Genomic DNA, 51,598 nt, shown 5'->3' with positions numbered 1-51,598 from the left:
CACTACCGCCTAACTGTGGTAGTGCTTGTTTTTAACCACAGCTGCTTTTTTTTTTTCTTTACACTACCGCCTAACCTCGGTAGTGCTAATCTTCTGGGTTTTTTTTAAACCCCACACTAATCTCCTGTTTATTTTTTTTAAGCCCCCACACTACCACCTAAGTGCGGTAGTGCTTATTTTTTTCCTCAGAACCATGGTATGTGTGTGCAGGTGTGAGACACAGTGAAAGACACAAAGTGCACGAATCTTTATTCAATTTCCACCACCAGGGAGATAGGAAAACACCTGGGTGGCCAGTGACAAACACTGCCCTTCACATCAAAGGGCAGTGCTGTGTGATCAAAACAGTGAAGGGGAGGGTAGGGACTAAATCAAAATAGAGTTGGAGGGAGAAATGATGCACTCCACTCCCTGCGGCACCCACCTCTCCACATGGTTGTTTTTATCTGTCAGCCAGTGATCCCTGATTGGACCATATTAACAGCCACAATCAGGGAACTTATATTCTATGAGGTCCACCTGGCTGACCTCATTACAATCACTACATCAGCCATTTCTTGATATCATATGGCATGAATCAATCTGGCTGATGACTGGCATCCAGAATGCTGGGTCCTCTGGAGAAGTGTTACCCATGATATTATTCTTGTGTGACAACACTTGACCTGGGAGCAGTGCAAATAGGAAAGTTTGTTGTAGCTTTACACTGAAACCTGGTGACTCCTTTCCTGGAAGCAGTACAAACAGCTAAGATCAGAAGCCACAAAGATGACGCAAATGAGAAATGGAGGCAGAAGACAAACAATACATAAATGCAGACACAAGGAAGTGCTGGATGAGAACACAGTTATCAAAGTTTATCAAGAGCAAACCAAGCTGTTCACATATAATTGTCAGTTTTCAGTTTGACACCAATAATGAAAATAGAATTCCAGAAGATCTTGGGGATGTGACGTGTCTGACTTAAAAGAGACTGAATTCTAAAAGCTGTATGAACCTCAGCATGTGAAAGGACTGAGAATTTGTATCAGAAGACCAGATTGTTAACTGGATGTTGTTTGTTTGTCAGTTGAAATGAAAGTTATACTATCAGAATTGGGATAAGCTGAGTGGTTTGTAGGCTTGTGCCTTGTTGGTGTGAACTGTATCTGGGGACCTTGGGTGAAATACCGGTGCTGTTGAATGTGACTTGAGGATTGAATCATTTGAGTGAAAAATCCTAAATAATAGATGTTGAATTGAAAAACACTGCTGGGGAATGATGCACTGGTTAAAGTGATATTTACTTTTCTTATTTGAAGTATCATTTGCCTGTTTATTTATGTTCAATTTCCATTGGATCTGAGTCAAGTTAAACTAAAAGCTACTCGATTAGAAACCCCTTGTTGACAATTTCTTTGTTTGGGTCATTCAGCAAATTTGTAGGTTGCATTTTATTATGGCCATCATGACAATGAGGAGCTCCTGGTACCTCTCTACCAGTAACAGTACAGGCAAGCGCAGACCCTCCGTGACTGTAAGTTTCTTTGGGGGTAGAATGGTTTCAGGATAATACATTTGACATGGAAGATTGAAAGGAAGTCAAACTCTGTGGTGGATACAATAATCTAATACCAGTACTAAAGATATTGGAAGTATCTTAGAATACTGTTAATAATTGGATCTCCAGGCTGGCTTCTTCATTAGATCCAGAAGAGTAAAAGTATCATTTGGTGACACAATAATTTCACTTCTCTCAAACAGTCTGCAGGATAAGGACTAATGCAGAGGGAATAGTTTTCATCTCAAACTATTATTGATTGTGTTGTACAGGTAGTTGCACAAGACGTTCAACCATTTTAGGAATTAGCTTCCATAAGTCACCTCAGAGGCTGAATGAAATGTTTACAGCCAAATAATTCAGTGAAATTTGAGGCAGCACGTAGAAGGAATAGATTAGACAAAAATTAGCTGCACTGAGGCAGCAGAAGATGCTTTGTGTTTGAAAATTGCTGCCAATGTAAAAAGCTGATGAAATTGATATCAAGAGCTTTTGACTTGTGAAGTGAACAGAATGTCATTTGATTATTGTGAATGCTGTTAAGGTGAAGTGGACTTTCTGTTCTGTGGTGTCTTCTTACTTCTAATGACTGTGACCTTGGGAATGTGATCTGCTGAATAGACATTGGGAAAGGGATTGACACAGGGTTGAATGGTAGTCATGTGGGTTAGTTCATAGGATACGCACACTCCTCTGGAAACCTCATATCTTACTCTTCCTTCCGATTCCATTCATTCTTCTAACCCCACCTGAATATTTACCATCGTTTCTATCCCTTCCGTGTTGCCTGCCACTTCAACACACCACCACATTCCCATGCCAACATTTCTGTCACAGGCGTGCTGCGGTGATCAAATGAGCCTTGGCGTAAGCATGAAGAACAGCATCTCATTTTCCACTTGGGAACACTGCAGCCTCTAAGTCTCAACATTGAGTTCAATAACTTTAGAGCCAGATTCTGTGTATCCATGTTTTTTTAACCAATTCCCCTACATCCTGGTCCTGTCATGACATCGGTTGCTTTCAGCACAATCTACCCATTCTCTCCTACTCCCAGCTCTCAATATCACTTATTCAGCTTCTCTTCTGTCCCGGTTTATTGTGAATAATTCCCTTCTCTGTCTACCCTTTCACATGTGTCTCCATCTATTTGCTCATCTCCCTGCCCACCAACTTGTCTTCAGCATAAATACCTCTTTTTCCTAGATTCTCAGTTCTGAGGAAATGTCTCGAAATATTAGCTCTGCTTTCTCCCCATGGATACTGCCAGAGTTTTGCCAACAATTGATGTTTTTGTGTCAGATTTCCAGCATCCACAGTTCCTCATTTTATTTTAGTTAAGACGATGCAATAATTCCCTGGAGAAGGACATATTCCATTTTGGTGCTGATCTCTGTGGGGAGAAAGCAGAGTTAATATTTTGAGTCTTCATCAGAATGGATAGCATCTAGTAAGTTGTAGTATTTATGTTGAAATAAGGTGGTGGAGAGGGAGGTGAGCAAATTTGTGGAGACAGGTATGAAAGGGGTAGATAGACAAGAGAAAAGCAGTATACCTTTAAGGCGGCCAAATAATTTGGCAGCATGATGTTCTGGTGCAAATGTTCTCCACCTTGCTGTCTCTGCGACCAGTTAGTCAGCCAGCAGTTAGACAAACAGACAGTTAGTCAGCCAGCAGTTAGACAAACAGACAGTTAGTCAGCCAGACAACTTGATATGCAATCAAACAGTAGTATGAGTAAGCAAGTAATCCAAATGTATAGGAAAGTTTCAGATGTCGTATTGACGTACATAGTTAGTCATTAATAAACTTCTAATTTACGTGGCTCAGTGAGAACTCAAGTCTCTGAGGTATATGTTACATGGGCTAACACATAGAAAAGCACACCACATCAAGATTCCTGGGAGTGTGACTCAATATCTCTCATGTATCCAGGAGAATGGTCTCTTCTGATTACATTTTTTGTGTTACAGAACTATAGAGCTGTTACAGAGCAAAGAAGGCCATTCTGCCAATCATCTCCTCATTGGCTCTCCAAATGTATATGACTTTTTGCCAATTTCTTGCCATTTCCCTATACCCCTACATATTTCAATTCAAATAATTACCTAAGGGCTGATTGAATGTGTCTCCATTACATTTCTAGAAAATGCATTATAGATTCAAACCACTCATTGTATAGATTTATTGAACATCACACTTGATTCTTGAATTACTTTAAATCTGCAATCTTGTTCTCAATATTTTTTCTGTGTATGAAGTTGTTGCCTATCCATACTATACGGCATCATCATATCTATTTAATATCCTCTGACAATTATAGTCCCCAAGAAGAAAACTTCTTGAACATATCTTTGTAAGTGAAGTTTATTGTCTTAGATTAGATTCCCTACAGTATGAAAACAGGCCCATTGGCCCAACAAGTCCACACCAACCCTCCAAAGAGTAACCCACCCAGACCCATTCCCCTACCCTATATTTACTTCTGACTAACGCACCTAACACCATGGGCAATTTAGCATGGCCAATTCACCAGGCCTGCACACCTTTGGACTGTGGGAGGAAATATGAGCATCCAGAGGAAACCCCGCACAGACATGGGGAGAATGTCTGTATGGAGTTTGCACAGTCACCCAAGTTGGGATTCAACCTGGGTCCCTGGCACTGTGAGGCAGCAGTGCTTACCACTGAGCCACCGTGCAACCCCAGCCCTTAGAGCCATTCGTATAAACCTTTCTTCCACCCACTCTAATGTGTTCACTTCCTTCCAAAACCATGGAGACAAACAATGGACACAACACTCCTGCTCAGGTTTTAGATTAGTTCAGCACGTACTTTATGCCTGACTGATAAAACCAAAGATACTGTTTACTTTATTAAATGCTCTTTTCACCTGTCCTGACACCTTTAATAACTTGTGCAGAGATACACCCAAGGTCCCTCTGATTCTGCAACGACTTTAAAATTATAGCTCAATTTTATGCTTTCTCTCCATATTCGTCTGACCAAGATGGAGCACCTCACGCTTCTCCACATTGAACTTCATCTGCTACCTCTCTGCCCACTCCAACAACATGTCTATGTCTATTTGAAGTTCTGCACTGTCCTCCTCACAGTTCACAATGCTTCCAAGTTTCATATCATCTGCAAACTTTGAAATTCTCCTCTGCACATTACAATCCAGGTCATTAATATGTATCAGGAAGGGCAAACCTCTCAATACTGATCCCTGAGGAACAGCCCTACAAACCTTCCCCCTCCCCCCAGGATAGATCTCTTAATGTTTCCATTATATTGGATTAGCTTTCTTTTGGTGACCACAGCAAGCCACCAAGTATTGCAGGCCTTTTTCGAAGTGTACAGTAGTATCCCTTCAGACTGATCCCGAACATTAATTCCTCAATTATGTTCTCAATCAACAACCGCTTGGATGATGCAATGAACCCTCCTTTCCCTGTCTCTTTTGCCACTTTTATGCAAATATAGCTGGTGCACTGGCTTGTGGGCTATCATTGCAACTGCTGACATACCAAATGAGAGGCATGCATTAATGTTCATTGGTTTAAGAGATCCTTTCCTGCTAAGAAAATAAAGAAGTTAATGGATGAAGCATATCTAGAAACTTAAGTTCCTTCTGTAGCCACCTACTCTCCTACCATCAGCCTCCATGGACCCACTTCTTTATCTTCCATTAGCTATCCATGTGATATAGTTGTATAGAATTATCAACATGCCAATGTGCTGCTTGCACTGAAATGAATCAACTGCTCTGTTTTTGAAAACAAGGTGTCTTTGGCCTGCTGGTAGCAGTTATAGATGTGTTAACGTTTCCAAAGTCTCAAGGTGCCAGGTTCAATTGCAACAAGTTATAATTTAACCAATGAAAGATGTCACTGAGACCTAGTCCCTGTGTCTCAGTCTGAAAGTGAGTAGGTAGTCCACACATCGCTGAAGAATCACAGCCTCTTTATTCATGGTATTCACAACAGCTTAAGAGTCAGGGGCCAAACACTTGGATAGGGAGTAAAAGCAGAAGAGTTCCTAACTAATAATTTCAGATGTACTATATCTCTTTACTGGACTCCTTTTCCATGTTAATTAATAGAATAAACAGGGAGACTGACATTGGAAAACCAGTGATAACAGCTCTGTTGTTTTGTGATTTCTGCAGGGTTATTGAACAGGGCAAGGGCATGATAGCCTGTTCTCCAAATTGGAAAAATAAAAATATTCTAGAAATGGTATTCCAACTGGATATGGAACATTTTTTAAATGTGCCCCTTTAAAGCCAACTATAGTGTTTAAATAACCTGTGTTTCTTTCTGTTAGTCTGTTTCAATTGATGCTCAGTGTTGTTGGTTAGTTGAGTTTGGGTGTGGACTCAAAGAAATATAACAAATCATAAGGAAAGCTGAAGAATGAAGTAGATATTTAAAAGCATTATGAATAAAACTTCTACACACAGAAATTAATATTATCTCTGCAAAGATCTGAGATATAAAATATGCAATGTACACTTCCACCAAAATCAATTACTTTATAGAAATGTGTATTCAGCTGAAGGCAACTGAAATGAAAACAATGACAATTTAGGAGTTTGCCATTTGTCCTTTCAGCATCCTTAAATATCTAGAAGACACCCATTACCAAAATATCTCCTTACCAATTCAGAATAGAGTGAAAAGTAAGAGATTTGAAGCCCAAACAGTTAAATACTTCTGCATATTGTTTCCTGAGGCATCATAACTTCAGAAAACCAGTAGAAGCCCCAGTCAGACATCTATCTTAGGCTATGGCCAACGTTACAGTGGTCAGGTGGGAAACCCTAGAGGAAATTCCTTGGAAGTTAAACTGAGCTCCTTCCAAAAATTCATCTTGGGAAATCCGCTTCCCAAAAACATGTATTATAAAATGTGGAGGTGTTATTAAAAAAATGTGTATATATAAAAGCTGAGTATGATTTATGTTGGTTTGAATCTCAATTAAAATCCTGCTGGGTTTTTAGAAAATACCATTTGTAAGTTTGAAGTGTGTGCAGATGTTGCTTGGCAAAGGGGAAACCTATCAGTCTTCGGCAGTAGAGTGACCTAAAAGGCATGCCCAACATTAATTAATTACCAATGTGATAGTGTAATCATGAAGAATTCCATGCAAGACTCAAATTTTTAATTTTATGAGCACATTAAGGTTTGAAAAAGAACTGTGTGGCAGTCAATTCGCAATCATTCATTTGCACTATCATCCAATGTAAACTTGACCATTATTGAACAATGGCCACAGGAAAATGATTCACTATTACCCCAACTTTTAATGAAAAATACTTCTCCAATGCAAACTAAACACACATATGTTATAGTTTTATTAATGATCACAATTTTATTCTTTGGAGTGCATATTGTAATTGAGAAATAGAGGTCAGCAGGCCCCACATCATTGCAGCTACCTTTTCATCTGCAAAACTTTGGTCAATGCTTTAATGTTAGCTCTGATTTCTCTTCACAGATGCTGCCAGATCTGCTGAGATTTTGCAGCAACTTCTATTATTGTTTTTGCTCAATGTCTGTCTCCTACATGGAGAGTGCAACTGCACACAGCATCATTCTGGATAACAGCCATCTAATTGAAGAAAGTAAAATGGGAGTGATGCTAAGCAACTTGTCTGAACAACACCTCTGCAGATAGTACAAGAATAGCTATGTATTTTGATCAAACATTTGAATTTTATGAGGACATACAGCTTCTAGGGATCACCTTTCAAGGTTGCATGGTTCTATGGTATTCATTTTAATGACTATTCCTTTCAAAGTGCACCTATCCTTCTCTATGATAATGGATACCTTCATAAGCTACAATCATCATACAAGCACAGCCAGGTTTCCTGTAGGATTACAGTCCCGGGGATGTGATGAGCTCACTGAATGATTGACAAGATTAGGAGTGCATCTTTAAAAGTGTTAAAAATACAAAGAACACAGAAAATATTTTGCCCAGCTGTTATCAAAAACTGAAAGCAAAATATAATTTGTTGGAATTTGCCTTTGTGAACCAGATTTTGCTTAAAAATACATTATCCTTAAAAGGATTTTTTTCAAAATAAAAGGATTTTCTTTTCGATTTTATTACCATTTCATATAATAATTAAATAATGGAGTCAAAAAAACCCAAAACATTCCTCATATCTTTTTGAAATAATTAGGAATTTATATTTCATCTGCAAGTATAATTGTATGTAGAAACAGAATTGAGTGCGAGAAATGTTCCAGGCCATAAGCGACTAGAATTATTGGAATCTTCACATTTTTGGACTAAATCTGAAATGAGAGAGTTCTCAGGAAAGAAAGGAAAGAATGTGTACTCGACCTTCCAGTAATCAGGCAGCTGATTGGCTGATAGCAGGTATTATTTGTCAGAATTAAGAATCCAATAGCAGCCAGGCAGTCGGAGGTTGGGAACTCCAGAACTCAACAGCGATTAGCAAAAGCTATGACTGGAGTCAGGACAACAGTCCAAGGCTGTCCTGGAAAGAGGCAAGTGTTGGGTGTGATTGCAAGGGGCTGGCTCTCAGTGGCCAAACCCTGCCCTGGGTCCAGTCTCTCACACAGATGTTAGTGCAGGTTGAGAAATGCCCACCCCAAACAAACAACCTGCTCTCAGTGTTTAAGAAGCCAGGGAGGCCAACTCTTTCTTGTCCCACTTGGAACTGAAAGAAAAGCAGTCACGCAGATGGTAAGGGATGACTATTTGATCACATAAGAGCCTCAATATGCAGGAAGGTGGAGCCAGGGTGGGAAGGTTATGGGGTCTGGTCTGCCACTATCTCACTGAATCAGTTTTACAAAATTTATTGATGACGTGTGGGTATCACTGGCTTGGCATAACACATTTCCATTTCTGACCATATGATGGAGAGAAAGTCATGACTGTAAAAAACACCTACAGTGATACTCTGGAACTGAGATGAAATGTTCAATAAACATAACATCTTACTTTGTACCAGGTATGAGTATATGACTCGTTCATGAGTCACAGAAAACTAGCACTCGGGTACAGCAGATAATAAATAAATAAAGTCCATAGACTGTTGGCTTTTATAGCTAAGGGAATAGAACATAAAATTAAGGAAGTATTGTTGCAAATATACAAGGCATTGGTGAGACCACACCTGGAGTATTGTGCACAGTTTTGGTCTCCTTATTTGAGGACAGATGTAATGGCATTAGAAGCAGTTCAGAGGAGGTTCACTAGATTGATCTCCGAGATGAGGGGTTTGTCATATGAAGAAAGATTGAACAGTTTAGGCTGATTCTCTGTGGAACTTAGAAGAATGAAAGTATCAAATTGAAGTATTCAAGATGATGAAAGGTGTGGATAAAATAGACATGGAGTAGATACTTCCTTTTTTTGGAGCATTCTTGGACAAGAGGTCATAGTCTTAGGATAAGGGGTAAGACGTTTAAAACAGAGTTGAGGAGAAGCTACTTCTCCCAAAGGGTTGTGAATCTGTGAAATTCACTACCCCAAAGTGGGGTTGAGGCTGGGACAGTGAATAAATTTAAGGAGGAGTTTGACAGATTTCTAATTGGTATTGGGATGAAGGAATATGGAGAGAAGACAGGAAAATGGGGGTGAGGAGCATATCAGCCATAATTGAATTGCACAACAGACTTGATGGGCCAAATGGCCGAATTCTGCTCCTATGTCTTCTGAACTTATGACTCTAACCAGTGAAGAAGTTTTACCCAAATGCCCAAACACTGTAGTTTTGGTCGGGCCCCTTGATGTCATGTTCAGTGAAATGTGTCCTTTATGTGCAGTGCAGTTATTCTCACCTCTCCTCTGGAGTTCAATTCTTTTTTTTTCCCATGTTTGAACCAAGGCTGTAACCAAATCAGGAGCTGAGTGGTCCTGGCAGAACCCAAAACTGAGCATCAATGAGCAGGCTGTAGTTGAGTAAGCACCATTTAAATGGTCATTATTAATTTCAAATTGTTAATTTGATGATTGGGAGTAGATTGATGTGACAGTACTTAGCCAAGTTGGATTTGCCCTGCTTAAAATAGACAGGACGTACAAGGACAATTTTCCATATCACTCATAGATGCCAGTGTTGTGATTATACTGGAACAGCCTGGCTGCAGGCATAGACAGTTCTAGAGTGCAAGTCTTTAGTAATAATACTGGAAGCTTTCAGAACCTGTAACCTTTGCAGCATCCAGTGTCTTCAACTGTCTATTGATAACACGCAGAGTGATGAATTAGCACTCGTGGTAATGTGCACCTTGGCAGGAGGCTGGATCAAGTAGTTGGCACTTCTGGATGAAGTTCCTGTTTATCTGCAGCCCTGTCATCTCCAGGCTTGGAAGATTCCATCACATATGTTCAATCATGCTGATAAATGGCTTCTCTTCTAATAATTATCTCAAGTTGAAATCTTTTTCTTAAGAAGAGCTTAATCTTTCACAGTTTCTCAACAATTTTTTTCTGTTGCGGCACCAGCACAAATAGACCTGGGAAAGTGTTTGGTTTAATCTTTGCTCTTGGAAATTGGGTTGGCTGAAATCCCCTATGAACTCCTTGACATGATACTTAAGCTGTTTGAAATGCCCTGCCTCATTTCACTGTTTCCATACTGTCTCCCACCTCAAACAAGAATGATGGCAGTAAGGCATTATATCATTGATCAAAGGGAAGAATCCACAATAACCTATACTTACTTTGCTAATATGTACCAATCTACTGCATCCTGCCAGGTTTCTTTGCTTAGTTGGTACTATGGAAAAGTTCCAGAATTGCCTAAAATAGATGTGGTAGGCAGTCTGTTACTGAATCATATTGCATTCTTATTGTCAACCATTAAAGACAGCAGTGGAAATGAGCCTTTTCTAAATTAAACAGGACACAGAACACATTAATTTCCTCAATTTGTTCTGTTTACATTACACCTGTTCCTTCCTTTCCCTGAGATCCTCAGATAACTATTTTGGGACTGCACTGCTGTTGAAATGTGTGAGAAAAATGAAACAATAAAAATAAGGAGGAAATGACTACGAGTGCATGTCATTATTATATAGTTCTATAATTATCTATCAACTTAGTAACTGCATTTAAAATAGAAATTTGAGAAGATGCAAGCATGTCATATGGTGCTGTTGCATAGTGTTTGTCCATCCAAAAAACTCAAACACAGGGGAAATGTCAATATTTTGAATACTAGCTGCCAGCAGGAAAGCTCACTCAGCAGAGATTATGGGGTATACTGCACAGTCTTTCTATCCATTACATTTAAATGATGGAAAATCGTAGATACTGAGTCAATGATTTCTCAATATATATCTCCAGTGTACAAGGCTCTGCACTGAGTCTGTGCATTTGCAAAATTAATCATTGTTTCAAGGATTACTATTATACACTTGTTTGTCAATCTGAGTGTCCAAATGTCTGATGCATTCACAAATACACAACTCCTTCTCTTATTATTTGGACATTAACTATCCTGAACAAATAGTAGTAATATTGACAGGACTTGAGAGAAGAATGGAGAAATAAATTCCTTTGTTAAAAGCCTCTTCCTTTCCTTTTCTGTTTCAGTTACCATTTCCTTTCAGTTATATGTATTTAATTTTGTTCAGCAAGTGCAATGTAAAACATTTTAGACTAACAAACATTGGGGGTTAAATTTTTGTTCTTGATTTCTTTCTTTTTTTCCTTGATTCCTTTTGCTGCAGATATTGCCAGACTTGATCAGAGTTCACAGGACTTTTGTTTGCATTTCAGATTTCCTGCTTCAACAGTATTTTACTTATATTTTAAGGCTTGAAAGTGGCTTGCTTTGCACAATATCTTATGCTACACTGCACTGAAGAGCTGTTCCAGTTCCACAACACTAAACCTTAACTTTTGAACCAAAGAACAACTTTTTATGTAATTCAATATTCCAAAAGAAACCAATTAATCATCACTGAATAGCATTGGTATAAGTTTCATGAACACTTTAACTGTCAATGAAACTCCCGTTGGACTGTCTTCTCAGTACATGTATGCACAAGTTGAACTGCAAATCTGTATTGACTGAAGGATTCATCTTAGAATGGGTACTAAACTATTGGAAACATGTGATCTGTTTAAAAAAAAGTACAACCAAGGTATTAAGTATTCCTGTGTTTTCAGCAACCACCTAGGTTGAATGAATGAGGTATCTATCTTCATTAGTAGTGCTTTTAGCTGTATGCTGTTATTTTATTAAATAACACACTACACTACACAGAAGAATTATCTTACTGTTAACACTCCAATGAAAAGTCGAACAAATTATGACTAAGGCCATTGATTATAGAATTTTTCAGGACTTTTTTTTTCTGCTATGCTATTTCATTTATAATCCATCATTTATAATAAGGCCCATCGATTTCATGGTCATGGGTGGAGTTAATTTATCTCCTTTATAATTGCATTATGAGTTCATTTTCAGCTAAAGCAACAAGTCGGTGGCCTTTGTTATGATTCATTTTAATGTGATTTTTTTTCTGTCAGTCTCAATCTTTCATCCTTTCTGAAATATTTTGGATCTGCTAAGGGTAGCTACGGTCACCTGACAGTGAGACAATAGCGCTGGTAGATGTAAATTATCCCAGGTTTCTAATTCAAAACACCAACTCAGTTTTGCTCCTCAAAGATGCTGCCTGACCAAAATTTTGGCCTGTTGTCCTAATAGTTCTTGTGTGGTTCAATGTATGGAGTTCTTTGTACACTACTCTTTATTTAAAGAAAGATGGAAATGCATTGGAGACAGTTCAAAGGTTTATTGAACTAATACCTGGAATGGGTGGGTTGTTTTATGTGGAAAGATTGTACAACTAGGTTTGTATCTGCGAGAGCTTAAAAAAGTAAGAGGTGGTGTACTGAATCATCTAAGGTCCTGTGGAGAGGATGCAAGAATCTGGAATGCAGGGTCACGATTTAAACGTAAAGTATCACCCATTTAAGACAGAGATAAGGTGAAATAATGTTCTCACAGACTGTGAGGGTCTTTGGAGTTCTCTTGCTCAATTGATGGTGGAAGCACAGTCTTTGAATGTTTTGAGGATCATTGCTGAATATGTTCTTGTTAACCAAGGGGTGAAAGGTTATCAGGGTTGGCAGGAATGTGGAATTGAGAATGCAATCATGGCAGAGGTGTCTTGAAAATGGTCTACCCCATCCCTAATTTGTATGTTCACATTGTTACAAACAGGCACCAGACACAATTTGCCTGCAGTTCCAGATGGGATATCCAAACTGTTAAACTCCCAGGTGAGGAGAGGTGAGTTGGTTCTACATCTTTATTCACCACATCACACCACCTCCACCCTCTTTCCCCCCACCCCCCACCCCCCCCCCCCCCTCCCAACCTCCAACCAACCAACCCCAGTTAGTTGCAACTAGGTTATTTTATAAAGGGTATGATCCCACGTGGATAACTTCCACTCAGACCCAAATGAAATCTTGTTTTGAAAAGAGTCAATTGAACACAACTTTCATAAATTAACAAGGAGTAGGTTTACTAATTACAAAATGCAAGAAGAATTAGTAATACAATGGACATACACTGCTTATAAATAAGAAGGGGGTTTCTTATTTATAAGAAATTGAAGTTTCTTTTAAAAAGACAGACATGTATGGATCAGTTTCTGAAGTGTTCAACAAGAGTGGAAAGGTGAACATTGTGACCATTGCACTGAAGGTTTCTGCTAGAATTAACACTGATACTTGAACAGTGTCAAAGCATAAAAATATCATGGGTGTTTGTGGTGAATTTCTTGCTTGGCAATGACAAGTTGCTAGTTACAAGGGATTGTTGCTGGTTAAATTCCTTGATGAGGGCCCAACTCACCTCATTAATATTCACTTGATTGATTTATTCCCACGTGCACCTAAGTACAGTGAAAAGCTTTGTTTGTGAGCAGTACAAGCAGATCATAGTAAGCAAGGTCATATAGAACATAGGGTGAAAAAAACTGGGACAGAGTAAGGCATACAAGTTACACTGTATAGGAAGCACATAAGACAAGAACAACATTAATAAATCAGCATTATTTGAAGTTAGCGAGTCCCTTCAGCAGTCTAATAACAGCAGGGAAGAAGCCATTCCTGAATCTGCTGGTGCATGTGTTCAAGCTTCTGTATCTTCTGGCTGATGGAAGAGGTTGTAGGAGAGCATTAGCAGGGTGCTATGAGTCTTTGATGATGTTGGCAACCTTTCCGCAGCAATGAGACGAGTAAATGGAGTCCATGGATGGGACATTGGTTTCCATGCTGGTCTGGGCTCACACCCTGGCTGAGCAGAGCCAGTGTTAGTTCTGATAGGTGTAAGCCTGACATCTATGTTTGCTAGAACATTGAAGCAACAAATACATGAATCAGATATTTGAAAACCCAACTACATTTAACATGAAATAATTTCATCACCGATTTGCCACACATGAATAGTAAAGATACTTGGGGGGAACATGGGGGAAGGGGTCGTGGTCAGATGCTGGTCATGGTGATTTGTGATTGGTGCTTGCAAATTGACCATGGCCACCCCAATGACACCGAGGATAGCAGCAATAACTGACCAATGCTCGACAGTGGAGAACTATTATTCATTCAACTTCCAAGGGATAGAGAATCCTCGACTTGTACAGCACGGAAACAGACCCCTTTGGTCCAACATGTCCAGGCCAACCAGATATCCAGATAATCTAGTTCCATTTGCCAGCATTTAGCCCTATCCCTCTAAACCCTTCCTATTCATATACGCACCCAGAGCCTTTTAAATGTTGTAATCATACCAACCTTACCTCTTCCTCTGGCAGCTTATTCCATACATGTACTGTCATCTCATGAAAATGTTGCTCTTAGGTCCCTTTTCAATCTTTCCCCTCTCACTTTAAACCTATGCCCTCTAGTTCTGAACTCCTCTACCCTGGGAAAGAGACCTTGGCTATTCACCCTATACATGCCACTCATGATTTATAAACCTCTATAAGGTCATCCCTCAGCCTTTGATGCTTCAGGGAAAATAGCCCAGCCTCTCCCTATGGCTCAAGCCCTCCAACTCCAGCAACATCATTGTAAATATTTTCTGAACCCTTTCAAATTTAACAACATCTTTCCCATAGCAGGGAGACCAGAATGGATTCCAAATGTTACCTAACCAATGTCCTGTACAGCTATAACATGACCTCCCAACTCCTATACTCAATGCTCTAACCAATAAAGGCCAGAGTACTGTAGAAGCCACACAGCATTACTGTACCTCATGGTATATCATATCAGTGTAATGATGGTCTGTGCAGAATGCAGTGAGAAGTTGAGCTTTTGATGTGGATCTGTGGTAAGAAGTGTGTTGAGGACTGTAGGTGCTTTCACCAATTTGCTGCACAGGCTGATCATGAATGTGCTGGTTGATGGAGACATGCCCCTCCTGATCAAGGTACAGAATGGCTCACTCTCTGGTGAAGTCAGCTCAGCTGGTATCTATAGCTGATACCAACGACTTTCTACAATCCAAGAACCTTTGTTGTTTCTTCTGGTTCCATTTGTGGCCATTCCCACCAGAGGTCCTGTGTTCTGCTATGGGTCATCACAGCTGCCTACCCAAGGTGGGGAAAGCAGATGCAGGAGGACTGGTGTCAAGAGCAGGTCCAGGAGCAGCAGCAAGTCCTGTGGAAAACAAGGACCTCCCAGGTCAGGGAGAGGTCAAAGCACAAGGTCCATCAGGCTGCTCAGGGTGTAAAATAGCAGGTTGGAGTTTTCTCATCCCTACTCCATTTCCTGTTGTACACATCCCAGGACACTTGATGGATGCTGGAGTGGGGCCATGCTCTTCTAGTGTGGTGAAGGTGACTGCCACTCTGAACTGCTATGCTGCCACTGAACTGTGTGCAGTCTGTCAGTCATGAAGCCACGAATGAGGAGATGAATGAGGACATTAGGAGGAGGAAGATCTATGTTTATGACAGAGCTAGCTATCTCAATGCTACATGCCAGCAAAAACCTCATTGACACTCTGGATGCAGCAGACATTTATGGATTGTAAAACAGCTTTCAGATATGATGCTGAGAATTTTTCATAATCGGTGTGAACTTCAGCTTTTATTAATTTTGTTTGCTTTCCTTCTTGCTGTCTGTAATACAAGCTCAAATTTGAAATAGTCTGATTGTTTGCCTATATGTGATATTCTCCAATTGGACAATGACAGTCTGCAGGTCTATAGTGGGGATGGGGTCATGTTGACTTAAAGACCTTTCATACAGGATGTAGCTATGTACAAGTAAAATGTGTGGTATGGTATCTAAACAGTGACACAGGTGAGAGAATTTGCATAGGAATATTAACTGTGCTGGCTACATTCTTTATATTCACTTGTCATGGACATTGTTGGCTGGACAGCATTTCTTGGCAGTAGTAAGTTGCCCTTGAGAAAGTGATGGTGAGCAGCCTTCTTAAACAGCTCCAGTCCATGTGTTTTTGGTTTACTCACAATGCCCTAATGGAGGGAATTTCAGGATTTTGACCCAATGATAGTGAGGAATGGCAATACAAGTCCACATGAATGGCTTAAACAGAAACGTGAAGGTGGTAGTATTCCAATGTATTGCTGCCCTTGTCCTTTAAGGTAGAAGTGGTTATGGGTTTGGAAAGTGCTGTCTCAGGAATTTCTGCAGTGTATCTCGTAGATCGGAAACATTGCTGCTACTGAGCTTCAGTGGTCGAGGGAGTGGATGCTTGTGGATGTGGTGCCAATTAAGCGGCTGCTTTTTCCTGAATGGAGTCAAGCTTCTTGAGTGTTGTTGGGGTCGCACCCTCCCAAACAAGTGGGGAGTATTCCATCACTCTCCTGATTTGTGCCTTGAGGATAGTAGACAGACTTTGCGGATTCAGGAGGTGAGTTACTCCCCACAATATTCTTACACATGACCTTTAGAATCATAGGGTTATATAGCACAGAAACTCATTCATGCTTACCAAGTTTCCCAAATTAAACTCGTCCCACCTGCCTGCATTTGGCCCATATCTCTCTAAATGTTTCATATCTGTATACCTATCCAAACATCTTTTAAAAGTTGTAACTGTACCTGCATCTATCATTTCCTCTGGCAGTTCATTGTACACACAAACCACCAGAAATCCTCTCAAGATGTCTTATCATGTATTGAAGTTGTGGATAGAAAAATGGACTTGCATTTGGAGAGCACCTTTCTGACCATTGAGATATCTCAACCCTCAACTCTCAATGAATGAAGCCACTTTAAAATGCAATTACTGTTATAATGACAGAACTACAGCAACAATTTCCAGACAGCAATTTCCCCAGAACAGCAAAATGATAATGATGGAATAAACTGTTCTGATAATGCTGATTCTTCTTCAAATTTTCTGGCTTAAAGCAGGTTTGACCCATAGCCCTCTGACCTCCACTGAAGCTTGGGCAAGGAGGCACCTCCTGAATTCATTCCAGCCAGAATGGGAAGGGCATTGAAATCCATTGATAGTGTCTAGAACCACAACACCTGTCCAACCAACTGAGTCAACCACCTCCTCAAGTTGGCTGGAGTGTTGCGTTAGTATATTTTCTTGTGAATATTGTAACCTGAAGCTTTTGATACTGATAGTGGAAGCTCCAATTTCTTTCTATCGCAGAGTTGTTCAGGAATCTCTCCCATCCTTACAACCTGCTGTTGGCATATGTTGGAAAGATTTAAAAGAAAATGTTTAACCTAATTGATTGACCACATTATGAAGATACTTTCTTTTGGAGTGGGACCATTCGGCACAGCCACTTTGGCGCAAGCGATTCGGCGCGGCTGGTTTGGCACAGATCCATTTCAGCACAGACCCATTTTGGCGTAGAACTGTTTTGTAGTTATTCAGTAGTAGTTATTAAACTACTATTATTAAAACTATTAAAATATATTAAAATAAACCATATTAATATACAAATTATTAAAATAAAATAAAACCTGTTAAAATGTCATCAACAATTTTGTATTTGCCTTTTTTCTTTCATTTTTATTTTCTCTTTAACATTTTTACTGAAGAGGATAAACATTATTTTTCTTTTTATTGCTTTCATTAATGCTTGTAAGTGAGCCTGAAAAGGAATAAATAAGAGCTGCGCCGAATCGCTCATGCCGTAATGGGTCCGCGCCGAAATGGGCGGCGCCAAACTGGCTGCACCGAATCGCTCGCGCTGAAGTGGCTGTGCTGAATGGTCCTACACCCACTTTCTTTGGCTTTCATGAATTTGAGCCAGCCTTGAACCCAGAGCTTCTGTCTAAGAGAGAGGAATACTACCCATTGTGCCTCCTCACCTCATTCCTGTCTTGGTTCAAACAGGGACAGAAGAGTTGAATTCCAGTGATGAGCTGAGTTATATCTGTTGATTACAAAAGAAGATAGCTGTGATTGCTGGATTCCAATTATCTCAGCCATAGGGCATCACTGCAGGAGTTCCTCAAGCCAGTGTCTTAGGGCCAACCATCTTCAGTTGATTTGTCAATAACCTTGCCTCCATCATAAAGTCAGAAACATGCATGTCCTTTGATGATTGCACAAACTTCAGTTCCACTCTCCACTTCTTAAATAATGAGGCAGTCCATGCCCAAATGTAGCAAAACCTGGATAATGTTCAGGCTTGGCCCAATAAATGGTAATTGGAAAGGAGTTGAGATTCAAAAATAAAGTCAACAATATGTTTGTTCTATGTGAAGCCTCATGAAAACTTGGGGCAAGTTAAAGCTTGAAATATATTTTCATGCCAATGAAAATGCATTAGCATTAAACTTCTTTAATTCTATCTTACTTTCAAGATAAAGTCAGCAGCACATGACAATAACGTGGTACGTGCTTCACTTTATGCTTAAAGTTGTTGTGCAAATGCTAAGGATAGCAGCATTCCCTACTGAACTCCAAGCATAAGGAAAGGGAGAAGGAGAATGACAGCTCGCATGGAATGCTCAGACTTGGCAAGGATGATGCAATGGTGCTGAAGAGATGTGTTGGAATGGTGTTAGGGGAATGGAGGAGTGACATGGGAAAGGCCTGTCTTCCTGGATGTTGTGGCAGAGCGGAGGAGTCCATCAAAGTAAGAAACTGAGGGCATAAAGGAAGTTGACAATGTAATGTCCACACACAAGTCCATTGCAAGGTGCTGGCAGGCAGCATTCTTACAGGGCTTTAAGTTACACCTAGACCTCAGTTATCCTTGTTGAGAGTGATCTCAGACAATATCCTTACAGTGCATAGATTGGACATTCATCTAAGACTGCAAGGTTAGCTGTGTCCCACAGAGTAATGAGTATAACATTAGACACATGAATTCAATAAAGAGTGAATTTAAAAAAAACACAAGGTTATGGAAGAAATAATAAAGGAAATGTCCCCAAACCCCGTCTGACTATCAATGCATACCAGCTGTGAGGAGTGGTTATATGTGTAGCTGTCTGACTGAGAGACCATTACAAATGATGATGATGCAAATATAAATAGTGAAATCAATTTAATGTGAAACATTTAAAAGTGCAATTTAATTTTGAAAACTCCCACACTACCTATGCGTTCATAAGTCTTATGTTAATGCTAATGAAGTAGTGCAGAAGAGTTTTGACCATATGGTGGAGCCTCCATGTTTGACCTCTGTTCTAGCCCACCTGTACCTGCAAAATTGTCAGCTGACAGCAGGTTCTGACAGTGAAAACATTCCCCTGCCCCATGATTGCTCATTCTTCCCGTGGAACCTCACATGTCAAATGTAAGCAGCTGAAAAATGGGAAAAGGCGAAAGGTGAGTGTTATACACATGTATTGTCAGGAATGGCAATCTTGACTATACCACCTGCATCATCTGTTCTTAAAAATAGATCCATGTAGTATTTTGCATGCAAATAAACAAATTAGGAGCAGGAATAGGCTACTTGATCGTTCAAGCCTGTTCTGTGATTCACTAAGGACGGTAAGAGGTGGTATGGTGGCTCAGTGGTTAGCACTTCTATCTCACAGCATCCGGAACCGAGGTTCAATCCCACCCTCAGGTGACTGTGTGGAGGGAGGGTTGGTGTGGACTCAATAGCCCAAATGACCTGATTCCACGCTGTAGGGATTCTCTACCTGAGAGGGCAGAGTCTTGATTCAACACCCCATTGAAAGGCAGTACTATAACATCAGTCCAGATTGCCTGAGGCTGAGAGTTTCACTTGAACCTGTAAACAGTTAACTTAGAAACAATTTTATTACAAACTGTACCATGACTGACATGGATAAATTAGAATGTAAATTTGAATTTTGGTGTTTTTTTATTGTAATGTACAAATGGTGGATATTTGTCATTCTGAAGTAAAAAATCACTTTTAATTTCTGGTAGTAATTTAAGAAAACCTGAGAAGAAATTGTATCTTCTCTTTTTAAAAATAGAAACTGTTGTTTGACAAAACATTTTCATTTTAATGATGTTCAAGTTATCATTTTTTTAAGAAACACAGTTTCATTTGTAACCAGGTAGTGCAGTCTTTGACGTTGCTCAGCCAAGTACAGCTTGCCAAAAGAAAACTCTCGGAATGTTGTTGCAGGTTTGAAATCCTGACCTGAGGAGTTGATAATTGGGCATTGGCAATAATTGCAAATTTTTATATAACAACAAGTTCTCAAGGTCGCAGCTCCTTTCCACCAAGCTTCAAAAGAGACACTCTTCATTGGCCAAATGTGTGCAATTTGTTCAACATCAATGTGTGTGTCCATTTTACCATGTTGTGTAATGAGTGAGAACAGGGTACAATGACTCACTTGATTGTTTTCTGTGCTTTTTGGTTGGAATTCTATTAGCCTATGTTCATTCTGGCAAACCCCACAGCCTTAAATAAAATTCAATGAAACAAAAAAACAGGGTAGTACTAAACTTACTCTTTGACTTCTTTATCAATGCAGGTGCAGTCTGGAGATTTAAGTATGCAAATTTAAAATGAGAGCACCCAATAATGCATCTACTGAATTGACATTGACCCAATTACATACACCTTTATTGATTACTTGGCTGGTGCCACACTGCTGGAAGAAATTTAAGCTACCTTTTCATTGTGAGCCAGTTATAAACATAGCCTAGTAACTGAGAAATTCAGACAATAAGCTCTTAGTCTTGAGAAGTAATGGTACAGCACCAACAAAAATTAAGTTAATAAGGAATGTAATTTTTAACATACAGGATACAAAGGTGCACTTAGCAGAAAACAGAGTGGATGTTTTGGGAATGATTGTTAGAGGAATGAAATAATACTGCACTGCAATGGAAGAAAGGTGGCAAAAACTCAGCAATTGAGACTCGTCAAATTCAGAGAGATATGGAACTAAGCTTTTCACATATGTGATGTAAATGTGTAAAAACTCTGTTGCAGTTTATTCAGCCGCTGTTCCTGGTAACTATTCCCCACATTCAATGGGTACATCATCCAGGCAGTTACACTGAACATTGCGATTGCCCACCAAGTGATTTCCCTGATTGAGAGTGTTGCCGCCTCAATGTCAGAAATATTAACCAACCACCCTGCCCCTGTCAAAGCTGAACAAGCTCCAATTACATTGTTTAACCATATGCCTTTGTATCATCTTTGGGAGGAAAAGCCCAAGCTCAACCTGCCTTTCCCATTGGCCCACATTCACTGTTCAGGAGGCTGGCATATCAGTCCTCATAAGACAAACCAGTAGAAGTACGCCACTCAACATATCAAATCTACTCTTCCATTCAATAAAATTAGAGCAGAGCTTATACACTTAATGGTAAGATCCTAGGGAATGTTTCTGAACAAAGAGACCTTGGAGTTCAGGTTGATAGTTCCTTGAAAGTGGAGTCGCAGGTAGATAGGATAGTGAAAAAGGCGTTTGGTATGCTTTCCTTTATTGGTCAGAGCATTGAGTGTAGGAGTTGAGAGCTCATGTTGCAGCTGTACAGGACATTGGTTAGGCCACTGTTGGAATATTGTGTGCAATTCTGGTCTCCTTCCTATTGGAAAGATGCTATGAAACTTGAAATAGTTCAGAAAAGATTTACAAGGATGTTGGCAGGGTTGGAGGATTTGAGCTACAGGGAGAGGCTGAATAGGCTGGGGTTGTTTTCCTTGGAGCGTTGGAGGTTATAAAATCATGAGGGGCATGGATAGGATAATAGACAAGGTCTTTTCCCAGGGGGAGCCTAGACCTAGAGGGCATAGGTTTAGGCTGAGAGAGGAAAGATATCAAAGGGACCTAGGGGTAACTTTTTCACACAGAGTGTGGTGCGTGTATGCAATGAGCTGCCAGAGGAAGTGGTGGAGGCTGGTACTATTACAGCATTTAAAAGGCATCTGGATGTGTATATGAATAAGAAGGGTTTAGAGGGATATGGGCCAAGTGCTGGAAAATGGGACTAGATTGGGTTGGGATATCTGGTCGGCATGGACGAGTTAGACCAAAGGGTCTGTTTCCATGCCGTACATCTCCATGACTGTATGACTCTAAGCTAATAATCCTCAAATCTATTCTCCTGCCTTTTTCCATAATCATTGATCCTCTTACTAATTATAAATCTAGCTCAGCCTTAAATATATTTAATATGATGTGAAGGTGCTGGTGTTGGACTGGGGTGGACAAAGTTAAAAATCACACAACACCAGGTTATATTCCAACAGGTGTATTTGAAAGTTTGTACTTTGTAGCCATCTGTAGTAAAGAATTCCATAAATACAACAACCACAGAGAAAAAAAATCCTCAATCTGTTTTAAATTTGCAATCCCTAATGCTGAGATTCTGCCCTCTGATTCTAGATTCTCCCACAAGATGGAACAATCTTTCCACATCTGTCCTGTCAAATCCCTGAGGATTTTTTTTCATTTCAATAAGCTTGCCTCGCATTCTTCTAAATTCTAATGACTATAAGCCCATCCTATTCAATATCTCCTCATAAATCTACCTCACTATACCTGGTATCAGGTAAGTAACCCTTCTCTAGACTACCTCCAATGCCAGTTTGTCTTTACTTAGATATGGGGCTCAAATTGTTCACTGTTTTGATCTTGAAGATGCAGGGAATTTCAAGAGACTTAAACCAAAATCATTAGAATTTGATCTTCATAATCAGATGAACCTCTAAGAGCTCATAAAATCCCAAGCAGATAAATCCTTCAAGCAAGAGATGAGGCTTGACAGGAAATAAACTTTCGCCGTTGAAATTTGCAATCCCCTGCTGGACAGTTCAATAGATTCGTGGCAATGTGCTAATGTATATATAGAGGGTTCCTTGCTTTAAAAAAAAATACATGTTGATTTTTTTTTTCCTTGCATCCATCAGGGCAATTTGCAAGAAAACAAAAATGGACAGGAAAAACGACATCTATTCTGCATGACAGAAGCGTGCTGATTAGTTGATAAGAGGGTTATGATTGACAGAGGCGTTGCCAAAGAGAATACCTTTGGTATTAATGAAAGTAACTTCTAGTATACACAAGTGTGCTGCATTGCAAGCATGACTGACAATCTGACATTGGTTGTCAGCTTAATTTTTCACACACTCAGAGTTATTATGCAAATTTCATCCAGTTGTACAATCAAATATAATGTCAGATGCTTATATGTACTGAAAGTTGGGTATATTGTACATAAAGCATGTTTGTTACAGGGAGAAATAACATGTACATACACTGTGCCGGTTTCAACTCAACAAAATAGATGACAGTCATTCTCAGATTCATTTCTCCTAGTTCCTCAGTGTCAAACTACTTCGTTTAAATTGAAACAAAGTTTGGCACCTTACTGTTAGTTATCATTCTACATGGCAACTCCTCTTCCAGATTCCACTTCCTAATCCATCAATACGCTCCTCTAATACGGCATATATCCTTTACATTCATTTCACTTGTGAATTGTCCTGACAAGTGCAAGATGAAAGGCTTTGACAAAATGTCTTTTCTCAGCAAAATGGTGTATTGAGTCAAGTGCTTTATTCAGTCCTAAGATGTTCAGTTTAGGTGGATTGGCCATGACAAATGTAGGGTTACAGGAATAGGGTAGAGATGGGTCTGGGTGATATGCTCTTTGGAAGGTTGCTATGAATTCGATGGGCCAAATAGCCTGCTTCTATACTACTAAATGACTACTTGTGAATTGTTCCTTTCTTGCTCTGCCTTTATACTGAAGTAGACCACCTGAATGGAGTTCTTTCTAAGGGGAGAAACAGATGCTTAGTAAGCAATTAATTAATTATAGTAATCTACTTATTAATACTGCATATTAGTACTCCAACCAAAAAGGTACAACTCTCATCTTCCTGGCTAGCAAACTGCACTGCTTCATCAGAGACAATCACTGTGTAGAGGTACTTGGGAGTCCTCAGGTCCTATTCACTTTCATTGTGACAGGCCACCCATGCATTTCCAACACATAGAGACATCCTATCCAACTTGAACAAGATTGCATTCAACTCTAGTAATCTGTGCTGTCACTGGGAGGTCCTTACAGCAAATTGCAGGTAAAAACAACTCACTTGTGGTGACTTGCAAAAAACACAAGTGGAAAGCACAGCCAAAGGAGAGGACTCAATTTTGACAATCTTACATTATTATCAAAGGTCAAAATTATTCCAAATCATCTGTGAGGTGAGGACACAGTTTAATGTTTTCCATCCAGCAAGTGCTTACCAACCCATTCTGAATACATCTTCGGCTGTCATTGCTGCATAAGTATTTGATTCAGAAGGAGTTAATGCTAAGGAGTGTATTAAGATCCATCCAATATGATGTTATCATAAGGACTTAGGAAGAAGAGCCCTGAATTTCAATGGAGGCAAACCTATCATTTCGGCCTTCTCCTAGCCATTGTAGTTAATTCTTATCATGTAACTTGCGCCTGATTGCTATCATGCAATAAGCTATGTTTTATTTCAGACAAGAAGCTTTTTAGGGCTCGTTGTGACACAGTGGTAGTGACTGTACCCCTGGACTGGGATGACCAGTTCAAGTCCCAGCTGTTCCAGAGGTGTGTAATAACACCTCTAACATATTTTTCTAATCAGTCTGTTCAAATAAAAATTAGCTTCTCCTCATTAGACCATTAAGTGATTTTACTTTACCACACTATAGATCCCAACCTGAAAGAAGGGTTGTGATCTAAAGGGGGACACAGATCGAGGGCAAGTGGTTAAAGACCAGAGGGGAAGTGGAGGAAAGATGCCTCGCAGAAGTGATCCAGGAAGGTGTTGCCTGAAAGGAAAGAGAAAATAGATTCAAATCAGAGCCTTCTGGGAGGAGGGGTCAGAGAAATCCTTAACATTGACAGGAAGATTGAGACGGAAGAGGGGATGAATAGGACAGATCCAGCAGAGAGCCAGCACACAGGCAATGGGCAGAATAACCTCCTAGTGCTGAAAAATGCTGAGATAAGAGACAGGGAAAGCTTTACAGCTTCCCATTGGCTCTGCCACATGATGATCTGAGAGTGGATTGGTCATCTTATTGGAGAGGCTTTGGGGAGGCCCCAGGTGTGAAGGGCTTTATGTAGGCATTCTCAGAGTGCAAGACTGAGGTCTTGGACTGCAAATTGGAGGTCCAAAAGAAAAAGGAGATAGTGGCAGCAAACCTACCTACAGGCGAAAAAGAGTTCAGCTAGCTCATACAATATGACAGGCAGCAATGTGGATCTCTCATACAACAGTCACCAGTTTTGCTTGTGACATTATCGAAACAGACACTTAGTGGATTAAAGTTTGAAATTGGTGCAATTTTCCCTGGAAGAAACAGAAGTATCACACAGTGTTCAACCTGCAGAATTACCATTATGACCATGAAGCAATTCTTCAACTGTATTGAGAGACTAATACAGAGGCTTTATGAGATTTGAATCATTAGCCATGTCTACCACTTCAGTAACTACTGCAATTTCTCCACCATCTTCTTTTACTGCTTCCATTATGGGGTGAAATTTTATCCAAGTAATTGATTGTTACCAGAGAAACCGGCAATTGTCATGTGCAATGGTATTATTTAAACTGGTACTTTACCAGCTCCTGTAGATTCTGGGCACTATATTCACTCATTCCACCAGCTTGGCTATTCCTGCTATGCTGCCAACCAGAAATTGTGCCCAGATCTCCTCTCTTTCTGATAGAGCTTCCAGAACCTTCAGGAGGAATCTCGTTTTCCTTTATAAAATCAGAATATCGCATGATAACATGGAAAAGGGAAAACGTTGGCATTGCTCCTGGACTGGTAATTCAGAGACCCAGAAAATGTCCTCAGAACCTGGGTTCAAATCCCAATACAGCAGATGGTGGAATTTGAATTCAATATTGTCTGGAATTAAAAAATTTAATGATGAGCACAAACACATCTTTGTAAATAAATCCCACCTGGTTCTCTAACATCCTTTACCTGGTCTGGCCTACATTTGATTCCAGACTGTCTACCACCTCGTTGAATCACAAATTGCCCTCTGAAAGCAAGGTACTCCATTATACAAACCCACCAGGAAGCCTCAAGAGAAAAGGAATTAAACTAGACAAAACAACCTGACATTGACCCAGGCACCACAAACGACAATGGCAAACTCAGTCCTGCTGACACTGCAATGTTCTCCTCACTAAACTTGAGAGGTGGTGAAAAAAAAACTGAGAGGTCTGTCTCACAGATTTGTGAAGCATCAGTCTGACAAAGTGATTTTGCAGACAAGAAATCTTACAATGTCTGAGACAACACCATCACCAACTTTGGATATATTCTGGCCCAGCAGAAGGATAGACCCACCAGAGATGGCAGGACAGTGGAGGGAGTTGCCCTGGAATCCTCAGCATTACCACTGTACCCCATGAAGCATCCTGGCATCACATCAAATATGGGCAAGGACACCTACTTCTGATTACTATAGATTTGAAAAGGTTCGATCAACTCAAGACTCGGCATCTTGGAATGCGGTATGCCAGCAGCAACAGCAGAATCATATTCCAGAATAATCTACAACGTCATGACCCATCATTTCCCCAACTCTATCATTGCCATGAAACCAGGGGATCAATTCTGGTTTAATTAACATTACAGGAGGGCATATCAGGAGCAGCACCAGGCACATCTAGAAATAAGTGTTAACCTGTTGAAGTTACAAAATAGGAGTTCATGTGTATCAAACAGTATAAAGAGGAAATAATAGATGGAGCTAAATGATCTCATGGTCAACAGGTAAGTTTGGCAGTACTGCTACTTCCTGTTGTGAATTTGTGGTGGACACTTAAACAACTCATTGGAAGAGAAGGCTCTACAAATACCCCATCATCAATGATGGGAGAGCTCAAGACACCAAAGCAAAACATAAAGCTGAAGTATTTGAAACCATCTTCAATCACAAGTGTTCAGGGGATGATATATCTTGACCTCCTCTTTATGCTCGAAACGTCGATTCTCCTGTTCCTTGGATGCTGCCTGACCTGCTGCGCTTTTCCAGCAACACATTTTCAGCTCCTCCAGTGGTCCCCAGCATCACAGATAGCAATCTTCAGCTAATTTGATTCACTCCAGGTGATATGAAGAAGTGGTTGGAGTCTCTGGATTCTATGAAAGCTAGTGCCCTGAGAACATTCTGGCAATGGTACTGAGAATTTTCTGTACCTCTAGCCAAGATCTTCCAGTTCAGCTACAACAATGTGGAAAAATGCACAGTTATGTCCTGTGCATAAAAAGCAGGACAAATCCAACCCAGCCACTTACTGTCCTATCAGTTTTCCTGATCATCAGTAAAGTGATGGAAGGTGTCATCAACAGTGCAATCAAGTAGCACCCACTCAGCAGTGATGCCCAGGTTGGGTTCTGCCAGGGCCACTCAGTTCCTGACTTCATTATAGCCTTGGTTCAAACATGGACAAAACAGCTGAATGCCAGAGATTATATGAGAGTGATAACCTTTGACATTGAGGCAGCATTTGACCAAGTGTGGCATCAAGGAGCTCTAGCAAAACTGGAATCAATGGGTATTGGGGGCAAACTATCTGCTGGTTGGAGTCATATCTGGCACAAAGGAAGATGGTTGTGGTTGTTGGAGCTCAGTCATCTCAGGTCCAGAGCATCTCAACACGAGTTACATAGGGTAGTGTCCTAGGCCCAACCATCCTCAGCTGCTTTATCAATCACCTTCTTCCATCGTCAGGGTCAGAAGTGGGGATGTTTGCAAATGATTGCCAATGCTCAGTGCTGTTTGTGACTCCTCAGATACTGAAGCAGTTTATGTTCAAATGCAACAAAACTTGGGACCATGTCTATGTTTGGCCAGACAAGTGGCAAACCACATAAGTGCCAGGCAGTGACCATCTCCAACAAGAAAGAATTTAACCTTTCCTCCTTGACATTCAATTGCCATCAATTAATAGTGCACTCTTAACATCTTGAGGGTTACAATTGACCAGAAACTGAATTGGACCAGTTATATAAATACTATGGCTAAAAGAGCAGGTCAGAGCATAGACATCCTTCAATGAGTGACTCACTTCATGACATGCCAAAGCCTGTCCACCATCTACATAGCTCAAGTCATTTGTTTGACACCACATCCATAAACATTCACTCCCTCCATCACCAACACTCAGTAGTGGCAGCATGTATCATCTATAAAATGTACTATAGAAATTCACCAAGGCTGCTTAGATAACATCTTAGAACCCATAGCTAATACTACTTAAAGAGCAATGGTAGAAAATACCTGGGGATATGATCACCTGCAAGTTCCCCTCCAAGTTACTCAGCATCTTGACTTGGAAATGTATGGTCATTCCAACAGTATCACTGACTCATATTCCTCGAACACGCTCTTAATGGACTACAATGGACTACATCAAATGGACTACAATGGTTACAGAAGGCAGCTTATCACCACCCTCTGAAGAAAAGCTAGGGTTGGGTGATGAATGCTGGTCCAGACAGCAATGACCCTTCCTGTAAAAGATAAAATAAGTAGTCCTATGGGTCAGTTGGTAGCCCTGATGTTTCTGAGTGATAGAGGTTCTGGGTTCAACTTCCACTCCAATGCTTCAGCAGAAAAATCCTAGCTGATACAACAGCACTGAGGTATTGCTATATTGGATGCATAACTATTGAAATCCCATCTGTCTGCTTGAGTGGGTTTCTTCATACTGCTTCAAAGAACAGGTTAGTTATACTTGGTGTCTCAGTCAATACTTATCTCAAACCAAAATATTATTTGAAAAACTGTTATTTAATCATAATCATGTCACTGTGGGATTTTGCTGCATGTGATTTGATTTATTATTGTCACATGTACCTAGGTACAGTGAAAACTTTTGTCTTGCTTGTAGTCCAGACAGATCATACCATACAAATAGAATAGAGCAAGGAATACAATGTCATGGCTGCAGAAGTGTATTTTGTATATTATGACAGTGACTATACTTCTAGAGTATCTTGATGAAGCATTTGAAAAGTGTTACATGAATATGGTTTCTTTTCTCATATTCATATAACATCTTCAATGTGATTAAATGTCACATCATCTTTCACAAGACTGAAAATCATAATTTAGTGTTAATACAAAGGAGATACTATGATAAATTGACCAAAAGCTTGCCCAGAGAGGGGTTTTTAAGTGTATCTAAGGAGGAAAGAGAGGTAGAGAGAAGGTGATATTCCTTGAGCATTAGGATTATGTAGTTTAAAGTGCAGAAGGAGATCATTCAGAGCATTGTGCTGGCTTTTTGAAAGAATGTCTGAACTCGTCCACTCACCTATCTTTTCTACATAACTTTTTACAAATATGCAGTAGCGCCTCGACTTACGAACTTAATCCGTTCCGGGACCCGGTTCGTGAACCGAAAAGTTTGTGAACTGAATCAATTTTTCCCATTGTTCGGAAAGCGTAAGAATGCTTGGACATAGCAACGAACGCTGTTCACAGCGCACGCGCCAAAGACAAACTGAATGAGATCATGCGGGGCCCGCGCCAAAGACAAACTGAATGAGATCATGCGGGGCCCGAGGGTTTTTGCATTCAACAAGAGCATAGCAAAGCAGAACAATGAACCCACGTGGTCACACACGGGCTTTTTGTGTTCGTACCTTCGTTCGTACCTTGAATTTCGTATGTACGTTGATGCAAAATTTTACGTACAATCGTGTTCATAAACCGATTTGTTCGTGAACGGGGTCATTTGTGTGTCGAGGCGCTACTGTATATTGAATTCCCAATGAAAAAATACTTCCATTGCCATTCCACACGGCAAGTTATTTTGCACAGCGTAGTTCACTGTATGAAACAAAAAGAAATCTACTCATTTCCCCTTTGTTTATCTTTCCCTAATGAGTTTAAATTTATATTATCTGATTGCCAGCCATCTTATCAGTGGAAAGAGATGTTACTTGTTCTATTAAAGCCTTTATTTTTGAACATCTCAATTAAATCTTTGCCTAACCTTCTCCCTTGTTTGCAACAACATTCAACTGTTTATCTATGTTGTTGAATAAACAGTTGCCTTCCCCAATGACTTGCAATACCAATGTATGTCTACTTGATTGGAATATTAATTCTGCTGCTTTATCCAATAGGTGTAAATCTATCCTACTGCAATTTCAGCAAATGAAAAATTGAGAAAAATGCTTCTCAAATAAACAAATTTAAAACTAGTTTAAACAAAATTTGGTAGCTCAATGGCTCATAATTATTTCTAGGTAATGAAAACTAAGAGCAAGGATACTCAATGTTCATGTGTGTGCAGCCTGGCAACCCTCAGGAGCCAGCTTCAGCATAAACATCCTGCTGTCTAGTCATCTGAACCAAAGCTCCTGGAGAACCAAATGAATTTGCCAGCTTTCAAGCAGATTAAACAAATGCCTTATTCAATGCAACGGCCCTCTAATACCAGCAACATTATGTAACAATGGCAGGATATAAACTGTTACACTAAGTTTCACAGGCAGAGGCAAAAAAAAGCATCATGAAGAATGCATCCAATCAAGCGTTTTTAACTGGAACAGATCATTCACTTTTCCTTTCCTCTGTCTCTCCATGTCTCTTCCCCTATCTTTCTCATGCACCGTTTCCTTGCTTTTCCTGGAATACTTGTCTGTTTTCTCTTCCCTCCTTCCCTATCATCACCACTGGTTCTTGTGCTTGACCCTTGATCTGCACTGGGTTCTGTAGTTTCACCGGTGCTGCAGTCAGTTCCTGGCACCCAGCACAGAGTGATCATTCTTTGGACAAGTTGCCAACGTTGCAAGTATATGCCCACCTGGCATAAAACTTTGGAAACAAAGAGCTGCCTTTGTAAAAGCATCATGACAATTGACTTGAAATGTTAACGCTGTTTCTCTCTACAGATGCTGCCAGACCTGCTGTGTTTCTCCAATATTTTCTGTCTTTGTTACGATCCTCTCCCTTGCAAAGAAGACAGATTGTACTCTCTTACCTCTTATATTTTCAAATCTTTCCCATTTGCAAGGTCGCAAAGATAGAGTATGTCTGGTCTGCAAGCATTTCATTTTGAGTTAGTTTAACAAAGAAAAGCAAAGAGCTTGCCTGAATTTAAATTAAAATGGTATGAGAATCTTTCCTACAGAGTTTCAATTCATATCTAAACCAAAAGCCCTGACCCTGGAATTACATTGCAGCTTTAGTGACAAGTGTAAACTTGCAGTGCAGCTGTATGCACAGAAAATCACAGAAGTGGATTTGTTGAGGGAATCGCATGATTAGACCGTAATAATCCCTGAAGAGAGTCGGTTCTGAGGTACGGCAATCTTAATATTGCAGGTGGAAGTTACACCGGCATATAGGACATGGAGAGTTAGATTTTTCTTTTTTCAATCATACACTATTTACTTTCAACTGAATACTATTTAAAATTTAGACCTTACAGTCTTAATTTTAACTTGAATCAAAGTGTGGTCAAACCAATCCAACAGATGTCCCCAGAACATGAGATACAGGTTGTTTGAACTCCCAAGGTTCATTGTTTGTACTGCAATACTAGATCCCCCCAAAGCTGGTGTGAATGGTGTTAAAACCATTGAGATGGGGCAGAACTTGACTATGAGACAAAGCACGGATGAAGGCCTGTACATCGAGTCACAAGGCAAATAAAATAAACAAGAAAGTGGAGTAGCGAGAAAGATTGTCAAAGCTTGTGAATGTGAGAAGGGGTCGTTGAGTGCAGTAATGATAAATTGCTAACATAGGAGAAGCACAAAGTTTGTCATTATATAACCTTGAAGCCTGAGCCGGTCGCAAGGCCTAATGGATACGCATTTGACTTCAGTGTTAGAAAATTGCAGGTTTGAATCCTAGGGCAGTTTGTGGTGTCTTGTGTTGCAGTGGTAGCGTCCTTACCTCTGAGACAGAAGATCTATGTTCAAGTCCTCTTCCTGTCCAGGTGGTGATTCATAATACGTCTGAACATGTTGATTAAAAATAATTATAAATGTAAGGGTAACCATAAACAGATGGAGACTAATCATTATTTGAACCTGTACAAATATATATACAATTGACACTAGGGAGTTGAGGAGGGTTAGCAGCTACATTATTGTAATTTTGCACTTGGGGAATAAATCTAAACAAATAAAGAGCGAGTGTGGTCTTTTCATTCAGCAAATGGCTGCTCAAAGCTTAATAAAAAGGTGTTCTTATCGCCAAGAGGAAGCCATCTTATTACTTATTCGTCATAAATGAAGTGACTTCTATTCATCCTTAAATTAAAATGACTGCATTTTCCACAGACATTGTCAAAAGGCATCAGTTAATTTGCAGCAACCTTTCTTTACCTGGTTTCAAATAAAGCGAGAAAAAGGAGGGGGTTCTGGAAATGTGTCATGTATGCTCTACAAACCATTCAGCATGTCTAACAACCCCACACCACAACTTATGTGCAGGCATTCAAATAACTTCAAATGTGCAAGTTTGAGGTATAAATCAGGCCATTTTTACAAAAAAAAACAGTCTCTAAATTCATCAAAATAGAAATTGCAATGCTTTTAAAACTAGATGGCAAAAAGAAGTGTCTTAATGTTATCAGTGATGGATTAAGCATTATGTACACAATTATCCTTTACAGCTACAGTGCTCAGCTGACAAACCTTCTATTTTACACTTAGTTAATAGGTGTAAGACTAGGTCATCTATGGAGTCTTTTGTTCGTGGTTTGAGAAACAGCCAAAGTCATGTGCTTCTTGTCATTGAGCTTTAAATCCCCAAGGTACACAAAGGCTGGATGTGCATAAGTTCAGCCAGAGCTCAAAGCAGAAGTCAGCTCACAGACTGAATTTCAGCCAGAACTCCCGTATGAGAAAATACAAATTAAACACAAGAATGATTCTTCAACGAAATGCGATAATGTACCTGTGTACAGGTCCTGGCATGTGTACTCCCCCAATCACTTTAAGATGTTGAGATTTTACCTGTCAGCAATATAAAGCACTGGCTCCATGGTGCTTGCAACCTTGCCTCCTGGGGCCTGTGAGAAGGATGATGTCATTCTTGTGACAGTCAGTCTTTAATTGCTGCAGTGAAAAGGCTTGTTATATTTCTCCAAGCTCAGCAGCTGTGAAGACAGCACAATAGACCTTCACAGAGGAATTCCCTTACACGAAACCTAATAATTCCTATTTTGTAGCTCTTAAGTAAAAGTTCTCTCAGTGCAATGTGAACTGAATCGTAAATCAGATACAAACATTGAATCATCTTATTTCATGAAACAGCACTTCAGCTACAATACCTCTGTATAGCCATTGATTATTTTGCTGCTTTTTCTGCACTTCCATTGTAAGAGGTTCTGTTTAGATTTTTGCAGCCTAAACATTAGCCTGAATCCCACAACAGGCATTGGTTTACTGATGGTACTTAATTTCATTTCTACTGTTCATTGAACAACTTGTGCTGCTAATTTCCCAAGCAACCTCATTGAACTTCTATGCCCATTTCCATCAACTTTGTTCAGAAATGAAAGCCAGATCTGCCAAAATAATAAAAATACCTTCAGTCCTTCCTTTGGTAGTAAGCCCTTATCCCTATTGAATGATTTAAGTAACACCTAAATATATTTTTTAGCTTTATTACTGTATTCACTTTGGTTACTGTGAAAATGCATGCACTGCAGATTGATTTGGAAATGACCACTCAACCTTACATGTTGTTATTTCACATTTGCTAGCTCAGAGAGGCAGAAATTTTCATAGACACAATGTCCCACAAGGATAAACTATGCTCATTAACTATAGAAGTGAACTGGATTTGGAATTGCATGCATAGTTTTCTGTTAAGCAAATACCATTACATTTAAGGGAGCAATTTTTAAATGTCTCCATAAAGCTAATATTTGGAAAACGAATGATATATGAAGAAGGAACTCATTGCTTGTAATATAGTAGTTGGATTGATAGTTTGAAAAATCTGGATTTAATTTCCATTTCTTAAAATTTAATTGCAGTTACTAAAAGATGTTATAATAAAGCAGGATTTTAATACCACTTCGAAATAAAGTAACAAAATATCATTGAGATGCATTGTTTTCCAGTCCAGCCTTACAATAAAAGAATATTATACCAGATTATCTAATAATGTGTGCATCAGTTAGGCTGCAGATATCATTATGTTTACTTTTAGCTTCTTTCCAAGGTGGGCTTCCTATCCCAGCTGGAATAACAAATTCATGGCAGTACCATCCATTGGATGACTGATGAAGAAGAGCAAGCCACAGGAAACATCTCTTTAAAGATCTCAAGTCTTCCAGGGTGGCTAGTGATTGGATTGGTGGTTGAGTGAGTGCTGGGTTAAGTATGGATACTCGGGTTGGAATGTCAGGTCAATGGCATATGGTCAGACTGTTGAGGCCAATGGATGTTTGAACTTACAAGAAAATTACATTGCCTGTGCCCACACAGGATTCTCCAGGTCCTCACGTACATGAGCAGTTTACATTCAGTGTTCTGCCACTTCCGATACTTGAGAATCTGGGTCAGATTTTTTTTCTTGTAATGATATGATTGATGAACAGAAAGAATGGTGAAATAATCACATACCAGACCATATGAAAGAGGAACAGGAGTAGGCTGCTTAGCCCTCAAGCCACTCTGCTGTTCAATCAGATCATGGCTGATCCAACATTCCTCAATCCACTTTCCTGTCCTTTACTGATAACCCTTGATTCCCCTACCATTCAAGAATCTATCTGTCTCAGCATTGAATATGTATTAGTTCTCTGCCCCCATCGCTGTCTTTGTAAGGAGCTGAAAAGACTCTCAACCCTCCAAAAGAAGAAATTCTGCAGATTTTAACTTGGTGCCCCTTTATTCTCAGGTAAAAACAAGGACTGCAGATGCTGGAAACCTCTATTCTTGATGAAGGGCTTTTGCTCGAAATGTCGATTTTCCTGCTCCTTGGGTGCTGCCTAACCTGCTGTGCTTTTCCAGCACCACTCTAATCATGCCCCTTTATTCTCAGACCATGCCTTCTAGTCCTATACTGTTCCATGAGGGGAAACATCCTCTCAGCAGTTTGCCTTCCAAGCCCCTTAAGAATCCTACATGTTTCATTGAGATCACCTTTCATTTTTTAAAACTCCAGTGAGTAGAGTCCGAACCTGTTTAGCCTTTGCTTATCAGGCAATCCCTCCATACCTATATCACCCTAGTGAAACTTCTCTAAATTGTCTCCATTGAAAGATATCTTTCCTTAAATAAGAAGTCCAAAACTGCTCACTGTACTCCAGAGTTGGTCTCACCAGCACTTTGTACAGTTGCAGTAAGACTTCCCTGTTCTTATGTTCCACCACTTTTGAAATAAGGGCTAAAATTCTGATTACCTGCTGTACCTGTGTGCTAACTTCCTGTGTTTGGAGCACAAGTGCCCCCAGGTCCCTTTGTGTTGCTGCTTTCTGCAGTTTCTCTCCATTTAAATGCAATTCTATTCTTTTGTTTTCCCTTCCAAACTGAACTACTTTGCTTTTTCCCATATGCTCCATTTGTCAACTTTTTGCCCATTTACTTAACTTATCAATATCTTTCTGTAAACTGTATCCCTCTCACAACCTGCCTTTTCATTAATTTAGTGTTGCCTGCAAATTTGTCTACAATACATTTACTTTCTTCTTCCAAGTCATTAGTATATATTGTAAACAGTTGTAGTCCCAGCACTGATCCCTGTGGGACCCCACTGACATAGGTCACTGCTCCGAAAATGAACCCTGAATCCCCATTCGTTGTTTACTGCCCGTGAGCCAATTTTCTGCCCATGCTAATATACCACCTTCAACATTGTGGGCTTTTACCTAAAGACTCAATCTCATGTTGAATGCCTTCTGCAAGTTCAAGTTCAACACATCGACTGGTTCCCTTTTATCCACTCTAAGAAACAAGTTCAAATGTGTCAGAAACACCAATGTTATTTTGGTACCTATTGTTGCACTTGCTATCACCTGGCATCAATAATTTTAGTCACATCAGTTAACTGGTGCTTTTCCTTTGTTTATTACAAAGAAAATATTCACAGGATTAAGGGCCAAAAACAGGGCAGTGGGATTAATTGGATGTTGCTTTAAAAACATATAATATATTAATAATAGTAGTAATATCATCCACCTGGACAGTGCGACTCAATGATTCCTTAGTTAACTAACAGAGACTCTAGAGTGTCCCACCCACTCTCCTCTTCAAATAGTACCTGTACTAGCTGTGGCTGAAGGATTAGACTATTCAGCCATTGCAGAATCTACCCACTAACCCCAGAATAGAAGCAAGTCATCCCCAAGCCTGAGCGACTGCCAGAGAAGAAGCAACATTTCTGCTTGGTTCTTTAGTAGAAGGTTGACTGATATCTAATGAGTCTATGCATAGTCACAAGAAGTGATGCCATGTCACATGATCTTACTTTCTCATATAATTTTGTGGCATGATGAAGCCACAGAAGTATATTCCTTAATAAAGTTAATAGTTTCCTTAACTTAGCAGAATTAGACCAAGAAAGGTATCAGTGCAGCTACCATCTTTTTTCATTTGTACTCTAAAGTTTACACATGTCTCTACATTTGCTTATGTATAAGGCCTGTGTGATGAAGGTATGAGTGCATGTGGATCCTGGTCAATTTAAGTTAAAAATCAGATAATCCAGTTAGAGAAGTATTGGCCTTTTTATTCTTATATGTATTTGGCAGCAGTGTACTAGTTACTTATAATGTAAATTATTTAATCTTTACTATGCCAATAGTTTCAAGTTTACAAGTTTCCATGGGCACTGAGAATAGAACTTCCATCTGGAAAAAATAAGTATCTCTTACTTTCAGTTCCCAATTGCATTCAGTTCGGAAGAACAGGTCTCAGCAAGCTTGGAAAAGTGATCTTTTTTCAGAATTCCATAAATAAATTTAAAAGAGAGCTGGATAGTACTTAGGGATGAGGAATTCAAATGATTCTGAACAAAAAGTGGGAGAATGAAATTGGATGCTGCTCTTTTAAATGGTCATAACAGGATTACTATCCTTATCCAGTCCCATATAATTGATTTGTGATCTCAATCATTCTTAATGATGGTCAGGGGAATGGAAGGGAGTAAAACTGGCTTGTCAAACTGAATACTTCCCAGTCAGCTCGAGCAGGGCCAGTTCTGTCTATAAAGGTGCACAATGCAAAATCAGGCAAACTCAAAAATGAAATATATGAATAGACTAATCAGTTCAAATTCTACTACATCAAATATTTGCAAATGTCTTTCCAATAATATCAGCAGTTTTATTGCATGTAAGAAATTTATTGCAACAGTTGGCAACATCTGATTATTTCAAAAATGAAAATTATTCCAAATGATCTAATGATTCATACACAACAGTCTTGCTTTTCCAAACAATAAACTTGATTCAAGTATCTTTAAATGCATAGAACACTGCCTCCTTTTTCTATGTGTTTCTTGCTTGATCAGAAGGCTAGGCATTACACATTCTGGTATTTGATATCTCAGACCTGTTGCAGATGTGCAGTTTCTGGAAAATAAAGATTTAGTTTGAAGAAACTTGTTATTTGGATTATCTGATTATTTAAAAATTGACCTGGATCCACATGCACTTATACATAAGCACATGTAGAGACACGTGTAAACTCCAGTGAATGTGTGGGCAAACACACAGAATCACAAAGTGCTGGTGATAAAACCATGCATTCAAAATTATACAGCATAGAAATAACAAGTTTCTAATAAGAAAAAAGAAATAACACATTATAAAAATATTCAATATTAAACGCTTGGACAGAAAATTATTATTTTCTACTATAACGATAAAGAAAATCTGTATCTTGTCAGATTAATATTCATTTTCCCTCAATCAGTTATATTAATGTGGCCACATTTGTCAAAATCACTTGTCCTTAAAAGTTCCTTTTACTATTAAAATACCAGTCAGCCATAAGTTCCCTCGGGCAACTCATAATGCAGCCACAATTGAATTACACACAGGAGCACGTTAAGTGAAATCTGAAGTATTCATACATATGCATCTGTTGATTATTTTATGAGGAGGTCCAATTGCTCCATAGTTTTACCACACATAACTTAATTCAATCCAATTTTTGTTTCCAGATTGGAAAAAGTGACTCATCTGTCTGCTAAGCACAATTTTAAATGAAAGCAATTAGTTCAAATTATATCATGAACGAGATTTCTAAATACTATTGGGCAATAGATAATAGTTTTGTCCTAGAGAAACATTATCTTGGCAGCCACTATGTCTGGTATAATTATTGCAAAACTCTAAAATGGTTTTACAAACTAGTAACTCCCATCTTCTCTACTCATGCTTCTATTTATTTGCCTGCATCAAATAAATTGGGAGAACATCTGGAACCTACACATTTTGTTTGCTTTTCACAAAGAAGTTGCAGCCTTCTGGTCAGGGATTTCAACTAAATAAAAATGTCAGCTATGAAATTCATGCTGATGAAGATTGCAAATACTTTTCAGCAAATACAGCATTGTTTAGCTTTATTTTCCTTGGCTTTATTTTAGATGCTGTGCTGGTTTCCTGCCAGATTTACAGTGGAAGTTGGGCAGATCCCTCTAGTTATTTTCAGATGCATCTTTATGCTCAAGGCATGTCAGTACTGAAGGATCAATTACTTCAAAAGAAATCAGTAGGTGTTCCTGAGTTAAATGTAGTACAGTTCGCCTCCAATTAATCTTTTTTCCCCAGTTCTGTTTTGCTAATATGACAGATATCACAGAAATGTAGAAATCTGAGATGCAGATTCAAAAGGCTAGTCTACAGCTGCAGAAAGAAATTAGGAAAGCTAATAAAATGTCATTTATTGTGAGGCAAATGGAGTACAAAAATAGAGAGGTTATGCTTAGTTATCCAGGGAACTGGTGAGACTACATCTATGAGCAGCATTGGTCACCATATTTAAGGGAAAATGTCAGTGCATTGGAAGCAGTTCAGAGAAAGTTTATTGGACTCATACCTGGAATGGATGTGTTCTCTTGTGTGGAAAGGTTGGACAAGCTAGGGTTATATCTGTCGGAATTTTGAAGTGTAAGATGTGACTTGATTAAAACAACTAGGATATTGACAGGCTGGAAGTAGAGATGATGGTTCATTTTATGAGATAATATAGAACTAAGGGTTTCTGCTGTTTAAAGACAGATGAGGTGATTTTTTTTTTTCTTCAGAGATTTTGGAACTCTCTTTAAGAAGGCAGCAAAGAAAGAACCCTTGACTATTTTTCATGGCAAATGTGTATAGATTCTTGATGAGCAAGAGGTAAAAGGTTAGGGGATAGGCATGAATATAGATTTGAGGTTACAATCAGATCTTATTAAATAGTGGAGCGATCTTGAGGGACCAAATGGTCGACTGCAGCTCTTTGTATGTTTATTTGCATTCCATTTTACCGATATGTATAGTAACTAAATCTAAAAGTCTTTCTCTGTAGCACTCCCATATCAACCACTATCTGTGACCTCTCTGAGTAAAACCATTTTTATGCTGAGGCTGTTTTAATTTGGAGACCTGGGGCAATGGGTTAGGACCCTGCAATAACTAGAGGGATCTGCCCAACCTCCACTGTAAATCTGGCAGGAAACCAGCACAACATCTAAAATAAAGCCAAGGAATATACTCGTGTATGTTCAACTAATCATCCATTGTTACAAATGGCCTGGATCTGTTTTGGATTTATACTTTAGATTTTTATTAATCAAAATGTAAGCATGACATTATTCATCTCCCACATACCCCATTCCAAGCCTGCAATACCAGGTTTGATAGTACTGGACCTTGAAGCTTGATAAAGGCCAAAAACAGTTATTTGGTCTCAGGTATAGGCAATTATCAATAAAAACTTGCATCATTTAATTCATGGAGTTTGCACTCTGCAAAATGTTAAAGCTGACCTGGCAACTAATGAAATTGTGCAATTGAGCCGAAGCAGAGACCTTAAAGTTATCAGTTCACTATCCTATTGGCATCCTCTGGCTGTATAATCATTCAAAAGTTGAGACCTGGACACTGGTTACATTTCTGAGTTCTGACTGCATGTTGCCCCAGTGCCTGAGGATGATCAGACATTTTATAAGCAGGTCTGTTAGTGGCCTATTTGTTCACCAACCAATAGGGGGCAGCAGAGGGTCTGAGTAGGCAAGGGAACAGTGAAGCAGCAGGAATTTAAAAGCAAAACAAAGTGGCAGCCATTGTTATGCTTCGCAGTTTAATGGGAAAAGGCAAGAGGGTGCAATCAGTGTCCTAGCAGAAGACCAGGCAGCCAATCATGGATGACCTGTCAAATTTGTGATACCTCCTTTGGAGATGATGGCAATATGGCATGCCATTTTATTGCCCGAGATCAACAGGAAATAGAACACATAGGTCTAGGTGGGTTACTCTTCCGAAGGTCAGTGTGGACCTGTTGGACCAAATGACATGTTTCTACATTATAGAGATTCTATTCTGTTCTATTCTACAAGCCAACTAGACCAGACTAAAGAAAGTGTGACTGGAAGTGATAGAGAAAGTGACTGGATGTAGCTTGATGAGGAGGGCTGTGATTCTTTGTTAGAAACATATTATTGGTCAACTACAACTGACAAGGGAGTCCTGCACTGCACCATGATGACAGGCCTTAAGATATACAGACACAACCAGATATACATGTTCAACTGAGGATGCATTGTCCTCCAAAACAATCAATATATGTGTACTATAGATCCATAGCAAATCTCATCTCTCCAACAAAGTAGAGAAGGAAACATTGTGATTATTGATATTGTTACTGCAACTCAGTGGGGTGAGGGAATACACATTGCCTTTAACTTTACTGTTCTGACCTTGTTGGAGCAAAGAGCACACAATGTCAGAGATCGAGCTTATTCCAGCAGTGATATGCTACATCTGGCCATACTGATGACAATGAATGAAGCAACCCTTGACCTGAACAGGATGGCAACACATGAAGAAGTGGGTGATGGTGAGACAACAGTCGAACAAAGACATGATGAAAAGATCTGATCATCTCCAAAGTTAAAAATCACACAACACCAGGTTATAGTCCAACAGGTTTAATTGAAAGCACACTAGCTTTTGGAGCGACGCTCTTCATCAGGTGATCATCTCCAAGTATCAAGAATGAGGTTCCACTCTCAATAATTTTCTTCTTGCCAAAGTATGAGCTCTAATGGTGTTACAGCTCTACAAAATCAGATAATGGCCTAGCTGATTTATCACAGCCAAAGACTTGGGTCTACCCCATGCCAGATGTGAAGCTAAAGTAATCGTCTCAATATGATCGACAGAGGAGCAATGGAAGATGAACAAATCTCAGTTTGAATTATCACAATAGCTGAGTACTACCTTCACCAGAGCAAATACAACTATCTTAATGGGACCTTGAGTGATATTACAACAGGAGGTACAGCGTGAGAGACACATTGTACAGGAGGCGAGGGTGTAGAGAAGCAGCAGTGGACAGTCTCCAATGGCATAATGCCACAGTCATGCTCAACTGGACTGAAATACACAGTCTGCTGTGTCTCAAAGAAGGACTCTATTCCTAAAGCAACAGTAGGTATTCTGTGTCCAAATGTTAGCATTCTATTGGAGTGGAATAGGCTGTGCAGGATCATGGGCAGAGAATGGAAGAGTCTATCCGTGACATGTACCACCATGTCTCCAGCATGAGACCATTTAGGAAGAATGACTCGACTCTTGGAAAGCCCAATGTGGCTTCGGGCTGACTGAGAATGCAGGAAGAAGGCAATACCTGTCAGAGAATTAACACCATTTAGCAGCACCAACTGGTCAGCACTGAAGGCATAATACTATATGCAACTGGCAGTCCATTCTGATATTGAAGTACCCCTCAAAAGGCTTGAGGCAAGTAGTAACAAAGTATAGGGGACCATCCCTCTGAGGCACCTTCAATGCAGAAGGACCCTGTGACAGAGCCTGTTCCTGTCCCTCTATTATTGCAGCTGTGACAGCCTGTTATGGGGCCCATACTCGAACAATAGTACTGAGATGACCACCATAATCATATCAGTCTCAGTTACGCCCACATGTTGATTAAAAAAATGGTTAAATTAAAAAAAAAGCTCTTCTACAAACCATAATTAGGAAATTTAATGGAGCTTCCTTTTGGCACTGAACATGGTGAGGAGAATGAAAAAGAGGCTGTGCAGAGCAAGTCAAGCTCCTAGAAGAGGGAGGAAGAGCACATAGAAAGGAAGGAGACAAAAGGAGAGATGAGGCTTCTCCTAAATCAACATGTTCATTGCTGTCCAAGCTGTGAGAGCTAATGATACAAAAGCAATACTGTTAACCCTGACACCAATTCCCCATTCACTAAATGTCGCTCCCAAATTTAACTTTCCTTTTTCACTGATAACCACATCATCTCTTTCAGGGTTGCTTAGGCCGGTTTAATTCTAATTTATAAGCTAAATCACAACATCATATATTCAAAACCAAACTAATCATCCTCCTGCATGCTGTTAGTGCTTCTGCTTTATGCCTGTGTTGTCTGAGTTGTTCTTAAGTTTATACCCGTGGCCACAGCACTGCTGGTGGAAGACTGCTGAAACTCTGTGGGGAAACTGGGGAAATACAAACTAACTACTTGGAGAATGGATTTGGACTGCATGCAGCAGGTTAATACTTAAGACTCATATTAGCTATGGTGTATGGTTGTCAGTATAATGCTGTTGCACATTGAAGCATCTCGAATCACTTGAAATTGGTGCTCGTTCCCTCATAGAAGGAAAAACCCCACCCATTGACTGTGACAACAACCACTTGTATCTGCATTGCAGTGCGCTGGAAAGCAAAGGCAGTTGATGAATCTCAAGTTCAGTCTTTTTCTATTGGTAATTCCCAGAAATGTGCAAACCTCCTTCCTAGATCCTGGGCTGCTGTCCAACTCCATAGGCTTCGAACATTCCCATTCAACTCTGTCTCAGTCTTCATCTGCCCACTTTATCCTTCAGCCCCAGGCATATCAAGTAAATAGACCAGTAATTATAGCTCACGGTCCCTCCTGTTGAATCCACAGTGCTGCTGACGAGCAATGAGACCCTCCCGCATTACCTTTGCCCCTTCCATGCTCTATTATCTCTTTCATCCCTTATATATTGAGTTGCATACCCCCACTTTACTATTGTAATCTTCTCTGTATCCCACCATGTTAACTTGAATCTTCACAATTAAGTTCCCCAGCTTTCCTCCCAAAACAGTAGCCCCTGATAACTCACACCCCTGCCTTGACCTCCAGTGGGTGTCCTGCAAAGAATGACCATGGCCCACCCTCTTGAGCAACTTAGATAGACAGTCCCGAATAATGATTGACCACATCTCTGACTGATATGTGCACTGTGACCCACTCCCTAGATCATAAAGGTACTGACCCTGATCGTCCTGCGCAGCTGATTGACTCCTCGCACCCTTGGACCGATATCAGTGGCTGGTCTGACTGAAAGGCATCTCACTGGACCTGACTAAAAGCTTAAGACTTTGAGACTTGGCAGTTTACATGGAGAGAAAGTGAGGGCTGCAGATGCTGGAGATCAGAGCTGAAAATGTGTTGCTGGAAAAGCGCAGCAGGTCAGGCAGCATCCAAGGAACAGGAGAATCGACGTTTCGGGCATAAGCCCTTCTTTTACAAGGAGCAAACAGTATATATGTAACACTGATGTTGCACTGTGGTAATTAGCGACAAGTCCATCTGGTTTCTCTATCAGTTTTCCTGCTGCTATATGGGCCATCAAGCAATGGCTTCCTAAACAGATGTATCTGCCAGATTGATGTGTAGAGAGCTTCCACTTAGGGAGAATGTTGTGAGCATCTTGATAGGCAAAACGTGAATGGGCACAAAGAGGGCAAGAAATGCCACCTGAACTGGGTGCGGGTCCAAGCTTACACTGGTTCCTTGTTGTGCCATTCCAATGACAGATGCTGGTGCAGCATTGAAGCAGAAGAGTAGTGTAAGTGGATTGGAGAGACGCCATGATGATTTGAGGAAGCTAGAACATATCAGTTCCCAATTTCCATGGATCCAACACCAGTGCAGGCAGCTGCTGATCATGGAATGTGCCCTGTGATACTAGTGTCCACCATGTGCTGAGCTGGTCTGACTTTCATATTGAGGATTCTTGGTATTTAGTTTCTGTTCAGTGGGTGGGATAATTGGAAACAGCATATTAATGAGGTAAAATTAAGTAGTAATGAGGTTCATACTGAGTAATAATTCCTATTAATAGGCCTTTTGCGACTGAATAGCAAGAATTGCATCTCAATGTCCAGGACTTTGTTGGGAAAAGTGCTTCTTTTGTCTCGATGCACATCTCACCCAATTTTCCCCATAGTCCAAGTCTTTTAGGGGCTGGGAACATTCCACTCAAAGTAATCATTTAGTTTCTCTGCCATTCCCCATTATAAAATCTCTTGACTGTGCCTGTAATACATCCACATTTATTTTCGCCAAACATTTCCTTTCTATGTACTTATAGAAGCTTTTACAGTCAGTTTTTGTTTCTAGCTAGATTGCATTTATTTTGATTTTCCATTTCTTGGTTCTCCCTTGCTGTATTCTAGAAATCTCCCATCCTCAGATTTATCACTATTTCTGACAACTTTATAAGCCTTTTAGAGTCATACAGTATTAGAGATGTACAGCATGGAAACAGACCCTTCGGTCCAACCCGTCCATGCCGACCAGATAACCCAACCCAATCTAGCCAGCACCCGGCCCATATCCCTCCAAACCCCTCCTTTCCATATACCCATTGAAATGCCTCTTAAATATTGCAATTGTGCCTCCACCACTTCCACTGGCAGCTCATTCCATACCCGTACCACCCTCTGTGTGTAAAAGTTGCCCCTTAGGTCTTTTTATACCTTTCCTCTCTCACCCTAAACCTATGCCTTCTAGTTCTGGACTCCCCGACTCCAGGAAAAAGACTTTGCCGATTTACCCTATCCATGCTCCTCATAATTTTATAAACCTCTATAAGGTCACCCCTCAGCCTCCGATGCTCCAGAGAAAACAGCCCCATCCTGTTCAGCCTCTCCCAATAGCTCAAATCCTCCAACCCTGGCAACATCCTTGTAAGTCTTTCAAGTTTCACAATATCTTTCTGAAAGGAAGGAGATCAGAATTGCATGCAATATTCCAACAGTGGCCTAACCAATGTCCTGTACAGCCGCAACATGACCTGTACTCAATACTCTGACCAATAAAGGAAAGCATACCAAACGTCTTCTTCACTATCCTATCTGCCTGTGACTCCACTTTCAAGGAGCTATGAACCTGCACTCCAAGGTCTCTTTGTTCAGCAACACTCCCTAGGACCTTACCATTAAGTGTATAAGTCCTGCTAAGATTTGCTTTCCAAAATGCTAGCACCTCGCATTTATCTGAATTAAACTCCATTTGCCACTTCTTAGCCCATTGGCCCATCTGGTCCAGATCCTGTTGTAATCTGAGGTAACCCTCTTCACTGTCCACTACACCTCCAATTCTGGTGTCATCTGCAAACTTACTAACTGTACCTCTTTTACTCGCATCCAAATCATATATGTAAATGACAAAGTAGAGGACCCAGCACTGATCCTTGTGGCACTGTACTGGTCACAGGCCTCCAGTCTGAAAAACAACCCTCCACCACCTCCCTCTGTCTTCTACCTTTGAGTCAGTTCTGTATCCAAATGGCTAGTTCTCCCCGTATTCCATGAGATCTAAACTTGCTAACCAGTCTCCCATGGGAAACCTTGTCGAATACCTTACTGAAGTCCATATAGATCACATCTACTGCTCTGACCTCATCAATCTTCTTTGTTACTTCTTCAAAAAACTCAATCAAGTTTGTGAGACATGGTTTCCCATGCACAAAGCCATTTTGACTATCCCTAATTAGTCCTTGCCTTTCCAAATACATGTACATCCTGTCCCTCAGGATTCCATCCAACAACATGGTTGACTAATCTTCTTTGAGTTTTTGTACTTTGAAGAAAGATATAGTTGCTGCAAGTCATGTAATAGTTCTTTAAAAGTGATCCATTGTCCAAGTAAAATGGTGCTTTTTAATATATTTTCCCAACCTGCCTCAACCAATTTGTGCCTCATGACTTCAAAACTTCTCTTATTCAAACTCAACAACATTATGTAGTAAGCAAAGCTGAGATATTGGGAACTGCACTGGCTGTCTCCAAGGTGTAGATTAGAGTGGTGCTGGAAAAGCACAGCAGGTCAGGCTGCCTGCCCCTCTGTGCTTTTCGAGCACCACTTTAATCTAGAGTCTGGTTTCCAGCATCTGCAGTCCTCACTTTTGCCCTGTCTCCAAGGTGTATTGATGAAGGTTCAATGTTAAAAATGGTGTCCAGACATTTCATGAGAAAACTTTCTCCTATGGTCAGCCATTCTTGATTCACATACAGCACAGTATTCACAGTGTTCTCAGCACTGTTAGTAGCCACAACATCCCTCATCTCTAAGAGGTGTAGACGAGTTTTAAGTAGTCAAAAGTGAGGACTGCAGATACTGGAGATTAGAGTCAAGATATTGGGAAAGCACAGCAGGTCAAGCAGCATCCGAGGGACAGGAGAATCGTTGGGCAGCATGCAAGGAGTGAAGAATCGTCAGGCAGTTTTAAGTAGTGACAGGCACTGAAATAATTTTCCCATTGCTATATGCGCAGCCATTGAACAACATGATGGAATGCTAGCTTCATGCAGTAACCATGGACATAAGTAGGAAGCATAAGGATGGGATCCTCGCTGAATTACAAAAATGGATATGACATGTGTGGATTACTCTCACATTGAAATTGTTGCATGGGCATCCAACTTAAAAGCCTTGCTCTGGTCAACTAATAAATAGTCCAAAAATGACTTTCCTTATTGTTCGTATTGTACTATATCTGCATACTGCATAATTGGCTGCTTAAGCAGTTTTTCTTAAGGCTTACAGCTGGCTTCAAGGAGGACAAAAAAAATATTTTCAGGACGTTCTGATGGCCTACTTGAAAAATAAACGATGCAATATCAATGCATAGATCAGTACATTGTCAGAAATCATACCATGTGGCAGCACTAATCCAACAAGTCACAACACAATCACAAACTGAGTGTATAAACTCTTTTGAGAAAACCGTGTAAGGAGTATCCTGCTGCAGGAACCACTCCAGCCACCACCCTCAGGGATACTCTCGTTCCTTTTTTGAAGACTAACAGCCCCAGGATACTGTTTCACCTGAGGAACACACATTATGAAGGCAAAGATTATCCTTATTTTGAAGAACCAACAACAATAATGGTAACGTTAGCAAATGGGCAAATGTTTGTTAATTAAGCAGACAAGCAATCAGCTGTCATTTGTGAAGCAAATTGCAAATATTCAACTTGTATTCTTGAGCGTGTGTTTTTTTATTATTGATAGTGATGATACAGGTTTGCCCGTATTGAACAAACAGAATTCAGCAGATAAATGATTCACAAATCTCATCCATTGATTACTGTCTGGTAAAATAGACTGCCCAGCAATAGCTATACTTTTCTGTTGGGAGAATGGATAGGATTTTCAAAAAATGAACAATACTAATACTGGTATCAGCACCACGGGCAGATTAGGATGTTACTGATAGTTCCCATGTTTAATTTATAATGATTCAAGTGAGAGACCAGAACTCAAACTCTGACAAAGCATGTTTAAGATTAGTTTATTACAAATTATTGCAAGGTTCTTTAAGGAAAAGGAGAGAAATTTGTTAACAAGAAATTATGGCTACTAATATTAAAACACATGAAGGTTGTAAGAATACTTATAAGAAGAAAGTCACAATAAGATTTGCTAGCAAACCACCAGGGCCTATTTCTTGAGTTTTTGGTTGACAAAGTGATGAGGTTCATGCATGAAGTCTCATCCACAACCCCAATGGCTTCTGTAGTTGGGTAGGTGATGTTTGCTTGTTCGGTAAGTTCCTTATAACGGTGGATTTTGGGGGAGAGAGAGAGAGAGGGAAGATTCCTGACTCCTTCTTCCGGAAACCCTGCACTTTTAGTTGCCCAGTTAGATAATAGTGGACAGGTAACATTTTCAAGATTTCTTTCTTTCTCTCTGACCATAGTGACGCCAATATTCTTGAACCTCCTGCTATGTCAATTCCTACTATCAGAACATGTTTCACTGCAACTTCTCCATTTATTAAATAATTCTTTAATCCAATTTTCTCGGACATCGAACCTCCATTTGCTGAGGGAGGGGCGAAGGACTTCTGGGAAGTCATATATTTGTGTGGTTGCGTTACCCGAAACACTTCTCGGGTAGTGTCTCCCACCCATCCTCCTCCTCTAACCAAAAAAAAAGGTTCTGTGGGCCAGATTGGTAAGGTAATGAGTTTATTTTTTATTCCTTATTTTTCAACAGTCTCTTTGGGAATTTAAAATAGTGGGAATAGAGGTGAGGGCAGTTGAATGTTCCTCCTGCAGAATGTGGGAGGTAAGGGTCACCACTAGTGTCCCTGCTGACTACACCTGCGGGAAGTGCACCCAACTCCAGCTTCTCGAAAACCACGTTAGGGAACTGGAGCTGGAGCTGAATGAACTTCGGATCATTCGGGAGGCAGAGGGGGTTATTGAGAGGAGTTACATGGAGGTAGTCACTACTCAGGTACAAGCAAAAGGCAGATAGGTTACAGTCAGGAATGGAAAGGGAACCGGCAGGCAGTGCAGGGAACCCCTGTGTCCATTCCAATCAACAATAAGTATACCATTTTGGATACTGTTGTGGGGGATGACTTACCAGGGGAAAGCAGTGGGGCACAGGGCTCTGGCACAAAGTCTGTCCCTGCTGCTCAGAAGGAAAGGGGGAAGAGGAGCAGAGCAGTAGTCAGTGGGGACTCCATAGTTAGGGGGACAGATAGGAGGTTCTGTGGGGACGAGAGAGACTCACAGTTGGTGCGTTGCCTCCCAGGTGCCAGGGTTCATGATGTCTCTGATTGTCTTTTTGGGATCCTTGAGGGAGAGGGGGTGTAGCCCCAAGTCATGATCCACATAGGCACCAACGACATAGGTAGGAAGAGAGATGGGGATTTAAGGCAGAAATTCAGGGAGCTAGGATGGAAGCTTTGAGCAAGGACGAACAGAGTTGTTGTCTCTGGTTTGTTGCCCGTGCCACGTGCTAGTGAGTCGAGGAATAGGGAGAGAGAGGAGTTGAACACGTGGCTACAGGGATGGTGCAGGAGGGAGAGTTTTGGATTCTTGGATAATTGGGGCTCTTTCTGGGTTGGTGGGACCTCTACAAGCAGGATGGTCTTCATCTGAACCAGAGGGTTACCAATATCCTGGAGAGGAAATTCACTAAGACTATTGGGGTGGGTTTAAATTAATCCAGCGGGGGATGGGAACCAAAATTGTAGTTCGAGTATAGAAAAGGTTGAGAGTTGGGAGGTACGAAATCAAGTTTCAGGGACGCAAGATCGCACCGGCAAGTAAGAAGTTGGTTTGAAGTGTGTCTACTTCAATGCCAGGAGCATCTGGAATAAGGAGGGTGAACTTGCAGCATGGGTTGGTACCTGGGACTTTGATGTTGTAGCCATTTCGGAGACATGGATAGAGCGGGGATAGGAATGGTTGTTGCAGGTTCCAGGATTCAGATGTTTTAGTAAGAACAGAGCAGATGGTAAAAGAGGGGGAGGTGTGGCATTGTTGGTCAAGGACAATATTACAGTTGCAGAAAGGATGTTTGGGGACTCGTCAATTGAGGTAGTATGGGCTGAGGTTAGAAACAGGAAAGGAGAGGTCACCCTGTTGGAAGTTTTCTATAGGCCTCCGAATATTTCCAGAGATGTAGAAGAAAAGATAGCAAAGATGATTCTGGATAGGAGTGAGAGAGACAGGGTAGTTGTCATGGGGGACTTCAACTTTCCAAATATTGACTGGGAACATTATAGTACGAGTGCTATAGATGGATCAATTTTTGTCCAGTGTGTGCAGGAGGGCTTCCTGACACAGTATGTAGACAGACCAACAAGGGGCGAAGCTACATTAGATTTGGTACTGGGTAATCAGCCCGGCCAGGTGTTAGAGTTGGAAATAGGTGAGCACTTTGGTGATAATGATCACAATTCTGTTATGTTTACTTTAGTGATAGAAAAGGATAGGTGTTTACCACTGGGCAAGAGTTACAGCGGGGGGAAAAGCAATTACGGTGAGATTAGGCAAGATTTAGGAAGCATAGGATGGGGAAGGAAACTGCAGGGGATGGGCACATTAGAAATGTGGAGTCCTCCACTCTTTCTCCTGCTGCTCCCAGACAGGAAATGCAGAGCTTTCTCAAGGAACACCTACTACATATCCTTGGTAAGTGTGTACCGGTCAGGCAGGGAGGAAGTTGTCAAGCATGGGAACCATGTTTTACTAGGAAAGTTGAATCGATTATCAAGAGAAAGAAGAAGGCTTATGTTATGATGAGATGTGTTGGTTCAGTTAGGGTGCTTGAGAAATACAAGCTAGCCAGGAAAGACCTAAGGAGAGAGTAAAGAAGAGCCAGGAGGGGACATGATAAATTGTTGGTGGATTGGGTCAAGGAAAGTCTTTATATAGGTATATCAGGAATAAAAGAATGACTAGAGGAAGACTAAGGACAATCATGGATCGTAGTGCGAAGTTGTACATGGTATCAGAGGAGATAGGGGAAGAGCTAAACTGGGAAGTTGTGTGTGGAGTCAGAGGAGATAGGGGAAGCACTAAATGAATATCTTTTGACAGTATTCACTCTAGAAAATGACAATACTGAGGACAATACTGAGATACAGGCTACTAGAAAGGGTGGGATTGAGGTTCACAAGGAAGAGGTATTAGAAATCCTGCAGAGTGTGAAAATAGATAAGTCCCCTGGGCGGATGGGATTTATTCTAGGATCCTCTTGGAAGCCAGGGAGGAGATTGCTGAGCCTTTGGCATTGATCTTTAAATCGTCTTTCTCTACAGGAATAGTGCCAGAAGACTGGAGGATAGAAAATGTGGTTCCCCCTGTTCAAGAAGGAGATTGGAGACAACTCTGGTATTAATAGACCAGTGAGCCTTACTTCAGTTGTTGGTAATGTGTTGGAAAAGGTTATAAGAGATAGGATTTATAATCATATAGAAAAGAATAATTTGATTAGGGATAGTCAGCATGGTTTTGTGAAGGCTAGGTCGTGCCTCACAAACCTTATTGAGTTCTTTGAGAAGGAGACCAAAGAGGTAGATGAGAGTAAACCGGTTGATGTGGTGTATATGGATTTCAGCAAGGCGTTTGATAAGGTCCCCACAGTAGGCTTTTGTACAAAATGCGGAGGAATGGGATTGTGGGAGATATACCAGTTTGGATTAGTAATTGGCTTGCTGAACGTAGACAGAGGGTGGTAGTTGATGGGAAATGTTCATCCTGGAGTCCAGTTACTAGTGGTGTACCGCAAGGGTAAGTGTTGGGTCCACTGCTGTTTGTCATTTTTATAAATGACCTGGATGAGGGTGTAGAAGGGTGAGTTAGTAAATTTGCAGATGACACTAAGGTCAGTGGAGTTGTGGAT

The 51,598-nt window shown here is 40.3% G+C and overlaps 1 long non-coding RNA gene across 4 annotated transcripts; it reads right to left on the bottom strand.

The window, feature by feature from the left end:
• Positions 1-13,746: 13,746 nt before the first annotated feature.
• LOC122550291 lies at positions 13,747-33,053 on the bottom strand. 4 transcript variants are annotated; one of them, XR_006311795.1, is made up of 4 exons: positions 32,904-33,053; positions 31,896-31,957; positions 17,876-17,940; positions 13,747-13,906 (listed from the first exon to the last, which is right to left on the bottom strand). It is a non-coding gene; the product is annotated as an uncharacterized LOC122550291 (long non-coding RNA). The 4 variants fall into 4 exon arrangements; XR_006311794.1 differs by having other exon boundaries at positions 32,963-33,053; XR_006311796.1 differs by lacking the exon at positions 17,876-17,940.
• Between the last annotated feature and the right edge of the window lie 18,545 nt (positions 33,054-51,598).

The sequence above is a fragment of the Chiloscyllium plagiosum genome, chromosome 5 (assembly GCF_004010195.1).
Source record: "Chiloscyllium plagiosum isolate BGI_BamShark_2017 chromosome 5, ASM401019v2, whole genome shotgun sequence".
NCBI lineage: Eukaryota > Metazoa > Chordata > Chondrichthyes > Orectolobiformes > Hemiscylliidae > Chiloscyllium > Chiloscyllium plagiosum.
This window is presented reverse-complemented; position numbering and strand designations above follow the sequence as displayed.